A 68309-nucleotide genomic window follows, 5' to 3' on the forward strand; every position below is an offset into this window, starting at 1 on the left:
CCGGGTGGGGTGGGGGGGGTGAGGGGATCCTTTTTTTTTTTTTTTTTCTTTGTCATCAAAAAGGGACGTTTTTGTCTTGAAACATGGAGGTTTTTGTGATTGGTGCACTAATTGTAAGTGTATATTGTGTTTTTATGTTGATTTAATTAAAAAAAAAATATATATATATATATATATATATATATATATTTTATTTTATTTTAATAAAAATTAATTAAAAATTATTCTGCGGCCCGGTACCAATCGGGCGGCGGCCCGGTGGTTGGGGATCACTGCTCTAGAACATAGATGGATTAATTGATGATAAAAAGAAAACATACATAGCACACAAACTTATTTTTATTGTGTTCGGTCTACTATAAACATTTAGTGTGTAAACATTTTCGGTGCAACATTGTTGACAAACAATTTACAAGTGATTCCTATGGCCAGTGTTAGTACAGAACATTACCAAGGGCAAGGAAAAAACACCACCTGTGAGTGCAAAAAAAACATCTTACATTTTGAACAAAGCCCTACAAGACAATATATGTATATATATGTATATATATATATATATATATATATATATATATATATATATATATATATATATATACATATAAATATACATACAAATATACATACATATATATAAACACACACATATATATATGTATATATATACATACATATATATACATACATACATATATATGTATACATATATATACACATACATACATATATACATACACATATATACATATATACATGTATATACATACATACATATATACATATACGTATACAAATACATACATGTATATATACATATACATATTTACATGTATATATACACATAAATATATATATACATATATAAATATATATATACATATATATCTAAATACATATATATATATACACACACATATGTACACACACACACACACACATATATATATATATATATAAATATATATACACACACATATGTACACACATACACATATATACACACATATATATATATATATATATATATATATATATATATATATATATATATATATATATATATATATATATATATATATATATATACATATAGAGTGTGGATACTCGCTACAATCTGCCTACCAAATAATCATTCAGACCTGTGAACGGTTCCAAAGTGTTTTGGATGGCAGACATAGCTACTTGTTGTACAAGCAAAGTGAAAGTATTTGAAAGGTCCGTCATCATTTAAGGCTAAAGCAAAGGATTGCTCAATTAATGTGTAATTATTTTTACAATGGGTGTAACGGTACGTCATAATCCCGGTTCAGTCCGGACGTGGGTTTCTAAGGTCAAAGTTGGGTTCTCTTGACAGTAAGAGAACATAAAACTGATGATGTTTTGTGTAAAGGTTTGTTTGTTTGTTTAAAGTCAAACATACAAAACTGCAAAATTCAGTTCAATGAAATGAAAATTAAATCATACATTAAGTACAACGATGCAGAGCAACAGTTTTAAGAGTGTGAATGATTCCTCATAAGTTTAGGTGCAGTATGAACAGTTTCAGTTTGTCGCTCTACTCAACAACGGAGGCATCCTGCTCTTTTCTCGGCCACTTGGCTCTGTACAACTTCCCCTCGGAGGCCAAGTGTTCCAAAACAGGAGACTTTAACGGTGGAAGAAGGTTTTCAGTCCCTGGCTTTTCCTAGGCACTGTCGCTAGCCATATTCCCCACACTATATTTGTTTCCAGAGTAGACGTGTGACTACACTACTGTGTTTCCAGTACCCATAACAGTGCTGATCTGTACTATTCTTGGTGTGTCGCCACCGTCAATGACAATGCTTAAGAAGAGCCTCCACCTGTGACCTTTGGGTTTGACCCCTGGTGTGATCATCTTTTTCCTTGAAACTGACCTATCAGCTGCTATCTTGCCAACCTCGGGTTGATACACCTGCACCCTGCTCAATGAAGTCTTTGGACAAAGACCAAGCGAGAATGTCTAATGGACAATATTCCATCAAATTAAATGCTGCCATGCTTGCAATCCAAAACAATCCACCACTTGTCATGGTAATATATTGGTCACTGTCAACATGTGGCTTGTTAACAAGAGGATTTGTTTTGCATATTTGGATTCCTTGTTGTAGATGGTCCCCAATGTTTTCACAATTCATGCACCTCACATTCCTGTATATTCTCATAAAGACTTGTTCTTCAAAACAGTTTAGCACATACAATTAAAGCACATTTTGATGAACCCTTCTTTGACTTCATAACGCATTATTTAACGCTAGCCATCATAGAAATGATTAACATACGACCAAGTAGTCATTACCCAATTTGACCAGAATATAAGGCCTATTTTTTCCCCTACAAAAAAGTCTGAAAAAGACTAGTTGTCATTTAGGGGTTCCGGAATTTGTACACTTCAAACTAACAGGTGACACGAAACAACTTTTGCTCAAGCGAGTAACAGCTTTTCTTCCTGTCACAGAGATGCAAACACCGGCTTAAAAAAGTGCTTCAAAGGTTGTTAGTAAGTTAACAAAATACCGTATTTCCTTGAATTGCCGCCGGGTATTTATTATGCGCCTGCCTCGAATTACTGCCGGGTCAAACTCCTTTCGCAAAATATAATTTTTATTAGCGCATGTCTAGAATTTCCACCAGGTCAAACTCGTTTTGCCAAAAAATTAGCATATGTCTGGAATTTCCGCCGGGTCAAACTCGTCACGTCACGAGTGACACTTCACCTGTCATCATTTTCAAAATGGAGTAGGCTGGTTTCAATAATTTGAAATCGCATAAAGGGAAAAAGATTAAGAGCTATTCAGTGGGATTTAAGGTCCAAGCTATTGAATATGGTAAAAAAGAACAGTAAGCAGCTATGTTTTATTGATATACCGTAGCTGCGTGTGTCAAATATGAGTCATTAAATGACTCCCGCCTCCTGGTGGTAGAGGGCGCTAGTGATCCTTCTTGCGACTACTCGGCTGCAGAAGAAGTGACAACAAGCAGCAAGAGTGAGTGATTATTTTTTCCTCTCGCTCGCACTTTTAACATGGAGGATTACATATCTAAAATAAAACAGTTTTCTAAACTGGACTTTCAATCAAAGCAGGATGTAAAAAAGGAAGATCTCCATCGAGACAGAGAGACTTTTAAAACTGAAGAAAGATAAGGAAGACTTCCATAAACAAGTTACCGATGCTTTTGATCAGAAGGAGCTGCACATGGACTTCATTTATAAGTAAAGGTAAGACCATAATAGTGTTTGTTTTATTAAATGTGCTTTTCATGATGGTATCCTAAAATCACACTCAAATTTATAAGTGGAGGCCTAAATTTACCGCATGCCTTTGGTAAGCGCCGGAGTGAGAAGAGGTTTTAAAATAATTAGCGCTTCGGCGGCAATTCAAGGAAATACGGTAGTCATAATTTTAATTTTAAGAGACGAGTGATCAATAAAATGGTGTCTAAGACATTTGTATTTCGATCTTACTTACTGATATTTAAAACCTGACTTCAAAGAAATTGTCTTTGATTTTTGTCCAAAACAGTCTTCAACTAGAGCACTGCTTCTGCAATTTAACTTGCAAAACAAAAATAATTAAAACAATTAGTGCTGTAGTCAGGATTAATGAGCACGTTTTGTAGTGCACAGCTCTTTAAAAGATGACACTGCATGATACTGATAAAGGGTTCTCCAGGGTCACGCACATCGCCCCACTGTTTGAGAATAACTGAACTAAAGGACTCCTAGCGAGGTCGGTCTTATATTGGGGTCAATAGAGGGTTTACAAAGAGAGAGTTAAGCACATGCATTGAATTACAGCAGCTTGGCAGAACAACTGCTTCTTCAACTTAAACTTTTCTTCAACATAATTCAAACATAACAAACCCATTTCCTGCCAGTTTTTCACAGTATAAAAGGCAACCATTGAGAAATATATGTTCACTGTATATATAAAACAAGACATATTGGATACAATTAGTAAGAATTTCTCCAACAGTAAAGGCTTTTTTTTTGATGCATCAATGTGATGAAGAGCGTTGATTTGACAGAAAATTAAGTCGCTGAATTGTTACATTATCAGATTAATTGAACAATTAATATGATAATACAGAAATATACAGTATGTGAACAAATGAATATTATCGATAGAACACAACCAAATGAGAGGTATCGCGACTTCTAGTGCACTAAGCACTATCCCCGTTGTAACACCAGTAAAATCTTGACCTAATATTACAGTCCATCTTTGTTTTTCAAGTCAATCTAAAAACTAAGCCTGGGCTGATAACAAACATTACCGGACGATACATTGTCCCGCAAATGATTGCTGATAAACAACATCAGTCAGCATGATGTGAGATCAAATTAAGCACAAATATAACCCATCCATCCATCCATTTTCTACCGCGTATTCCCTTTCGGGGTCGCGGGGGGCGCTGGCGCCTATCTCAGCTACAATCGGGCGGAAGGCAGGGTACACCCTGGACAAGTCGCCACCTCATCGCAGGGCCAACACAGATAGACAGACAACATTCACACACTAGGGACCATTTAGTGTTGCCAATCAACCTATCCCCAGGTGCATGTCTTTGGAAGTGGGAGGAAGCCGGAGTACCCGGAGGGAACCCACGCATTCACGGGGAGAACATGCAAACTCCACACAGAAAGATCCCGAGCCTGGATTTGAACCCAGGACTGCAGGACCTTCGTATTGTGAGGCAGACGCACTAACCCCTCTGCCACCGTGAAGCCCACAAATATAACCAATAGTTTATAATAATAATGTAAGTAGCTACATTATTACGCTATGAACTTTTATTTCTCAATAATATCTCTTGCGTTGTAATTGGAAGGTTAATACATTTTATCATCCCAAATAAGTTGATCAATCTATGCTCACAAAAATTGCACTTCAAAAATATCTTGAAGTGACATCTTGCCAGACGAAGAAAACAAATACACACAAACAATCCGACCAGGCAATTTATCAATGCTGGCAAAGTGATCAAGTTCATTTTCATTTTTTGTAAATAAATAAAATAAATAAATAAATGGGTTGTACTTGTATAGCGCTTTTCTACCTTCAAGGTACTCAAAGCGCTTTGACACTACTTCCACATTTACCCATTCACACACACATTCACACACTGATGGAGGGAGCTGCCATGCAAGGCGCCAACCAGCACCCATCAGGAGCAAGGGTGAAGTGTCTTGCTCAGGACACAACGGACGTGACGAGGTTGGTACTAGGTGGGATTTGAACCAGTGACCCTCGGGTTGCGCACGGCCATTTCTCCACTGCGCCACGCCGTCCCTTGTACGATGAATTCTTTTATTATTGGCCCAGGCCAACTAAACGTGCCCATCTTTACTTGATCTTTGTTAAAATACATTTAAATTAAGTTGTATGGATCAAGAAACACTTACAGGCAAACAGTCTTCAGTATTTAACAGTTCCGCAACACTACGTCTTCTAAAAACATCTTCCTGCTGGAAAATATTGAGTGAATGTTGGAATCATAGCTACAGCACTATTTTCCCCCTGCAGATAGTGACATCACACCTTAATGCAGCGTTTCTCAAAGTGTGGGGCGGGCCCCTCCTGTGGGGAATAGAGACATGACAGGTGGGGCGCCAGGAACGGGAGGGAATTTCCCTTTTAAAAAAATAATTATTATTATATTCTTGCAGCGGCAATGACCAAGAAGAACGCGGAGTTGGAATATAATTACAACACTTTATGTACATATTTATATCATATTTACATAATATGTAACTACAAGCAGAGTCCCACTGCTTTTATGAGCGGTCAAGCGAGTCAAAAGCTGATTTTTTTTTTTTTTTTTATTTGTGGCGGCCGTAATTTTTTCGTGGCGAGCCGCCACAAATAAATGAATGTGTGGGAAACCCTGACTTGAATGTTACTTGATGTTCAATAAATTTGAAAATGTTAAGCTTGGCATTAGCGTTCTGTTGGGGCGATGGGGGCAGGTGGGGCTTGAAAACTCCCCCTTGTCCAAAGTGGGGGATGACAAAAAAAGTTTGAGAACCACTGCCTTAATGATAATAGACTTAATGAGATTTATAGTAATGACATGGCTATTTTTTTGTTCCTGATGAATAACCAAACATCTCATTATTTGTACTTATTTCTTTTGTGATTAGGTGTAAATGTGCTGAAATGAAACATTTTTCAATACAAAATATGTTAAATTAAAACAATTAAAAATCATGGAACAACATTGATTTGTTGTGTAGTTGTGTAGCAAAATTGGTAGTTTTTATAAGGCTCATTTTCGTAGATGATTGATTTCATGTTTGTTTGTTCCTAAAGTGCCCTCAGCTGAGGTTGCCCAACATCAAGTTGACTGTGCTTGAGTACCTTAACATGTTGACTGTGCTTGAGTACCTTAACATGTTGACTGTGCTTGAGTACCTTAACATGTTGACTGTGCTTGAGTACCTTAACATGTTGACAGCACTAACTGCTGTATCAACACAAGACTGACAAGCTTCCTCTCACGGAAGGTTGCCACCATCACACGACGCCGCCGGCTGGTCTACCGCCAAATGATACATCACTCTCTTGGAGATGAACCTATGTGACAGAAAACAAGAATAGATGTTACTTCAACTACTGAAACTTCCTCTTCAGCTCTAAGTTGGGATTCCGGCACCTGGAAAAGGAGTTATCAAAGATGAGCGTGTACTCTCCAGCGTTTCTGACTTTCATTTCCCCTTTTATTGTCTCCTTGTGAGAATTACAGCGAGTCAGTGGGATCAAAACCTGAAAAAAGAAGAGACTTGTTTAAACGCGTACGAGCGACCAAAGGAAGGAATAAAAGTTTGTACCACCTTGGCCTGCTCCAGTGGCGTCTCCGCGCTGTCCCGGAATACCACGCTGAAGGAGATGCCCTTGGGTTCCGAGGTGAACGTCCAGCTGACGGTGGCGCCAGGGCGGCCCGTGCTGATGGGGATGGTGCTGTAGCAGCTAGACTGGATGGAAAGCTCCCGGGGAGATTCGCCGAATGTTGAGATGTGATCCACCGTGAAGACAGACGCCAACCTGAATCAGTTAGCGTTGACACAGTCGACGTTGTCAATGACTGCCTGGCTAAACCTCTACGGAACAGGTGTCAAACTCAGTGCCTGGGGGACAGATCCTTTTATGTAGGCCGCAAAATCCTGGAAATAATGTCCATCAACATTATGCAGAATCTTTACACGTTGTGTAAACAGTGCACACCGAGGCACCATGAATTGATTTACGTGGACCCCGACTTAAACAAGTTGAAAAACGTATTCGGGTGTTAACATTTAGTGGTCAATTGTACGGAATATGTACTGCAATGTGCAATCTACTAATAAAAGTTTCAGTGAATCAAAAAAAACAACACACGGCATGCTAGCAGCGACCGGGCTACGATAGACTGACCATACCTCCACTTTTCACCGGATATGTCCTCTTTTGTGGGGCTGTCCGGGTGGAGTTTCTTAAATGCCTCAAGTGACATTTTAAGTTAGGGTTGCGTGTATTTTCATTGTGCGTTCAGGGTTAAGAAGGGGTTAAAAACAAAAACACATTGTGTGCGCAGCAACATTGGTGAGGGAGGGGCAGAGACAGAAAGCGAGAGAGTTATGATAAACGCGCATGCGTCGCCAGGCTCTGCTTTTTACCCATAGATTTATCAGATTTAATTTTTCATTATCTATAGCAAGGGTGTCAAAAGTGTCCTTTTTTTGTTAATACATTTAATTGATTTTAAAAAGTGAATATAAATATTTTGCTATATTTAGTAAGATAACAAAGGATTAGTGACGTTTATGAAGGCATGTGATGCATTCAGAGCATAAAACCCAAAAGTGCATATCACTATTCGGGCTTGGTTTCACTTCACTTCTGAAGTCTCTATTAAAGTCGCACTTCCTATTTTGACATCCACTATCATCAAAAACTTCCCGTCCAAGTCCAACCATGTGACACGGACCATGTGAACGGGATGCTGCAATGTGACCAAAAAAAGTGTACTGTTTACGTGAGTTCTCCAGACTTGAGCAGGCAGATCTCAGCATCTTGCACAGCACCACCTCTGTGGTTGTCTTCTGATGCCACCGTCCTTGTGCTGCTGCTTCTGTACAGGATGACATGACTAATAATAATACTTGTGTCCATTTCTAAGGGCTTTTAAATTGAAATTGCAATGGCTTTAATGTTGTTTCAGGGACAATTGTAAGGGTCAGAAGTTGGTATTCAGCAAAAATATTGGAAATAAATTGAACTGGGATACTTACAGTTGTGCTGCCTCCAGCTGTCCATTCCCGGCAGTGCAGGCTGGAGCAAAAGCGCCACAATCATAGACTCCACTTACTTCCTCTTCTGTGATGATGTCAAACACACCATCCTCTAGATTGTCATCCGCTCCTGGAGATTACACACCGATCTCCTAATATGAATAACAACGTTCTCCTGTTTGCTGTGTCTATGTCAGGGGTCACCAACGCGGTGCCCGCGGGCACCAGGTCACCCGTAAGGACCAGATGAGTCGCCCGCTGGCCTGTTCTAAAAATAGCTCAAATAGCAGCACTTACCAGTGAGCTGCCTCTATTTTTTAAATTGTATTTATTTACTAACAAGCTGGTCTCGCTTTGCTCGACATTTTTAATTCTAAGAGAGACAAAACTCAAATAGAATTTGAAAATCCAAGAAAATATTTTAAAGACTTAGTCTTCACTTGTTTAAATAAATTCATACATTATTTTACTTTGCTTCTTATAACATTAAGAAAGAACATTTTTGAGAAAAAAATACAACTTTAAAAATGATTTTAGGATTTTCAAACACATACAGGTGCTGTTCATATTATTAGAATATCATGAAAAAGTTGATTTATTTCAGTAAATATATTCAGAATGTGAAACTTACATATTATATCAATTCATTACACACATAGTGATATATTTGAAATGTTTATTTCTTTAAATTTTGATGATTAGTACTGACAATTACTGAAAATCCCAAGTTCAGTATCTCAGAAAATTAGAATATTAGTTACGACTAGTACCAAAAAATATTTTTTAGAAATGTGGGCCAACTGAAAAGTATGAACATGGAAAGTTTCAGCATGTGCGGCAATCAATACTTAGTTGCAGCTCCTTTTGCCTGAATTGCTGCAGCAATACGGCGTGGCTTGGAGTCGACTAGTCTGTTGCACTCCTCAGGTGTTATGAGAGCCCAGCTTGCTTTAATAGTGGCCTTCAGCTCTTCAGCATTGTTGGCTCTGGCATCTGGCATCTTCCGCTTCACAATACCACATAGCTTTTCTATGGGGTTGAGGTCAGGTGAGTTTGCAGGGATACCATGGTCCTTAAACCAGGTACTGGTAGATTTGGCACTGTGTGCAGGTGCCAAGTCATGTTGGAAAATGAAATCTTCACCTCCATAAAATTGGTCCGCGGCAGGGAGCATAAAGTGTTCTAAAACTTCCTGGTAGACTGCTGCATTGACCCTAGACCTCAGGAAACACAGTGGACCAACACCAGCAGATGACATGGCACATGGCACCATGAATTGATTAACGTGGACCCCGACTTAAACAAGTTGGAAAACTTATACGGGTGTTACCATTTAGTGGTCAATTGTACGGAATATGTACTGTACTGTGCAATCTACTAATAAAAGTATCAATCAATCAATCAAACCCCAGACCCATTGTGGAAATTTGACACTGGATTTCAGGCAACGTGGATTCTGTGCCTCTCCTGTCTTCCTCCAGACTCTGGGACCTTGATTTCCAAAGGAGATACAAAATTTACTTTCATCTGAAAACATAACTTTGGACCACTCAGCAGAAGTCCAGTCCTTTTTGTCTTGAGCCCAGGCGAGACGCTTTTGACGTTGTCTCTTATTCAAGAGTGGATTTACACAAGGAATGCAACAGCTGAAGCCCATATCTTGCATACGTCGGTGCGTGGTGGTTCTTGAAGCACTGACTCCAGCTGCAGTCCACTCTTTGTGGATCTCCCCCACATTTTTGAATCGGTTTTGTTTGACAATCCTCTCCAGGGCGCGGTTATCCCTCTTGCTTGTATACTTTTTTCTTCCACATCTTTGTCTTTCCTTCGCCTCTCTATTAATGTGCTTGAACACAGAGCTCTCGGAACATCCAACCTCTTTGGCAATGACCTTTTGTGTCTTGCTCTCCTTCTTTAAAGTATCAATGGTCATCTTTTGGACAGTTGTCAAGTCAGCAGTCTTCCCCATGATTGTGTGTCATACAGAATCAAAACGAGAGACCATTTAAAGGCTTTTCCAGGTGTTTTGAGTTAGTTAGCTAATTAGAGTGTGGCACCAGGTGTCTTCAATATCTGACCTTTTCACCATATTCTAATTTTCTGAGATGTTGAATTTAGGGTTTTCATTGGTTGTCAGCTATAATCATCTCCTTTTTGGCAAAAAAAAAACACTTGAAATGTATCAGTCTGTTTGGAATGAATGTTTACATTCTACAAGTTTGACTTTCTAAATGGAATTAATGAAATAAATCAACTTTTTCATGATTTTCTAATAATATGACCAGCACCTGTATACCTTTTTACCTTTTAAATTCCTTCCTCTCCTCTTCTGACAATTTAAATCAATGTTCAAGATTTTTTTTTTATTGTAGAGAATAATAAATACATTTTAATTTAATTCTTAATTTTAGCTTCTGTTTTTCGACAAAGAATATCTGTGAAATATTTCTTTAAACTTATGATTAAAATTCCCAAAAATGATTTTGGCAAATCTAGAAAATCTGTAGAATCAAATTTAAATCTTATTTCAAAGTCTTTTGAATTTCTTTTAAAATTTTTGTTCTGAAAAATCTAGAAGAAATAATGATTTGTCTTTGTTAGAAATATGCATGGTCCAATTTGTTATATTTTCAAACAACGTGCAGATTGGATTTTAACCTATTTAAAACATGTCATCAAAAATATATATTTATTGTGAGAAATCATTAAGATGATTAGTGTTTCCACAAAGATAAATATAATGTATTATTAATAATAACAGAGTTAAAGGTAAATTGAGCAAATTCGCTATTTTTGGCAATTTACTTAAGTGTGTATCAAACTGGTAGCCCTTCGCATTAATCAGTACCCAAGAAGTAGCTCTTGGTTTCAAAAAGGTTGGTGACCCCTGATCTATGTCAATGCAAACACACCTTCAGAGAGGCTGGTCACAACTCTCAGGGGCTGCAACAGTCGGCTCAAGGCTGAGGCCGGCGTGCCAGTGATGATGTCCTCCTGTAGGGGGCGCTCAGCCTCTATGCCGTGTTGCTTGCAGCAGTCCCTGCAGCAGCGTTCTGTGACTCCGCTCTGCTGGCGTCCCCCTGCACTGGCTAGGCAATAGTGGCAGAAGGGGCGGCCACATAATCTGGAAGTAGGAATTTATTGTTTGCAATGTCAAGCATCAAACACATTTGTCAGCTAGTTTACCTTGTTTTACTGTAGCCAGGAAAGGCGTTTCTAACAAGTTACATTTTGCATTTTGTCGCTTTTCTCAGATGAACTCAGGAGGTAGCAATAAAAAATATGTGCAATGTTTTGACAACACCTTACATCTGTGGTCATTCAAAGTGGTTATTTAACTTAATCTTAAGATAAAAGAAAACATGATAAAAAAACTGATATTTGCAATTATTGTTAGATGGGATATTTTGTATCTATGTTCTGTCAGAACGTGCTCTAAGGGTGCTTTGCTTGCCTGGTTGAAACCATTTGATACCTAGGTTTTTGAATCAACAAATAACTTGAATTTGAATAATTTTATTGTAAATAGGAAATAAAAAAAATATCTTGGAGGCCGGCAGACATTCTTTTAAGGGAATATTGTTTTGATTGTCATTTCTGCTTGTAACAAGAAAACTACGGCATCAGTTGTAGGGATTGTACCTTTCACATTTGAAAAGATGCGTTAACAATACCAGGTATCATCAAAAGCACTTTCTGTACTTTTATGAGTGATCATGAAGCAATAAATATTTGTTAAATAATACAATTAAACATGTTCATCGTAACATTTAACAGTAAGCTTAAAATGCTAACTGTGCTGCCCAGTTGTTAGATTTTGTTTTCTTACACCTTTGAGTAACTGCGGTAAAACTCCAAACTGTTAGTACTATTATTATGTAATATCATTTTTAAATAAAACCGTGACTAATTAATACACTTTCATGAACTCACACCGCTATTTACTGAATAAGCAAGCTGATGTGCTAATGCCTGGCTAACTAGCTTGTATGCTAAAATGATTACAAGAGACATTAAGGTCTTTTTCCATCAAGAAACAACATACATCAATATAAACTTGTACAACAGGGCTGTCAAACGTACGGCCCGAGGGCCGGATCAGGCCCACGTACAGGTGTTATCCGGCCCGCGGGATGAATTTGCTAAGTATGAAAATTAACCAGATTTTTTCAATGAAAAAAAAACGCTGTTCTAAATGTGTCCACTGGATGTCGCAATATCAATTCTTTGTATCTTTGTAGCTGATGCCACATATGTACAAAATAAACCACATGATGTTAATGCATCAGTCGAGGAAAATTATCATCCATTTTCTACCGCTTATTCCCTTGGGGGGCGCTGGTGCCTATCTCAGCTACAATCGGGCGGAAGGCGGCGTACACCCTGGACAAGTCGCCACCTCATCGCAGGGAAAATTATCAAACTATATAAATAACATCCTGTAATTTGATTTTGATACCAGTTTTTTTATCTTGATAGATTGAAAAGTAACACCAATGAGTTGACTGATGAACATTATCACATAATTTATTCAGAAAATATAAGTAACGACAAATTAAAAAAACAAGAACATTATGATTTGAACATTTGTGCTTGTGCTATTTTTAAACAAGGAAAACAATCTGAAGTTGCCTTTATTTTTAAGTTATTGTGCCATGATTTTACCAGTCCGGCCCACTTTGGAATAGATTTTTCTTCATGTGGCCCCCGATCCAAAATAAGTTTGACACCCCTGTTGTACAAACACATTACTGTCTGAGCAACCAATATATTCAATTGTGCACATTTCAGAGCGATCGATCAACACTTGGAGGAATAGGACAAAAAGGGGTCTACAACAGGAAGTGAAATTGTGTGATATAAACTGGAATCATTTGTTTTTATCATTAAAAAACACTCCATATTATTTATAAAATAAAAAAGATTAAAAAAATTTAAGACTTAAAGAGAAAAATGATGGCTCTTAAGAATTAAGTTCAATATTTAATGCTCCTTTTGTGTATTGATAGTGTATTGAGTCAATGTATCCTATTTTAGTTGTATTTTTTAAACTTGGTTGAACATAAGTACTTTTTGAACATATTAAACAATACCATGAAAATAATTGTAATCGTGATATTATGGTTGCATCATTACTATTGGGTATCAGGTATTCATTTCAGTTTGTCGGAGGTTTGTTGCCATAGTCAAGAAATAGTCTTTTCTATTAAGTTGGATGTGCCGGTCTTGTCTTCTGTTGAGTCCTATAAAGTGTTTACAGTTTAGGTCAGTGTTTCTGAAATATTTTCTGTTATGCCCCCCTTGGAAGAAGAAAATATTTCGCCCCCCCACTCTCCACCATGACTACAAATAGCATGTTTTGTCGATAAATGTGTTATGATAATACCTCTGCATGACATTGCAAGCTTATTAAAAATAAGCGAAACATCACACCAGTCTTTCCTCATCCACTAACGTGGTTACAGTGAAGCCAAGTGCGACATACGCTCATCATATTCTGCTACAGCAAAAAAAGCATGTTTCCCGAGGTTACATTGCACCGTGACCCCCCAGGGGGGCTCGCCCCACTGTTTGAGAAAGACTGGTGTAGGTATCGTACTTATAACACACCAGCTGTTTGATTGTAACGTTCATCTTAGTTGTAGTTTTCATTAACAAATAAAAAAATCAGCATGTAAATCTGCTGCTGTTATTCAGTAGCATCTATATGGCATAGACCAGTGGTTCTCAACCTTTTTTCAGTGTCGTACCCCCTGTGAACATTTTTTTAATTCAAGTACCCCCTAATCAGAGCAAAGCATTTTTGGTTGAAAAAAAGAGATAAAGAAGTAAAATACTGTTTCTGATTTATTGAATTGTATAACAGTGCAAAATATTGCTCATTTGTAGTTGTCTTTCTTGAACTATTTGGAAAAAAAGATATAAAAATAACTAAAAACTTGTTGAAAAATAAACAAGTGATTCAATTAGAAATAAAGATGTATACACATAGAAGTAATCATCAACTTAAAGTGCCCTCTTTGGGGATTCATCAACTTAATTCTAAACATTTCTTCACAAAAAAAGAAATCTTTAGCATCAATATTTATGGAACATGTCCACAAAAAATCTGTCTGTCAACACTGAATATTGCATTGTTGTATTTTATTTTCACAGTTTATGAACTTACATTCATATTTTGTTGAAGTGTTATCCAATAAATATATTCATAAAGGATTTTTGAATTGTTATTATTTTAAAATATTTTTTAAAAATCTCACGTACCCGTTGGCATACCTTCAAGTACCCCCAGGGGTACGCGTACGCCCTTTTGAGAACCACTGGCATAGCCAATGTAAATTAGCATTGAAGTAGGGAATTTTAAAAAATAGAGCCTACTTTTGACTGCTTTCTATCAGGCATTCTTGGAGTGGTGGCATGGAAAATTACAAAATTACTTAGTCTGCTGCAAATATGCCTGTTTACCCGCCAAGTGCTGTCCCAAATTGATTACTGGAAATGACTATAGCAGTCTGCTTTCTCTTCTTCTATCCTTTTTAATTGTGAATTGCAACTCTTGGAATAATGCTAAGGTCGGAGCTGGGAATTACGTCACCACAGAGTGGAGAGCGTTCCAGTTACAAAGTCGGAAATTAAGATGGCCACATTCGCGAAAGCTAATTTTGCGCTTGCCTTGTCTGTATATAATCAACTTATGGGAAAATATGCACTCTTTCTGCAATCTTCAAACACGGTGGATGAAGAGAAAACACAGACGCTATTTCTAGCGATGAGGAACGTATATATAAATGCAGTGTACACTACAGTGACGTCACCATATATAAACATACAACTGGGCTGGGAGATATGGCCTTTTTTAAATATCGCAATATTTTTTTAGGCCATATCGCGATACATGATATATATCTCGATATTTTGCCTTAGCCTTGAATGAACACTTGATGCATCTCGCTGCTGTGTTGGATCCACTTTGGACTGGACTCTCGCGGCTGTGTTGGATCCATTATGGATTGAACTTTCACAGTATCATGTTAGACCCGCTCGACATCTATTGCTTTTGTCCTCTCCAAGGTTCTCATAGTCATCATTGTCACCGACGTCCCATTGGGTGTGAGTTTTCCTTGCCCTTATGTGGGCCTACCGAGGATGTCGTAGTGGTTTGTGCAGCCCTTTGAGACACTAGTGATTTAGGGCTATATAAGTAAACATTGATTGATTGATTGATAAAATCACAGCAGTATGATGATTCTATGTGTCTACATTCAAACACTCTTCTTCATACTGCGTTAATATATGCTACTTTTAAACTTTCATGCAGAAAAGGGAATCACAACTAAAAAAAAAATCACTATTTCTTTCATACGGTGTTGATCTGGAAATGTTTGACTCGGCATTTTGATGGTGTGGGCGTGTGGCACCGAATGGAAATGTTGACATGCGGAGAAATCACTCTTCATTCTCTGGCAGGTGACTTTTCAAATGATGCTACATATTAGCAGTAATGCTACATTTTGTAGCAATACTTTTGCCCCACATTTGACAAATTACGGTTGTCTGTTCAACATATTCGCACCAGACGATGCGGCCCTTGCTGTTTTTCTTGGGAATTAATTCTTCCTTCATTTGTTACCAAATTCGCACCTTCTTTCTCTCGTATTACCACTCGCACGGCTCCGCTAGCACCACAGCTAACGTTACCCCTGCTGCTACCTCTCTGCTCCGCGAGGGCGTATGACGCAGCAGTATGTGACGTATGTAATAAGGTGTGCTTGCTGTCTGTGAGAAGAAGAGACAAGAAAGAGAGAGGAGAGCCTGTAGTGTAATGCCAGCAGCTAAAAGCAACTGAGTGAGAACTTATACTCGAATATCACGACATAGTCATTTTCTATATCGCACAGAGACAAACCTATATATCGATTATATCGATATATCGCCCAGCCCTACATACAACTATAAATTGTTTATGGTTGATTAACTGCAACAGAAACTAATCAGAAGTGCTAACAATGGATATTTTAGAAGCGGATATCATTGTTTACATCCAGAGCAGCTATCTTTGAAACAAACTCGGGGTTGGTGAGAATGCTCCAACTTTCCAAGTGGTAAATCCAACCTTGTGGCGCATTCCAATTGAAATTCCGACTTGGAACTGGGTTCCCAGTACAAATGGAGCGCACCATAGGTCTCTCCTCTTTCGCTGCGTAGCCAAGATAGCGATTATTGAGGGCAGCTAGGGTCGATCGCTGTAAACACATCATTGTTGAGTGCAACATCCGGGTAGTGAGAGCACATTGCCTTTTGATGTATTTTTAAGTGTGGTCAAAATAAAAAGTGTAGTCATTGAAGTGCATAAATTGAGACATAACCAAGCACTTTTAACGACAATGAAATGAGCCATTAAATGTCAGACGTAATGCGGGAAAATGGAACATGAATGTGGTGTCCGTCCGACCTGCAGTAGTATTTGCGGAGCCACCATCCGAAGGGAGTGCGACAGCTCAGGCAGTAGTTGACGTCCCGCTCCGTCTCCTCGTTGCGCAGCTTTTTCTCAAACTCCAGGGCGTCCATTTTCTGCCACAGTTCGTCCTTCTCCCTACAAGTTAAGTATCAGTGTGTGAATGGATGTGTGAATGGGTGAATGTGGAAATAGTGTCAAAGCGCTTAGAGTACCAGAGTAAAACAACTTGCACTGAGCCTAGTCTATAAAATCCGCGACACCTCCTTGATACCGAAGTACATGTCAAACTACTTCCTTAACGTAAATGACCGCCATAACCACAACACCAGGGGGAGCTCCACAAACCACGTTAAACCCAGATTCCGATCTAACAAAGGTCTTAACTCATTCTCTTTCTATGCCACATCAATGTGGAATGCACTCCCAACAGGTATAAAAGTAAGTGCATCTCTATATTCCTTCAAAACCGCTCTAAAACAACACCTCCAGGCAACTTCAACACTTTACTAATACCCTCCTCCATTCACATCCCATCTCCCCGGATTATAAACAACTCAAATGTACTTCTAATGTATATACTTGTTCTTATGCTATGTGAACTCACTATGTTCTCTGCTGGCTGTACATATCCTACTAAATAAGACCTACACTGTTTCAATGTCCACATTTCTCTGTTGATGCAATTGTTGATGACTGAAGTACTGATATCAACCAAATCTCCTCATCCCACCCCACGGATTGTAAATAATGTAAATAATTCAATGTACATACTATGATGATTAACTTGTGTGATGACTGTATTATGTTGATAGTATATATTTGTACCATGAATTGATTAACGTGGACCCCGACTTAAACAAGTTGAAAAACGTATTGGGGTGTTACCATTTAGTGGTCAATTGTACGGAATATGTACTGTACTGTGCAATCTACTAATAAAAGTATCAATCAATCAATCAAACACCTTGAAGGTGGAAAGGCGCTATACAAGCAAAACCCATTTACTATTTTCCATTTAGACCATTACATGCCACAATGTGAGTGGTTACGATGTTAACGGTGAATTTATAGCATTTGTATACCTGATGAGCTTCACAATCCTCTCCTCCACCATTGTGCGGTACAGGTCGTCAACTCCGATGGCCGTCCTCAGGTCAAAGTTCTCTTTGTCCAACGTGAGCCTTTTCAAAGTGTCCCGGAGCTCCAGACAGTCCCGCCGAGCCCTCTCCAGCTCCTCCTCACTTCTGAACTTAAACATAGGATGATTAGTGACAAGAAAAACAACAATCAAATGGTAGGAAAAAAAACTCCATGCATGCTGGAATTAAACACGCCAATGATCATAAACAAGCATTTCCAATTGCTGCACGCGGTTTTAAAGCTTAAGGAGGATTATGCAAACATCTCACCTTGATAAATTAGTTTTCAGAAGGATTAACTCTTTTTGCTGCTGGATGAGATTTTCCGACTGGGCCACCTGGATGTCTTTCCCCACTAGGTGCTGGCGGGAACTCTGCGCCTCAGCCTAACAATGAGACATCGTTTGTATGCAAAGATCTACTGTATGACGACCACAATACAGTATGTAACCTTGAATCTAGAGATATATGGGCATGATGATGATTTGTTTTACTTGAAATGGTCCAAGAACTATCATCCATAACGTGACTTTTTAATGACCGGTTATGCAACTCAGCCCAAACAAAGCTTAATAAATAACTTTAATTATCAAATGTATTAATAATAATGTGTCATAATAATACTAACAATGTTCATCGAAACAGTATATCTTATGAGAAATATTCACTACATACCAGTAGTGATATCTCACATCTCCTTTAAAGTGTATTTAGTGGCCTTCTAACTATGCAACTGCCTTTTTTTCCATGTGAGGATTATTTATGAGTTACGAAAGATGTGTAAAAGTATCATCATTATTGTCAGGAGCATCATATTAGTGCTGTAATGTGGTGTTTAACATTCAACAGTGTATTTTCAAAGAAGTACACTTCATTTGTGAACGCCAAAGTAGAGAAAAACCTATCATCTCTCTCACGTGTTTGCTTCAGTTCTTTGTTTTTGAAGTTGAAGAATGGACAACTCTGATCTCCTGTCCACAGCTTAATGAGCCCACCTTGTGTATATGCCACTACATCACGGACGACGGTTTGGAAAAAAACTATGCATCTCAAAATAAAGCCGGGGGCTCTGCCAACTGTCAGCTACAGACATGGGAGTTGTGAGACTAGTTGGATTTTTTTTTTCTTGTTATAGTCTCACCTAAAAACGTATCTTGTTAAAATGTGACTATAATGTTTAGCATATAGGTGTAATCAAATAACATTAATTCACATCTGAATCAGTGTGCATACGTCAGCAGACAAGAGGAACTTTTTAAACCTTACCTTGCTTTGAAAGAACTTAGTAATATTTATCATACCATATATTGTGTGAATTGAGAATCAATTCTAAATCAAATTGTCACTCAATGATTCAGAATTAAATCTGAGTTGTTGTAAGATTCACCTCCCTGGCAAAAATAGGTATACTAGTATTGCTAATGTTTGTGTCCTCCTGTCCCACTTCTTAAAGTTGTGTTTTCCGTTGTTGGACAAGTGCATAGTTACAGTGCATTTGTCAAAAGTGCTTCTTGGACATTGTTAGAATAATTATGTGTAAGTTATCACACAACTCTTATGCTTATAGGCCGTTGCTATAGTTATTATCAATTGTGCTGAAGTTGTACTTTTCTATCTGTGCAAAGGGACAACTTGTAATTCAAGATTGCAAGTCGTCTCGTATCAGTGTTTGTGTCCAGACCCGGCCTGCTGATTGCCAAGGGCGAACATCAGGTGCCTTGACGCAGACAAAGCAGAGACAGGCCATTATCACGAGTGTTAGCACATTTCCATTTCATGAATAATCATATATTGTGTCTAACTGGGGCTGCTGAAATGACCCCCACTTCCATCAAAAGCAGCCTCAATGATGTAACCAGGGACCTCCCGAATAAATAGTGGAGCACGTGGCCTGTGCCTCAGAGCGTCAGTTGGAACTGTAACTAAGTGTACAGCCCAATACGTCTCTCCTCTTTGAGCCAAAATGAACTCTGTCTCTGCATGAATAGATGTCATCAGTGATTGAACCTGACAGACACACACTTTGTATTTCTTAGCATTAAAAGCTAGACACAGTTAATTAGCATTAAAGCAATATACACACAAACTGGTGTGTCTATTGCTACGGCGGTATAGCTCGGTTGGTAGAGCAGCCGTGCCAGCAACTTGAGGGTTGCAGGTTCGATTCCCGCTTCCGCCATCCTAGTCACTGCCGTTGTGTCCTTGGGCAAGACACCTTACCCACCTGCTCCCAGTGCCACCCACACTGGTTTAAATGTAACTTAGATATTGGGTTTCACTATGTAAAGCGCTTTGAGTCACTAGAGAAAAGCGCTATATAAATATAATTCACTTCACTTCACTGGTGTGTTTCCAGTAGGGCTTACTAAAAGCCTCTTTAAACTGTCCGCATTACAGCATGAAGGCCAGATTTAAGACAAAACACTTCCAATTCACTATTGTTCCACCTCTGAGACCTAGTTCCAATTGTAGACTAATACTATAACATGGGACTTTTAAGATATTCTCACCTCTAATCGCTTTAGTTTGTTCTCCAACTCGACTGCTTTCTCCCGCTCGGACATCAGCTGTAACCTCACATCCATCGACTCTTCATTCATACTCTAAATGACAACACAAATGATGATGTAGCTTGTCTGTATGCTTTTTCACCCAAAAATATTTGAAGGTGTCTGTCTGACCTGCAGTTGGCCACTGTGGCTGAAGGCCTGGTTGCTCAACTCCACACGGAAAGCCTCCAGCCCCTCACGACTTCTCTCCTGCAGCGTCTCTATCTCCTTCTGGGCCTTGTAAAGTTCTTCCTGCAGCTTCTGCGTCAGGCCCTTCTCTTGGTGGAGCTTGCTGAGGAGCTGCTGGTTTTCCAGGCGGTACTGCTCAGTGCGAGCGTTCAACCTTGTGTCCTCCTTTGAGGCTTCATCTTCCAGCTCACGCAACCTCTTGGAGAGGCTCTCCCAGCGCAGGTCGGCCTCTTCCTTTTCGGCCGTGAGCATGCACACGCGAACTCCCAGCTCGGCGGTTTCAGTGTTGGCCCGGTGCAATGCCTCCCTGGAGTCACTGTTCTCCAGGCACATGGCGTCATAGCGCTGCTTGAGCTTGTGCAGCTCCTCTCCAGAAGCCGTTACCTCTGCAGCGAGGCCGGTCCGAGCCTGGGCCTCACCATCTCGCTCGCGGATCAGCACATCCTCCCGCTCACGAGAACGCAGGATTTCATCTACGTGCCGCCTGTTAAGCTCCTCCACTTGAGCCTTGAGTTGTTCTGTCAAGACTCTGAGATCCTCCCTGGAGGCCTCTGTCACTTCTTGAAGGGCCTGAGCTTTCATTCTCTCCTCCGTGCCGGACAGCAGCTGAGCCCGGAGCTCCACCACTTCCTCCCTGAGCCGGTGCACCTCCCTCAGATTGAGCTCCAGCTGAGCTTCAGCAATCACCAGCCTGAAAGGACCTTCTTTGTTCTCAGATGTCAGATCTTCCTCTGGAACCTTTGGCATTTTCTCATTGCTTTCGGACGCCCCCTTTTCATCGTGCACCTCTGAGGCCCTGCTTTCAAGCTCCTCAGTTCGAGCCTGCAGAAGACCACATTGAGCCTTCTGCTCTTGGAGCTGTGCCTCCTGTTCCTGGATTTTTACCAGAAGCTCCGCGCGTTTTTTTTGGGACTCTGTAAGGTTTTCGTCCAAATTGGACACTTTGACGCTAAGCAAGTCTAGCTCCTCTTGAGCCTCGGCCAGTTGAATCTTCAACGAGGACTGAAACTCTCGGAGCTCTCCATTTTCCTGCTGTATGTTCTTCAGTTGAGTGTCAGATCGCTCCTTCTCGAGAAAAGCCTTCTCTACAAGCTCTTCCAAATGGCAGTTTTTATCTAGAAGCTTCTTCTCACGCTCTTTCACGCACAGCTCTGCAGCCTCCAACCTTACCTTAAGATGCTTCTCAGAAGCCCTCAAAGCAGCGAGCTGGTTTAACAAGGCTTCCCTGCTGCGAGTTAGCTCAACAACGCTCTCTTCGCTCTTTTTAAGGGCTTGCAGTATCGTGAAATTCAGCTCACAGTGCTGGGCTTTGTAGTTCTCGAGGTTCCCAGTTTGTTCGAATGTGTCATCTTCAGCAGTTTTTGAAATCGGAGTTCCTGTCTCGACATTCATCTTCTCCAATTGTTCTTCCAAGTGCTTGATCTTCTCTGAGCTGACAGTAAGCTCCCGCTCTCTGCTTGTAAGGATTTTTTGCAGATCCAGTACTTGAACCTCCAGAGTTTCATTCTGGCTATCTCGGACGCTGCATCGCCGCTCAATTTCGTCACGCTCCTCCTGCAGCCTCCTCCGCAGGTCCTCCGCTTGTCGTTCTCTGCACTCTAGCGAGCCCTGCAGGTGCTGAAGTTGTGCTCTCAAGTTTCCGCTCTCTTTCTCCTTCAGCGACAAGGCTCCCTGAATGCGACTGACGGCACCCTGGAGCTCCTCCAGACGCTGGAGGGTGTCCTCGCGCTCGTCCTGGGCCCTGGATTTGACATTGGCCAGCTTCTCTGTGCTGGTCCTAAACTCTTCTTCCTTTATTTTCAACTCCTGAGACATACGCTCCAAAAGCCTGGCTCTGTCGTCTGCCTCCCTCTTGACCTCCAACTTCTCTTCCTCCACCGTCTTCAGTTTTTCCACAAGTTCCTGGATTTTCCAGGCAGAGTCGCAATAGCTTTTCTTTTCTTTAAGAGCCTCATCCAGCTTTGACCGAAGCTCCATGTTTTTGTTCTCAGTGGCTGTCAGTCTATTCTGAAGCTCATTGTTTTTACCTTCCCAACATGTCTGATAGTGATTACTGACATCCATCTTTGTAGTAGGGCCCGTGGTCTTCTGAGCTTCTAGCAACTGGCCCTGAAGGTTCTTCACGACATCTTTCAGCTGTGCCGTCTCTTTGTTCAGTTCATCCACCCGTGCCAGATGCTTGTGCTGCCTTATCTCAGATTGAGCAAGGTCAAAGGGGAGATTGTCTGCAATGCCGCAGGGTGAGGCTTCTCCCTGGCCTCCAAGATCAGTTAGGTGACTCAAGTCTGGGTTTGGGAACTCCTTATCCTGGATGGCAGATGGAACATAGGACCTTTTGCATCTGATCTTCAAACAAAAACTTCATAAGTTTTTAGAAGGTTATACCTGGATCTGCGAATAACTACTGACCAGACTGTTGACACTGGAGCAACGACTGGGAGGCCTCCACAGGAATGATGAGCCAGCCCCTAATGTCCGTCTTCCATATGAAGAAAAGCCAGAAATGAAGTTGATTCATGTCAGTCAAATAAATCTTCTAATTTTTACCCCCCCAAAAAAAGGACAAGAGTAAAGAGACACATTTTATCCAGGAGGAAACTGAGGACTGCAAAAAAACAGGACGCTGCAGCAAAGTTGAGACTGCGGAGTATTAGCAACACTGCAGTATCCACAGTTCGAAGAACAGGCTAAGCTAATTCTTGTGTGTATGTTTAGTTTGTAGTTTCTATTCATGCTTGGGACCCAGTTGATCAGGCACTATGTCTAACAACCAGAAGGTACCATGTAGTACAACTGGGTATCAGTCTCAGTTAAGGTTAGGCTTTTCAAAAACAAATCAGCTGATGTCAACACAAGTCAGCAACAGTTACCTGGCAAAGGCCGGCCAGTCAACGTCGAGACCGTAACCTTGGGCTGCCAAATCAAATTGGATCTGGTTGAGCTCGTACAGGTGGTTTATGATGTCCAAGGTGATGCGGGGGTCCAGGAATGGACTGCGAGCATAATACCAGTTGCTGAGGAAATATGGAGGTACAGTTTAACTTAGACTTAGACTTCCTTTTTATTCCATCAGACCATCCATTTAATACCGCTTATTCCCTTCGGGGTCGCGGGGGGTGCTGGAGCCTATCTCAGCTACAATCGGGCGGAAGGCGGGGTACACCCTGGACAAGTCGCCACCTCATCGCAGGGTCAACACAGATAGACAACATCCACACTCACATTCACACACTAGGGACCATTTAGTGTTGCAAATCAACCTATCCCCAGGTGCATGTTTTTGGGCAGCACGGTGGAGGAGGGGTTAGTGCGTCTGCCTCACAATACAAAGGTCCTGAGTAGTCCTGAGTTCAATCCCGAGCTCGGGATCTTTCTGTGTGGAGTTTGCATGTTCATTTTTATTGTCATTCAAATTTGAACATAACAGTACAGATAAGAACGAAATTTCGTTGCATTAGCTCATGGTAGTGCAGGATAAAAGAGCAATAAGGTGCAGATATAAATAAACAGATTACTGTACAGATAAATACATTGCACTTTTGCATATGCATCCACGTTTATGGATGTATGTTATATTGTCTTTCAAATTCCAGCGAATTAATCAATTCTGGGGGGATTTTACAAACTCTACGATAGTTGTTGTATGTCATTTATCAATATGTTTACTATTGTGGATTACACATTGCACAGAAGTATATTCTGTCTCCAATTCAGGTGGAGTTATTGTTTTTGAGAAGTGAGTAGGTAGTGCGAAAGTAGAACTAAGACAAACAAATAAGGAAGAGGGAGTCACACTTCCTGGGAAAAAAAACACTACAAAATAGACACATTACATGAAACATTGCTGACAACAAATGTATTTGCATTTCTTACTTACCTTGTGACTTTCTGATTAATGAGACACTGCTGCAACGTGTCCGCAAGACGCTGGTGAACAAGCGAGTAGCGGATAAAGGCCCTTCCTTTACCTAGAGAGGTTTTTAACTGAGGACACACACACAATAACACAATTGATAACAGATCATGGACTGAATATTTAAAATACTGTGTCTTTACAGTTTGTTATTTAGCAAATTGTCCCTAATCCAAACTGAACAAGCGAGTAGCGGATAAAGGCTCTTCCTTTACCTAGAGAGGTTTTTAACTGAGGACACACACACAATAACACAATTGATAACAGATCATGGACTGAATATTTAAAATACTGTGTCTTTACAGTTTGTAAATAGGCAAATTGTCCATAATCCAAACAGACTAAAAATATGAGCAGTATTCTTAACTTTATGCTTTTGGAAAATAGATCCCTTCCGTTTCTTAAAAAAAGAAAGGCCTCCTCAGCGTTGCACCAGTGTCCCTCTGCAAGTCTAACGTCTTAGCTACATTAGCAGATGGAGAGATTTGCGTAAGACAGCCTCCTTCCAGGACACCAGCTGGAGGGACCTTCATATTTGATGGAACACTACACAAGACTACTGTAAGAGAAATTGAACCCTGTGATGTATATAATGTCTGTAAATGTCTTTTTGATGCATTTAGGATGAGTTCAGAATCAAGCGTATACATGGCAAGGTAACTCTAATATGCCAAATAAAGCTCAACTGATACAGTATATTTTTACTTGAATTACAATTCCATTATAATAATAAATGATAAATGGGTTGTACTTGTATAGCGCTTTTCTACCTTCAAGGTACTCAAAGCGCTTTGACACTACTTCCACATTTACCCATTCACACACACATTCACACACTGATGGAGGGAGCTGCCATGCAAGGCGCCAACCAGCACCCATCAGGAGCAAGGGTGAAGTGTCTTGCTCAGGACACAACGGACGGCTTTTGACTCGCTCGACCACTCATGAAAGCAATGGGACTCTGTCTGTGAATGTAGTTACATATTATATAAATATGTAAATATTATATAAATATGTATATAAATATGTACATAAAGTGTTGTAATTATATTCCAACTTCCCCCCCTGACGCCCGACCACACAACTACAAATAGATGCCTGACCTGTGGGAAACACTGTACAATAATATCACAGTGTGACCTTCTGTAACACAAATGAAAACAGAATGAAATTTGATTTTTTTTTCATGAAAAATATGAGCATTAAATTGCATAAACTTGATCTGCATTTATTGAGCAAAACAAACATTAGCGATGCGAGTGAGTGCTATTTGGGAGTTCATATAGATCAGGGGTGCCCGGGGGCCGTTTGCGGCCCGCAGCTAAATGCTTGCCTGCCAGCCACACATTCTGGAAATGCCATTTCAAAAATAAAATAAAAACATTGAAAAAAGTGGAATGTGGTGAAAATTAACAAGGAAAAAGTTGTAATGTTGACACAAAGCTGTCATGCAGGCTGTTTTTTTTTTAATTGTTTTTCCATTGCTCAAACAAACAAAAACAAATACAAAAAAATCAATGTTATAATCAACTATTTTCAAGACTCCAGTTACTTCAAAAACTTTACTTTAAAATGTTTTATGTGCAAAAAATATTGCATATATTGTGTGGTTGCCATATAAAAACATCAACATTTTATTTACTAAAGACCATAAAACAAAACAAAATAATAGTTTAAATGTAAAATCAACAGATATATCTGAAGTTGATCTTGTAACTTAAGTGTTGAAAGTTAAAAAATATATATTATAAAAATGTATCACTTTATGAGTGAGGCACCTTTTGGATCCCAAAGATATTTAGTGGGATTTTATTTATCTTTACACTGTGATTTCTCAAAAAAATAATAGTGAATTAAAATCAATGGTGTCCTGCATTATTGGTCTTTTATGGTTTTAATGACTAGATACTGCATATTTAATTTTTACTAAAAAAACAAAGTTATCTTTGACAAAAAAGGCATAAAACCCTTTTTTTTTAATACTTCATATGAACCTCAAGTTGATATAGAGATGTACTCTAAGTGTTAAATAATTACAAAAAAATAATAACTTGACTTATTTTTAACATTTTAATGATTGAGACCCTCTATGGTCCACGGGACCCCTAAAGGTAAAAAAAAAATCCCTATATTTTCTTATGGTTTGAACATGAAAAATATCAAAATGGCCCACGCATTCTTTAATTTTTCAATTTACTCAGTGGAAAAACTTTGGACACCCTTGATATAGATAGTTGTAAATTCAAAGTTCTAACCGCAGAAAATTAATGAATGTTTTTTTTCTTTTTGAATCCCTATTATTTGCGATGGTTTTGGTACCACTGTCGTCATCATCTGCGGGTCAATAGACGTGACAAAAACATACAGCGACTGCTACCAATTCTTAACTATTCAAGAGCAAAAATAAATATAATTTTAAAAAAGTGAGCCGGCCTAAACTGTGCATTAACTCGGGAGGTTTGCTGTCTGAGAAAAAGCTCACCACTTCGGATTCCTGTGAAAGCGCAGAGGAAAGAAGAGTTGTCCCAGGTGGAAGAAGGTGTGTGAGTGGCGCCGAGCGACTGACCAAAGGATTATTTAGACGATTAAACGCTCAGTATATTTGTGTCCGTGCTTGTGTTGCACGGCAATGCCCCATCTCAGGTTGGTGTGTGTGTGTGTGTGTGTGTGTGTGTGTGCGTCAGTGGTGGTGTGCACGCTGGGATTACCTCGGGGATGGACTTTACAAAACGGATGCCATCATTAGCACCCTTGATCTCAATCAGGCAGTCGCAGAAGTAATCCCAGTAGTCTTTTCTCTGTCCGAGAAAGGTTGTCTTCTCCTTCAGGTCAAACTGGAAAACACACGCATTCTTTGCATCAAAGGCCTACTGAAATGAGATTTTCTTATTTAAACGGGGATAGCAGGTCCATTCTATTTGTCATACTTGATCATTTCGCGATATTGCCATATTTTTGCTGAAAGGATTTAGTAGAGAACATCCACGATAAAGTTTGCAACTTTTGGTCGCTAATAAAAAAGCCTTGCCAGACGATATGCGCGTGACGTCACGGGTTGTGGAGCTCCTCACATCCGCACATTGTTTACAATCATGGCCACCTGCAGCGAGAGCGATTCGGACCGAGAAAGCGACGATTTCCCCATTAATTTGAGCGAGGATGAAAGATTCGTGGATGAGGAAAGTGAGAGTTGAAGGACTAGAAAAAAAAATAAAAAAAGACTAGAGGGAATAATCGCTGTATAATACACTGTACTTTGTGTGTGTGGTCCAATCCAATAGTAATAGTGTGCGGCAAGAAAGTGGCGTAAACCTGGCACTTTTGTCAACGGAATTTGGCACGGCGGGGGAAAAAAAGCCGGAGGGGTGTGGCCACGGGTGTGGTGACCGCCAGTGTCTCCGAGGGAAGCCCCTTTTCTTGACGAGGTGAAGGCGGCCGGTGGGGCCGGGCTGAGATTTTTTTTTTTTTTGCTTCCTCCACGGTGGAAGCATCCGACGGTCGGGGGCAGCCGATGGGAGGAGGCAAGAGAGTCCGCAGCTGCCTCTTTGACAGGCGCAGGAGGAAGGACTCAAGCTCTCCGCTCATGTCTACGGTAAGAGCCGACTTATTACCACCATTTTCTCACCGAAACATGAGGTACGGAACCGCGTTCGCTTGACCGCTCTGTTCCATAGTAAAGCTTCACCGTCAACTTTCGGGAACGTAAACAATGAAACAGCGGCTGTGTTTGTGTTGCTACAGCCGGCCGCAATACACCGCTTCCCACCTACAGCTTTCTTCTTTGATGTCTCCATTGTTCATTGAACAAATTGCAAAAGATTCAGCGAAACAAATGTCCAGAACACTGTGGAATTTTGCGATGAAAACAGACAACTTAATAGCTGGGAACGATGCTGACGTCACGCGCACGTGTCATACCGAGACGTTTCAGCAGGATATTTCGGCGTACACGTCATCATTACACGACGTTTCGAAGACGAAACTCCCGGGAAATTTGAAATTGCAATTTAGTAAACTAACCCGGCCGTATTGGCATGTGTTGCAATGTTAATATTTCATCATTGATATATAAACTATCAGACTGCGTGGTGGGTAGTAGTGGCTTTCAGTAGGCCTTTAAATGGAAAAACCTGGGAACTGACGTGCGCACTGAACCTACCTGCAGCAGGTACTCGAGCTTGCAGAAGAACTTGCGCAGGTTGGCGCTGTTGTCGGTTACAGGTTCCGAATACTCATTGTGTTCTTGACTCAACTGTAGCACGGCATCTAAGACACAAATGTAAGAAAACGTTAGAAACGGCTCACTCTCAGTGTGATGTCGTGAACCAGTACGTCTTTTATTTACCGTGTAAATCTCTGATGATCCTCTGCAGCTGACTCTGGCCAACTGGTGTGCAGGAGGCCATCGTGGACCACTTTTGGATGACAGAAAATAATTTCCAAAAGTTAGGAGGCCACGGGGAAGACCCAGTCTCGTCTCGATTACTGTAACGTATTATTTTCGGGTCTCCCCATGTCTAGCATTAAAAGATTACAGTCGGTATAAAGTGCGGCTGCTAGACTTTTGACAAGAATAAAAACGTTTGATCATATTATGCCTATACTGTCTATACCTTTATATACATATATACATACATATATACCTATACTGTATATACCTTTATATACATATATACATACATATATACCTATACTGTATATACCTTTATATACATATATACATACATATATACCTATACTGTATATACCTTTATATACATATATATACATATACATATATACCTATACTGTATATACCTTTATATACATATATACATACATATATACCTATACTGGCTCACCTGCACTGGCTTCCTGTGCACTTAAGATGTGACTTTAAGGTTTTACTACTTACGTATAAAATACTACACGGTCTAGCTCCATCCTATCTTGCCGATTGTATTGTACCATATGTCCCGGCAAGAAATCTGCGTTTAAAGGACTCCGGCTTATTAGTGATTCCCAAAGCCCAAAAAAAGTCTGCGGGCTATAGAGCGTTTTCCGTTCGGGCTCCAGTACTCTGGAATGCCCTCCCGGTAACAGTTCGAGATGCCACCTCAGCAGAAGCATTTAAGTCTCACCTTAAAACTCATTTGTATACTCTAGACTTTAAATAGACCCCTTTTTTAGACCAGTTGATCTGCCGTTTCTTTTTTTTTTCTCCTCTGTCCCACTGGAGGTGGTCCGGTCCGGTGGCCATGGATGAAGCACTGGCTGTCCAAAGTAGAGACCCAGGATGGAATGCTTGCCTGTGTATCGGCCAGGAACGTCTCTGCGCTGCTATTTTGCCTCCGCTTGGGATGGTTTCCTGTGTTGGATCCACTTTGGACTGGACTCTCACGGTTGTGTTGGATCCACTATGGATTGAACTTTCACAGCATCATGTTAGACCCGCTCGACATCCATTGCTTTCGGTCCCCTGGGGGGGGTGGGGGGGGGGGGGGGATGCCCACATATGCGGTCCTCCCCAAGGTTTCTCATAGTCATCATTGTCACTGTCACAGACGTCCCACTGGGGTGAGTTTTCCTTGCCCTTATGTGGGCTCTACTGACTTTGTCGTTGTGGTTTGTGCAGCCCTTTGAGACACTGGTGATTTAGGGCTACATAAATAAACATTGCATAGCTCGGTTGGTAGAGCGGCCGTGCCAGCAACTTGAGGGCTGCAGGTTCGATTCCCGCTCCCGTCATCCTAGTCACTGCCGTTGTGTCCTTGAACAAGACACTTTACCCACCTGCTCCCAGTGCCACCCACACTGGTTTAAATGTAACTTAGATATTGGGTTTCACTATGTAAAGCGCTTTAAGGCACTAGAGAAAAGTGCTATATAAATATAATTCACACTTCATTGATTGATATGTCTCCCGGCTGGCTAGGGATCCCCCCGGGAAGAGCGCTGGATGTGGCTGGGGAGAGGGATATCTGGGCTTCCCTGCTTAGGCTGCTGCCCCCGCGACCCGACCTCGGATAAGCGGAAGAAGATGGATGGATGGAAGGTTGTTGTTTCACATGAATGAGTCCATTTAAAGACACATACCAACAGGTCACACTGAGAGATGTTGCTATAATTACAGACAACAGAGGTCGAATGGCATATTTTACATTAGCAAATGCGTCATAGAGCAAAAAGTGTATATTTAATACAGCTAAGAGACGAGGAGACCGCTACTTATAGCACAGACACCTGCTATTAGACCCCACTTTCGGGTCCGATAACGTTGTTTAAACACGAATATTGACTCGGGCTGACGGTAAAATAAGAGACAACCATGTATCATCGCATAATAAATGCCAAAAATGACACTTACTTGGCGTATATTGCCTAGAATGGCCACAACAATTGCGTTCTTTGTGGAAACGTGCGACGGTGACTGGGGGTGGGGCTAACTTCATGATTGACAGGCGTGCTGACCAACCGGCGAGGCGCAGTTTACATTAAACCCAAGTTCGGTTGAGATGTAGCGATTACATAAACAAGAAGAGCTATTTTTTAAAGCATATTTATACATTTTAAATTCTGCTGAATTTATACATATATTGTTGGTGGGTAAATTATATTTTATAAAATACAGAAAATACAAAATATATGTGCAATGTAACATTCTAACATAGACTGAGACAAACTTTGACAAAATTGTTCCACACAGTAGCTCAATTTCAAAGGATGGAAAGGTGAAGGCTGGAAAGGATAATGCAGGTATTAAGTATACTAAAAATGTACCATAGTAGCAATATCAAATATAACATATATGTAATATTTATAAAACATATATATAATATAATATTATATATATATATATATATATATATATATATAATATATAATATTATACATAGTATATATTAGATACAAATATAATATAATAGTATAATATATGAGTATATTATATACTGTATATATAATCTATTTGATAGAATATTATGAGGCGGTAACTTGTCCAGGGTGGACTCTGCCTTCCGCCTAAATGCAGCTAAGATAGGCTCCAGCATTAATATATATATATATATATATATATATATATATATATGTATGTATATATATATATATATATATATATACATACACACATGATAAGTGGTAAATGGTGAATGGGTTGTACTTGAATAGCGCTTTTTTTTACCCCTTTTTAAGGAGCCCAAAGCGCTTTGACAATATTTCCACATTCACCCATTCACACACACATTCACACACTGACGGTGGGTGCTGCCATGCAAGGCGCTCACCAGGGTCCATCAGGAGCAAGGGTGAAGTGTCTTGCCCAAGGACACAACGGACACGACAAGGGTGGTAGAAGGTGGGGATTGAACCAGTAACCCTCAGATTGCTGGCGCAACCGCTCTACCAACTTCGCCACGCCGTCCCACATATATATATATATATATATATATATATATATATATATATATATATATATATATATATATATATATATATATATATATATATATATATATATATATATATATATATATATATATATATATATATATACACACACATATGTATATCCATCCTTTTCCTACTGCTTGTCCCTTTTGGGGTCGCGGGGGGTGCTGGAGCCTATCTCAGCTGCATTCGGGTGGAAGGCGGGGTACACTCAGGACAAGTTTCCACCTGATAATATTATATTATATATATTATATCAGTGGTTCTCAAATGGGGGTACGCGTACTTGAAGGTATGCCAAGGGGTACGTGAGATTTTTTTGAAATATTCTAAAAATAGCAACAATTCAAAAATCCTTCATATTTATAAAGGATTTTTGAATTGTTGCTATTTTTAGAATATTTTAAAAAAATCTCACGTAAAATTAAGTTCATAAACTGTGAAAAGAAATGCAACAATGCAGTATTCAGTGTCGATTTTTTTTGGACATGTTCCATGAATTAAAAACGGATTTTTTTGTTAAGAAATGTTTAGAATGAAGTTGATGAATCCAGATGGATCTCTATTACAATCCCCAAAGAGGTAACTTTAAGTTGATGATTACTTCTATGTGTAGAAATCTTTATTTATAATTGAATCACTTGTTTATCTTTCAAAAAAAAATGTTGTTATTTTTATATCTTTTTTTTCAAAATAGTTCAAGAAAGACCACCACAAATGAGCAATATTTTGCACTGTTAAAAAATTCAATAAATCAGAAAATGATGACACTGTGCTGTATTTTACTTCTTTATCTCTTTTTTTCAACCAAAAATGATTTGCTCTTATTGTGGGTACTTGAATTAAAAAAATTTCACAGGGGGTACATCACTGAAAAAAGGTTGAGAACCACTGTATTATATATACAGTATGTAATATACTCATATAGTATGTCCATCCATCCATCCATTTTCTACCGCTTATTCCCTTTCGGGGTCGCGGGGCCTGGCGCCTATCTCAGCTACAATCGGGCGGAAGGCGGGGTACACCCTGGACAAGTCGCCACCTCATGGCAGGGCCAACACAGATAGACAGACAACATTCACACTCTAGGGCCAATTTAGTGTTGCCAATCAACCTATCCCCAGGTGCATGTCTTTGGAAGTGGGAGGAAGCCGGAATAGAACCCACGCATTCACGGGGAGAACATGCAAACCCCACACAGAAAGATCTCGAGCCTGGATTTGAACCCAGGACTGCAGGACCTTCGTATTGTGAGGCAGACGCACTAACCCCTCTGCCACCGTGAAGCACCCATATAGTATGTTATATTTGTAAATAATATATACAAAATATAACAAATCCCAATTACCATGTAGAATATTACAGTATACATAACAGCTGCAGAGATGGAAAAAAAAAAGGGGCAGCATAAAATAGAGAGTAGATCCAGCAGACAATAGACATTATAAACAAAGAGAGGTAGCTAACACAGAAGCGGTCAGGTAATAGACATGCACCTCACATATATTTTTTCATGATATAATCTAAACCAGGGATGTCCAAAGTGCGGCCCGGGGGCCATTTGCAGCCCGCAGCTAATTGTTTAGTGGCCCGCCACACATTCTGGAAATGCTATTGCAAAAATAAAAAAGAACATTAAAAATATTGGAATGTGGTAAAATCTATCGAGAAAAAGTTACAATGTTGACACAAAGCTGCCATGCAGGCTGTTTTTTTTTCTTCTTTTGTCTTTATTTTACCATGTAAAAACCATCTTTACCATGAATTGATTAACGTGGACCCCGACTTAAACAAGTTGAAAAACTTATTGGGGTGTTACCATTTAGTGGTCAATTGTATGGAATATGTACTGTACTGTGCAATCTACTAATTAAAACTTTCAATCAATCAATTATTTATTTTTTTGCCATTGCACAAAACAAAAAATAATGACAGAAAAAATCCATGTTATAATGAAATATTTTCAAAGCTCCAATTAGTTCAAAAATTTCATTTTAAAATGTTTTTTGTGGTAAATATTGCATATATTGTGCAGTCGCCATATAAAAACTAAGTTTTCTTCTACCAAATAGCATAAAAAAAAAAAAAGTAGCATAAAATAGCATAAAAAAAAAAAGTCGCCATATAAAAACTAAGTTTTCTTCTACCAAATAGCATAAAAAAAAACAAAATAATAGTTAAAACGTAAAATCGATAGCTATATCTGAAGGTGATCTCGTAACTTAAGTGTTGAAAGTAAAAAAAAAAAAACCCTAATACAAATGTAGCAATTTATCTTTTCACTGTGATTACTCAACAATAATAAAGAATTAAAATCAATGGTGTCCTGCATTATTGATTTTGTAGGGCTCTAATTACTAAATATTGCGTATTTCACTTTTACTATTAAAAAAACAAAGATGTTTTGACACAAATGCCATAAAACCTTTTCTTTTTTTTTTTTTTTTGAGTTGATATAGAGATTTACTGTAAGCGTTAAATAAAAAATAATAATAAAAATTAGACTTATTTTTAACATTTTATTAACTGGGACCCATTAGGGTCCCCGGGACCCATCCATCCATCCATCCATTACCTTCCGCTTATCCGAGGTCGGGTCACGGGGGCAGCAGCCTAAGCAGGGAAACCCAGACTTCCCTCTCCCCAGCCACTTCGTCTAGCTCTTCCCGGGGGATCCCGAGGCGTTCCCAGGCCAGCCGGGAGACATAGTCTTCCCAACGTGTCCTGGGTCTTCCCCGTGGCCTCCTACCGGTTGGACGTGCCCTAAACACCTCCCTAGGGAGGCGTTCGGGTGGCATCCTGACCAGATGCCCGAACCACCTCATCTGGCTCCTCTCGATGTGAAGGAGCAGCGGCTTTACTTTGAGTTCCTCCCGGATGGCAGAGCTTCTCACCCTATCTCTAAGGGAGAGCCCAAAGGAAACTCATTTGGGCCGCTTGTACCCGTGATCTTATCCTTTCGGTCATGACCCAAAGCTCATGACCATAGGTGAGGATGGGAACGTAGATCGACTGGTAAATTGAGAGCTTTGCCTTCCGGCTCAGCTCCTTCTTCACCACAACGGATCGGTACAACGTCCGCATTACTGAAGACGCCGCACCGATCCGCCTGTCCATCTCACGATCCACTCTTCCCTCACTCGTGAACAAGACTCCTAGGTACTTGAACTCCTCCACTTGGGGCAGGGTCTCCTCCCCAACCCGGAGATGGCATTCCACCCTTTTCCGGGCGAGAACCATGGACTCGGACTTGGAGGTGCTGATTCTCATTCCGGTCGCTTCACACTCGGTGGCGAACCGATCCAGCGAGAGCTGAAGATTCCGGCCAGATGAAGCCATCAGGACCACATCATCTGCAAAAAGCAGAGACCTAATCCTGCGGTCACCAAACCGGAACCCCTCAACGCCTTGACTGCGCCTAGAAATTCTGTCCATAAAAGTTATGAACAGAATGGGTGACAAAGGACAGCCTTGGCGGAGTCCAACCCTCACTGGAAATGTGTCCGACTTACTATATTTTGTTATGGTTTGAAAATTACCAAATAAAATACATTTTTAATCACATTATATGTGAATATGAACCGAATATTTATACATTGTATTTATTTACTATAATCACTATGAAATTATATAACATGTATACAATGTGCTTCTTTCACCAGCTACAAATTCCACTTCAAAAATGTGTCTCCTCAGTTCCCAAACCTGCACTGAGTGTTGTTAAAAGGAAAGGCCATGTAACACACTGGTAAGAATGCCTTTTTTGCAATGTGTTGCTGCCATTACATTCTAAATTCATGATTATTTGCAAAAAAACAAGAACAAAATTACGTTACTCAGTGTGAATATGAAATATCTTGGCGGAGTCCAACCCTCACTGGAAATGTGTCCGACTTACTGCCGGCAATGCGGACCAAGCTCTGGCACTGATCATACAGGGAGTGGACCCCTAAAGGTAAAATACATTTTAAAAATCCATATATTTTGTTATGGTTTGAAAATGAAAAATATCAAAATGGCCCCCACATGCTTAAATTTTTCCATGTGTGGCCCTCAGTGGAAAAAGTTTGGACACCCCTGCCCTTAATATATGTAAAAGAATGCATTGACTATGCATTATATAACCGCTTTAGTTTTATGTGAGTGTTTGCTCCAAAATGACAGAGGGGAAACTCCTGTGGGTGTGGAGTGTGAAAATGATGTTGACAGCTACAGCTCTTAATAAAGGAACAGTGGCTTTCACTTATCTCCAACTGAGGGACTATCTGCTGTGTGTACTATAGCATTTGTGCAGGTAAAGTATGTTCTCTACATTATTCAGTCTTATAAATGACGATCTAAACTGACAATATTTCATTATTGTCCTTTTAAATTATGCAAGTATTGCTGATAAGTTAATTTCTATTGATTATCTAATTGATTGAGGATAATGACAATTAGTAATGTCTTGTCTTGTGATCATGTTTTGTTTAGTTATGTTCTGTTTTGCTTAAGACTCCATTGTTTCCTGTTTTTGCACTTCCTTGTCTGCTTTGTTTCCATGTCAACCTATTAGTTTTCGCCTGTCCCCAAGTCACGCACCTGTTTTCACTAATCATGTAACTATTATTTAAACCGAAAGTTGCCAGGAAGTCAGCCTGGCGACTTTACCTCTGATACACTCCATAGTTATGCTTCTTGCCATGCCAAGTAAGTTTTTGTTTCTTCATGCCACAGTTATCGAGATTTGTTTCATGTTCATAGTTTCTGCCTTTGTGCAAGTTTTTGTTCAATAGCCAAGTTTTTGTACTTCCGCCTTGTGCGCGCCTTTTGTTCCTTTTTTTTATAGCAATTAATAAATATGTCCTTACCTTCACGCCTTGCCTGCGACAACTTTCCTTTACATTCCAGAAAAACAAACCTCAAAGTCCAAGTTTTGACAGAAAGTCGCCATCAACCAACCATCCATCCATTCATCCGTTTCTTTATTCCCTTTTGGGGTCGCGGGGGGCGCTGGCGCCTATCTCAGCTACAATCGGGCGGAAGGCGGGGTACACCCTGGACAAGTCGCCAGTTTTTCCAAAAGGCAAAGGAAAGTTGGCGCGGGCAAGGCGTGAAAGTAAGGACATATTTATTAATTGCTATAAAAAAAAGGAACAAAAGGCGCGCACAAGGGGGAAGTACAAAAACTTGGCTAATCAGTGGCCTAGTGGTTAAAGTGTCCGCCCTGAGATGGGTAGGTTGTGAGTCATATCAAAGACTATAAAAAAAAATGGGACCCATTACCTCCCTGCTTAGCACTCAGCATCAAGGGGTTGGAATTGGGGGTTAAATCACCATAAATGATTCCTGGGCGCTGCACCGCTGCTGACCACTGCTCCCCTCACCTCCCAGGGTGGGATCAAGGGGATGGGTCAAATGCAGAGGACAAATTTCGCCACACCAAGTGTGTGAGAAAATCATTGGTACTTTAACTTAACTTAATGAACAAAAACTTGCACAAAGGCAGAATCTATGAACATGAAAACAAAACTCGATAACTGTGGCATGAAGAAACAAAAACTTACGTGGCATGGCAAGAAGCATACCTATGGAGTGTATCAGAGGTACAATCATTAAATAATAGTTTAATGATTAGTGAAAACAGGTGCGTGACTTGGGGACAGGTGAAAACTAAAGGGTTGACATGGAAACAAAGCAAACAAGGAAGTGCAAAAACAGGAAACAATGGAGTCTTAAGCAAAACAGAACGGAACTAAACAAAACAGGATCACAAGACATGACAAGTATTGACATCTGTAAAAGCTCAGGTGTTGTAGTTTTTGAACACTATTTACAAAAGAAAATAGTTTGAGAGTATTTACCCTGCTGAGACCAAAAGAGCAGCTTATCCATGGGGGTCAAACTCTGGCCCGCCGTGTAATTTAAATTGGCCCTTGACGCAATATCAATTTAGCATTAGAGCTGGCCCGCCGGTGTTACAGCGTCGGTGCCGCTGTAACACCGCATTCTCCTAATTTTCCCGGTAGACTCCCGAAGTTTAGTGCCCCTCCCGAAAATCTCCCGGGGCAACCATTCTCCCGAATTTATACCGATTTCCAACTGGACAACTATATGAGGGGCGTGCATTTAAGGTACTGCCTGTAGCGTTCTCTACAAACGTGTCGTCACGTCCGCTTTTCCTCCATACTAACAGCGTGTCACATAATATTTGTGGCTTATACACACACACACGCACGCACAATGCATACTTGGTCAACAGCCATACAGGTCACACTGAGGGTGGCCGTATAAACAACTTTAGCACCGTTAAAAATATGTGCCACACTGTGAACCCACACCAAACAAGAATGACAAACACATTTCGGGTGAACATCCGCACCGTAACACAACAGAACAAATACCCTGATCCCCTTGCAGCACTAACTCTTCCGGGAAACTTTCAGCAAACTGACCAATAATTAACGTTTTATTCATGCATTTTCTCTTGCTACTTCGAGGCTTGAATGTTTGGTTCATTCATTATTGTTATTTTATTATCAAATGTATTATTAGCCTGTGGAAAAAAAATTTATATTTACCTTAGAAGATTGCAAATAGAAAAAAAGCGTAACATTTTTATTAAAATGTTATTTGATATGCCATTGATATTTTTTTTATTCAATGTTTACTTATATAGCCCTAAATCACTAGTGTCTCAAAGGGCTGCACAAACCACTACGACATCCTCGGTAGGCCCACATAAGGGCAAGGAAAACTCACACCCAGTGGGACGTCTGTGACAATAATGATTATGAGAACCTTAGAGAGGAGGAAAGCAATGGATGTCGACGATATCATGATACTTTTATGTCAATTATAGCATGATACTTTTACATAAATGATATCTGTGTTGGCCCTGCGATGAGGTGGCGACTTGTCCAGGGTGTACCCTGCCTTCCGCCCGATTGTAGCTGAGATAGGCGCCAGCGCCCCCCGCCACCCCGAAAGGGAATAAGCGGTAGAAAATGGATGGATGGATATAATGATACTTTTACATCAATGATATCTAATAATACTTTTACATCAATGACAATATAATTATTTTTTTTACATCAAAGACAATGATATCATGATACTTGTACATCAATGATACTTTAACATAAATGAAAATGACATGAGACTTTTACGTCAATTGTATCATGATAGTTTTACATCAATGACAATGATATGATACTATTATAGCAATGCCAATAATATTATGATACTATTAGATCAACAACAACAATATCATGATACTATTAGATCAATGACACCGATATCATGATACTTATACAAAATGGTATTGCAACAGTTTTACTGCACTGATGATAATAATGTATTTTTCTACCCTGATGATAATACTGCAACACTTTGACATCAGTTGAGGATAGTGTTGATACTGATGGCTGAGTAAAGGTGATACTGTGTGGATGAGGTGAAAGGTGACTATTATTATTATTATTATTTGAAACAGGATTTTGCATTTCACTAAAGTTATATAAGCCTTGCTTGTTCAATATTTAATGCAAAACTTGTTTTGGGTCCCTATTAAAAGGTTACTTTGTTCAAACTTGGCCCGCAGCTTTGTTCCGTTTAAAATTTTGGCCCACTCTGTATTTGAGTTTGACACCCCTGAGCTTAACCAACAAGACAATGTGGTCCACTCACGGCTGCAAAGTGTGATGATAACCACAGAAGCAACTAAAATGATGTTTGTGTGATTTCTTCCATCTTATCACAGTAGACATGGCTGCGACTGAGGAGATGACCAGCTTCCCAGCAACTACCTGGACATATGATTATTACGAATATGAGTATTATGAGTATGACACTTACTACATGGATGAAAAGTGTAACGCCACAGGCCTGATTCACTTTGGGAAGATCAGCAGTCCCGTCTTCTTCTCAGCGATGCTGGTCCTCAGCCTGCTGGGCAACATCCTGGTCACAGTGATCCTGCTCAAGTACGAGAACATCAAAACCCTCACCAACGCCTTCATCTTCAACCTGGCCGTGTCGGACCTCCTCTTCGCCTCAGCCTTGCCCTTCTGGGCCTACTACCACGTGTTCGGCTGGACTTTAGGGGAGACCGCGTGCAAGGTGGTGAGCTTTGTGTTCGACGTGGGCTTCTACAGCAGCGGCCTGCTCCTCATCGCCATGACGGTCCAGCGTTACGCGGCCGTGTTGAACCCTCTCTCAGGATTGGTGTCCGCCGCGGGTGCCTGCAGTCTGCGAGTCTCCGCGCTCATTTGGATTCTTAGCATCCTGGTTGCCACCCCTGCCTTCATTTTCTCCAAAGTGGTACACCAAGACGAACAGGGCGAATGCGTGTACGGGGATTCCTACGGCAGCCTGTGGAGAATCTACCAGCAAAACCTTATTTTTCTCCTCATCTCGGGCGTGTTCATCTTTTGCTATTCTCAAATCTTGTGCCGACTGCTGCGTCGTTCCTCCCACAGACGCAGAAACAGAACCTTGAAGCTCATTTTCGCCCTCTTGCTGGTCTTCTTCGTAGGATGGGCTCCTTACAACGTCACGCTCTTCCTGGGATCTCTGCACTTTTGGCCAGACACGGCCGTCAACTTCACGACTTTAGCGGAAAGATGCGCCGGACGCAACTTGCTGGGTTATGTCTTTCACGTCAGCAGGCTTTTGGCCTTCTCGCACTGCTGCCTCAATCCCGTCTTCTACGTTCTGGTGGGCTCCAAGTACAAAAGGCACCTGAAGAGAATGATGGGGAGTCATCGCCACAGCAACGTAAGCGGTCGACAGAGCCGCCATACGATCACATCGCTGTCGAGCGGGGAGGTGCTCGTTCTGTAAGTGTACCAAAGTGCATGGCCGGCTCCAAACTCAGGGTTGTTGTTTTTTGACAAATTTATTATAAAACTTTGAACTAGTGTTTGTCACGATCTATGTCCCGCATCATGTTTTGTTATGTTCTGTTAGTTTTGGACTCCATTAGTTCCTGTTTTTTGTGCATCCTTGTTTGTTTTTGTTACTGTTTCGTTTTGACCAGATGTTCCCCCGAGGAAATTTAAGTTGCTGGTCACCCCCAAGTTCTTTTGAATACACATAAGCTGATTTTAAATGAATTCCAGACAGAATTAGGTATTTTGACATTTTACTCCAAAGCTTTGGAGAGACCAATCTATGAACAACACATTCAAATCGCATCGCCCAAGTTATCTATTGTTTTCCTAAGCTGTAGACAGAAAGAAATGGGAAGAAAAATTATTGCTACTCCTGCATTCCAAGCTCAAGGTCGTCTACAGTGTACCATCGGTCATGAGATAGGGAAAAGATAAACAGAGTACACTAGCTATTTCAAAATGACTATGGAGAAAATAGATAACTTTTAAATATGATATATATAGATATCTCTCTGTCATTCCCCCTTCAGATCTTCTCCAAAAGATCTCTAACATTACCGTGGTTACTTATTATTTCCACCTGCCTCTAATTCCTGTTTGCCCGCTCACCTGCTGCCGAAGGAGTAATCAGAGACATTATTTCAACCTGCCTTGCCCTCCAGTCAGGGCTGGAGTATTGTTTGCTGTATTTTGTGGACTGCCATTTTTTTTAATGCTGCGATATATACCCTGGATCCCGACTCCTGTCCCTGTTTTGTGTTTCCTGGTTTATGGTTAGTGTTTTCCATGCTTTTTTTTTTTAAACATTAAAACCATGTTTTCTTGTACAAAGCCTGTCATCTCTGCATTTTGGGGTTGGTCACCAACACTTCATGACAGTGTTGACCCGATACCAATATTTCCATAGTTTTCGGTACTTTTGTAAATAAAGGGGACCACAAAAAAATGGCATTATTGACTTTATTTTAACAAAAAAATCTTACGGTCCATTAAACATATGGTTATAATTGCTAATTTGTCTTTATTTAAGGAACAAATTGAAGTATGCAGTTCTATTACTTTGTCAAAATTATTAAAGAATTATTAATTTACTTGTTCATTTAATGTTAATATCTGCTTACTTTCTGTTTTAACATGTTCTATCTACACTTCTGTTCAAATGTAATAATCACTTATTCTTCTCTTCTTTGATACTTGACATCGGTTTTGGATGATACCACACATTTGGGGTTTTAATCCGATACCAAGTCGTTACAGGATCATACATTGGTCATATTCAAAGTCCTCATGTGTCCAGGGACGTGTTTCCTGACTTTATAAACGTAATATGAATTTTAAAAAAACTAAAGAAGATTTTGTGAAGCTAAGAAATATTGATGTAATCATAGTAGTATTGACTAGATACGCTCCTGTACTTGGTATCATTACAGTGGATGTCAGGTGTAGATCCACCAATGGCGTTTGTTTACATTATGCTTCACTACGGTGTGTAGTGAAGCATGTTTAGTTATTCCTCGTCCTGCAGTGATAATGGTACTTGTAAGAAAATTACTTTATTTGTCGTCATGGAGGCGAAGATTAGTGATTTAGAAGTAGCTGAAACATTGCATGCAGACTGGGGTTGGACTTTAGCCGCAAGCTAGCTGGCCATGTCTTAAAGCAGCTCTTCCTGAGGGTTTTTCAGTGTTAAAACTTCACTTTTATCTTTTCTTTTTTAGCCAAAATGCACCCATTCTCCCTTTTCTGTATACACGCTGTCTCTGCTTGTAAGTACTCTGTGTGTGCGCGCTGCCCAACATGCTCCTCGTAAACCAGCAATGACACGATGTGATGACGACGAAGGAGCGGGTGGGTTGGGGGACCAATATTTTTTAGAGGTGGTATAGTACCGAATATGATTCATTAGTTACACTAACACCGGTATACCGTACAACTCTAGTTGAAACATAACTGAATGTTTAAGATGGATGAAGACTTTTAAAGTGTAAAACATACACAGGGAATGTTACTATAAGGAACGTTTTTGGCGGTAATTGGAATTATTAGTAATATTATTAATTATAACAAATTGAAACAGAACAGTAATCTGAGAATGGTCTCTTAGTATGTGCTTTTACTGCCATCTAATGTCGACTTTTAAGTCTATGTGGTATAAAATGAGTCAAACGTCAACACATTATTTTTCAATTTTTGGTTCAAATCCTTTGCTTTTTGAGGTTAAAACATTGATAACAAATACATAAGACCAGAAGTTGATTTAATGATTTCTCTTTGCCGCATCTTCCAATTCAGACATTCCAAAACAATCACAAAAGAATCTTGGAAGGATTGTGAGCAATAATGTAATGATGTTTCTTTTTCACTTTATTAGGGACCAATGTCCCTGTGGGACAGAGGACCCTATTGAATTTCTAAGGTTTTATTATTAGGGTCCGCCAGGCCCATTGCAAAAGGATTCCCAAAGGAGTCCTTTTGCAATGGGCCAAAGGACCCTATTGAAACTGTAAGGTTTTATTATTATTATTATTATTATCATTACGCACATTCGCACCCTAATTTGACCCCCTTAACATGCTTCAAAACTCACCAAATTTGACACACACGTCGGTATGGCAAACCTTCCCAACTTATTAAGCAACCAAACCCCAAAAATAAAAATTGCGCGCTATCGCCCCCTAGGAAGAAAAAAAAAACAGACTGCTTGTAACTTCCGTTAGCAATGTCGTAGAAACATGAAACAAAAAACTTTATGTAGGGCTGACTTAGACCTACTTTTCATTATTTTACTTTCTAAGGCAAAAATCAACAACAATTTTGCAAAAACCCATTCAAAGCAAAATTTGCGCAAAAAATGCAAATTTTGCCTCTTTGAGCTGTAATTTGACCCTCTTAAAATGCTTCAAAACTCACCAAACTTGGCACACACATTAGGACTGGCAAAAATTGTGATCTAATGAAAAAACCAAACCCCCAAACTCAAAAATGCGCTCTAGCGCAATTTTTGAATAAAACACAGAAAAAAACTGCTCCTAGGAAGAGAAAACAGACAAAACTGCTTGTAACTCCCGGTAAGAATGTCGGACAGACATGAAACAAAAACATCTATGTAGGTCTCACTTAGACCTACATTTTAATAATTGACATCCTTCAGGAAAAATCAACAGGAAGTTAAAAATCACCCCTTCAAAATAAAAGTTTTGTAAACACCAGTCACCTTTTTTCAAACGTTATCTCCTCTGAGTGCGTTTGTTGTTTTGGCTTCAAACTCGCACAGGAGAGAGTTTGAACCCTTCTGATTAAAAGTTATCGAGTACTGATTACTGCTCCGGTTTTGATTTTACGCGCCTTCAAAGAACCCCTGCGCATAGTTTCCTAAAAAATGTCATTTTTGCCTCTTTGAGCTGTAATTTGACCCCCTTAAAATACTTCAAAGTGCAAGTTATAGCTCTAGTAGGCGAGCGAAAGCCATTTATCAACAACATCCAGAAACGCCGATCTGTAATTTGACCCCCTTAACATAATTCAAAACTCACCAATTTTTACACACACATCAGGACTGGCGAAAATTGCCATATAATAAGAAACCAAACCCAAAAAATCTAAATTGCGCTCTAGCGCCCCCTAGGAAAAAACACATGTCGGTAAAAACCTGTGCTATAGTACACACGTGTGGGTACAAATCTGTCTTATAGTACACACGTCGGTACAAACCTATGTTATAGTACACACATGTCGGTACAAACCTGTGTTATAGTACACACGTATGAGTTACTGTGATCGGACGTGTTATACCTCTCGCTAAATCCTAACACAAGCAAAAAAAAAAACCTGCAATCTGTTTTCTTCCCAGCTGACGTTTGAAATGAAATGTAGCATTACTGTTTTTAAATTCAAGATGCCATTAAAGGATGTGATTCTGCTTGTTAGTTCAGGGTGAATTGCTCTAATTTGCACATTGGAAGCTAACTTAATTAGCGTGTGCTTGGATGACCACCCTTATTTTGATTTAAGGGGGAATATTAGGGTGAACACGGCGATATCCATACGTTACATTCTGCATCACACCTTCATTTTACTTCCATGCACTCACTTTCTTGGGGGGAAACCTGATTTCATGCATACAAAAAGCAACATATGTATATGAGTGAATTTGAAAGGTCCGCTGTTGAGAAACGGTGACATTTGAATGTTTTTATAACAATCATTTCTACCCCAAGAGTATGAGTCTATGAGCACCAACATGAGAAAAGTCAAACATCCACCTCACTGGTTTGCTTGTCTTTTGACGTCATCAAACGGTTTCAAATTTCTGCAAGGCTTTTCTGCACATCTTAAAATAAAGCCTAGACCTCTGCCAGCTATCCACAAGTCAAGTAAGTGTCACAATTTTGCTTTTCTTCATTAAACACACTAACCTGTGCTTCCTAAGAGAAGTGCTCTAAAAACAAAATGTACTTAGTTTTCTAGAAGTGTGACTGTGGAGTTAGCACTTCAAAACTTGCTGCGGACAAACACTCATTAGCATTAAAGCTATGGACTTAATTTTATACAGACTGAATGTTCTGGTTTGCAAGGGGAAGTGACAGCAAACGGACACCAGATGGCAGTAATGTCCAAAGATTTATTATATATATTGTAAATACATATATGTATATATGCATATATATATATATATATCTTGATTGGATTATCCAGAGAATAGTGCTCGATACCGTGGTAGAGCGCAATATGTAGGTGTGGGTAAAATCACAAGACTACTTCATCTCTGTTTCATGAGGGGTTCCCTCATGAAACAGTTCTGTAGAGATGAAGTAGTCTTGTGATTTTTCCCACACCGACATATACATAAATATATAAAAAAAACATTTTCTACCGCTTATTCCCTTTCGGGGTCGCGGGGGACGCAGGCGTCTATCTCAGCTACAATCGGGCGGAAGGCGGAGTACACCCTGGACAAGTCGCCACCTCATCGCAGGGCCAACACAGATAGACAGACAACATTCACACACTAGGGCCAATTTAGTGTTGCCAATCAACCTATCCCCAGGTGCATGTCTTTGGAAGTGGGAGGAAGCCGGAGTACCCGGAGGGAACCCACGCATTCACGGGGAGAACATGCAAACTCCACACAGAAAGATCCCGAGCCTGGATTTGAACCCAGGACTGCAGGACCTTCGTATTGTGAGGCAGACGCACTAACCCCTCTGCCACCGTGAAGCCCAAGATTTATTATATATATTGTAAATATATATATGTATATATGTATATATATATATATATCTTGATTGGATTATCCAGAGAATAGTGCTCGATACCGTGGTAGAGCGCAATATGTAGGTGTGGGAAAAATCACAAGACTACTTCATCTCTACAGAACTGTTTCATGAGGGGTTCTCTCAATCATCTCCTGATGATCATCTCCTGATGATTGAGGGAACCCCTCATGAAACAGTTCTGTAGAGATGAAGTAGTCTTGTGATTTTTCCCACACCTAAATATACATAAATATATATATACATAAATATATATATATATATATATACATAAATATATATACATAAATATATATATATATATATATATATAATAATACTAATGAATAAACCAAGGAAATGAAGTGTGACAAAAACTCAAGAGTGTATGGTGTAAGACCATGTGTAGAATTTCACTGAAGTGTGTCTTACCAAAGTGTTGACGAGAGCGAAGGAACGCTGAAGTCCGTAAGGCAGGAGCGAAGAGGCAAGATCTGTGTCCAAGCGGGGGGAGTCAAGAGGGAGGGAGGCAGTCAGAGTCCAGAAGCAGATCCACGGAAATAGGTGAGACGCACAGCTCACTTTAAAGAGGACGGAGGGGAAGACACAAGAAAACACGGATGGGCAAACACAGCGAGAGCAGGATAACATGAAGAAGGACGTGGACCAGGCTTGCTGTACTCGAACAGAAGACTATCCTCCGGCGAGTGATGGCAGGTTGTCCAGGTTTAAGAAGACAGATCGCTCATCAAGGACAGGTGTGTAGATTGCTGGAAAATGATTGCACCTGGTGGCTGCAGCAGGGCGGAGGCGTGCAAGCCGCGTCCCTGGATCTGTGCGCCCGTGGGCGTGTCCCAAGATGCGCACAGACGGATGAGCGACGTTGGCAGGAGTCCGAGTCGTAACACTGAAAGTATTTTATAAACATACAACAGCCTCATTACATGATCATTTTCCTCGACTGATGTAGTGGTGCACTAACATCGTGTAGTACATTTTGCACATTTGTAGCATAATCTACAATGATACGAAGAATTGCTCTTGCGACATCTAGTGGACACATTTAGAACAGCACTTTCTTTCATTCCAAAATTTGAGGTTATTTTTATACGTAGCAAACTCGTCCCGCGGGCCGGATAAAACCTGTTTGCGGGCCTGACACTTAGTATTTGGATCTTGGTAAATCAGGCCCTTACTGTGTACGATTGCAAATAGCATTATATAAAAAGTTGCGTAACGCACTATATTAAAATTTGAATGGATTTCACATTGTTTTATGCATGTCAAATATTTTTCATTTGTCTTCATTTTTTTGGGGCTGCTTAATTGTATTTACGTATTTCCTTGAATTGCCACCGGGGCGCCAATTAATTTAAAACCTCTTCTTACTCCAAGGCATGCAGTGAATGTAGGCCTGCGCTTATGAATTTGAGTGTGGTGTAAGGATACTATCATGAAAAGCACATTTAATAAAAAAAACGTTATTATGGTCTTACCTTTACTTATACATGAAGTCCATGCGCAGCTCCTTCTGATCAAAAGCATCGATAACTTGTTTATAGAAGTCTTCCTTATCTTTCTTCAGTTTTAAAAGTCTCTCCGTCTCGATGGAGATCTTCCTTTATTACCTCCTGCTTCGATTGAAAGTCCAGTTTAGAAAACTGTTTTATTTTAGATATGTAATCCTCCATGTTAAAAGTGCAAACAAGAGGAAAAAATAAACACACGCTGCTCACTCTTGCTGCTTGTTGTCACTTCTTCTGCAGCCGAGTAGTCGCAAGAAGGATCACTAGCGCCCTCTACCACCAGGAGGCGGGAGTCATTTAATGACTCATATTTGACACACGCAGCTATGATATATTAATAAATGCTTACTGTTCTTTTTAGCATATTCAATAGCTTGGACCTTAAATTCTACTGAATAGCTCTTAATCTTCTTCCCTTTATGCGATTTCAAATGATTGAAATCAGCCTCCTCCATTTTGAAAATGATGACAAGTGAAGCGTCACTCGTGACGTGACGAGTTTGACCCGGCGAAAATTCTAGGCATATGCTAATTATTTGGCGAAACGAGTTTGTTTAATCCTGAGCCGGCGGTAATGCTAAGCATGCGCTAATTATTTAGCGAAACGAGTTTGACCCGGCAGTAATTCTAGGCAGGCGCATACTATATTCAAGGAAATACGGTATATTTTATCATTATTTAGATAGGAAATTTTGCTACGGTTTTCATGCATTTTGGTCTTCTTCTTAGCTTTAAGATTACTAACAACAAGTGAAGTACTACTGCATTTTGCAACAACTCTCAACCCAGTGAATGAATTATTGAGCAGTTTACAGCATCAAGGCTTGGAATTGGGGGTTAAATCACCCAAAATAATTCCCGGGCGCGGCACTGCTGCTGCTCACTGCTCCCCTCACCTCTCAGGGGGTGGTCAAATGTGATGGGTTGAATGCAGAGAATAATTTCGCCACCTAGTGAGTGTGTGTGACTATCATTGCTACTTTAACTTGACCTTTCTCACTTCTACACTTGTGTGACTTGTACAAGCATAAGCAAGCCGAGCGTCCACAAATGTATTTAGATTGGCCTAATTTATCTCTTTTTCTCCTTTTTATAACGGCACATTATCCCTCCCCATCCCCCAGCCCTCTCCTGGATTGACCTTGTGCGTTGTGACACAGAACAAACAAATTAGCTGGCAGCAGCAGCAGGATCCATAAAAAATGTCATCTGGAGCAGACTGCATGTTTGTCATTCAAAGCAGTGGAGTGCAACCTGCTCACTGGACCTTTTTATCTACTTTTGCTTCTTTTCTTCAACATGTTCAAGACTTGTGTTTGGGCTTCAGCATATTGAGCATTGGGCTCAGAGCGTTAGAGTGGTTGACCCACAACCTGAGGGTTGCGGGTTCGATTCTCAGTCCCCCTGAGGCCGTGTCGAAGTATCCTTGAGAAAGATACAGTTGCTCTGAGTACGCTTTGAGCACCTTGAAGGTACCGTACACTACAATAATAATAATAGTGTCAGGCTTGACTATGTCTTAGGTTTTTCTCTGCATTTGTCTTTGTTTCCTGTCTTTAGTTCCTGTCAGCACTCTTATTTTGGTTCTGTTTCCTGTTTGTCTCCCTGAGTGCTGTGTCCCCTCAGCTGTGGCTGATTGGCACCTGGCCACACCTGGTGTCAATCAGCCAGGCACTATTTAGACCTGCTTTCTCCTCCAGTCAGTGCTGGATTATTGTCGCTCCTACCGGTTGTTTGTCGCTAATACCTCAATTGCACTTTGAGAAAGGTTGTTCTTAAACTGTTTGACTATTTGCTCACGCAGTTGTGGATAAAGGGGTGTACCTCGCCCCATCCTTTCTTGTGAAAGACTGAGCATTTTTTGGGAAGCTTTTTTTATAGCCAATCATGGCACCCACCTGTTCCCAATTAGCCTGCACACCTGTGGGATGTCCCAAATAAGTGTTTGATGATCATTCCTCAACTTTATCAGTATTTATTGCCACCTTTCCCAACTTCTTTGTCACGTGTTGCTGGCATCAAATTCTAAGTTAATTATTATTTGCAAAAAAGATGAGGTGGCGACTTGTCCAGGGTGTACCCCGCCTTCCGCCCAATTGTAGCTGAGATAGGCGCCAGGGCCCCCCGCGACCCCAAAAGGGAATAAGCGGTAGAAAATGGATGGATGAAAAAAAAAATGTTTATCAGTTCAAATATGTTGTCTTATTTTGGTTCTGTTTCCTGTTTGTCTCCCTGAGTGCTGTGTCCCCTCAGCTGTGGCTGATTGGCACCTGGCCACACCTGGTGTCAATCAGCCAGGCACTATTTAGACCTGCTTTTCCTCCAGTCAGTGCTGGATTATTGTCGCTCCTACCGGTTGTTTGTCGCTAATACCTCTTGTCGTTCCTACCTGTCGTTGTCAGTGTGGTAAGCTGTTCCTGTTAGTTCCTACAACTATTTACGGTTTGCTGTCTCCTGGCTCCTTGTTTTGTAGTTTCCTGTTAGCTGTTAGCTATTCCCAGTTTTCCTGTTTGCTGGATCCTTGTTCCCTATTTCCATTTTGTGCTCCTAGTTTCTGGTTTGTTTTTTTGTCTTTATTTAATGGACATTAAATCATGTTTTCCTTTAAAATGCCTGCTACCTTCTCTGCATCTTGGGGTTCGTCACCAAAAACATGTGACAAATAGATTTTATTTGTAAAAGTACTTTACATTGAGCAAACCACCTCAAATTGCTACAGTGCATTTAAAATTTTTTTTAAAAAAACTAAAAAAAACAATACTAAAACCACAAATAGCTGCCCCCAACAAGTAAAATAAATAGTAAAAATAAAAAAATAAAAATAAAAACTACAACAGCCTAATAGCTAGAACTAGCACACTATATCTTTTTTTTAAAGAAGAGTTTTTAAGCCTTTTTTAAAAGCATCCACAGTCTGTGGTGCCCTCAGGTGGTCAGGGAGAGCATTCCACAGACTGGGAGCGTCGGAACAAAAAGCCTGGTCTCCCATGGATCGGATACACTACTCATGTAGTGTACTGTGTAGCACTCACTACTCTACTACTACTAATAAATACCTAAGTGTTGTGATTGTTTATTGTGGTGCTGAATTTCCCCCAGGGATCAATAAAGTTATTTCTATATATTCTATTATATTTTGTTATAGCTAATTTAGACATTTACGTCATGTGTTGCCTTCATTATATCACCTATATACAGCTTTTCATTTTTTGCGGCTCCAGACAAGTGAGTTTTTTGTATATTGGTCCAGTATGGCTCTTTCAACGTTTTGGGTTACGAACCCCCGCACTAGACACACCAATACGCTCGTTCATAGATGTATAGTAAAACTCCTGACAGGAAGTCGTCATTTGTATAAGTCTATTGCAAGGGACAATGCACATTAATGAACATACTGTATCTACAGTACACAACATATAAATGCAAATGAGCCAGACTTCCATCTGCAGTCCCTGGCTCATCCCTCCCTCATCTCCTGGCAAAGAAACAAGTCCAGAGCTGATTCAGCGTTATGGTGATTTGTGTTTTTCATGCACTTATTTTTGCTGTATTAATCTTCCACATGTAGAAGGTCAGTCTTTCAGAATTTTGCCTTCATTAACCAGCACAACCTGCTATCCTGGGCCAGAACATAGCTGCCTGTTCCTGTACAGTAAGTATGCATACTCTCTCTCTGTGTTTCTACCCCTCTGTGTTGATTGGTCTCATCTCCCCCTTGTCGTCTTCCAGCGGTCTACCTCCTTTCCCGCATTACGAGCTGGGTGTCTCGTCTCCCTGTGTTCCCCTCTGGTTCTCTGGCTGCACCTTTTGGATCTCTACCTCCCCACTGGACACAGACTTTGACGCCTCTCTATTTCCCTGACTTCCTGCCTGCTTGCGGACCCCCGAGCCAGTCTTGCCCCTCTTTGGACTTCCACAACTGGTAACAACTCAACAACAAAAAGGTTGGGGACCCCTGCTGTGTTGTGCATCCTTCCTTAGAATAGTATATATATATATGTAACGGTGTAGAAAACATCCATCCATCCATCATCTTCCGCTTATCCGAGGTCGGGTCGCGGGGGCAACAGCCTAAGCAGGGAAACCCAGACTTCCCTCTCCCCAGCCACTTCGTCTAGCTCTTCCCGGGGGATCCCGAGGCGTTCCCAGGCCAGCCGGGAGACATAGTCTTCCCAACGTGTCCTGGGTCTTCCCCGTGGCCTCCTACCGGTTGGACGTGCCCTAAACACCTCCCTAGGGAGGCGTTCGGGTGGCATCCTGACCAGATGCCCGAACCACCTCATCTGGCTCCTCTCGATGTGAAGGAGCAGCGGCTTTACTTTGAGTTCCTCCCGGATGGCAGAGCTTCTCACCCTATCTCTAAGGGAGAGCCCCGCCACACGGCGGAGGAAACTCATTTCGGCCGCTTGTACCCGTGATCTTATCCTTTCGGTCATGACCCAAAGCTCATGACCATAGGTGAGGATGGGAACGTAGATCGACCGGTAAATTGAGAGCTTTGCCTTCCGGCTCAGCTCCTTCTTCACCACAACGGATCGGTACAACGTCCGCATTACTGAAGACGCCGCACCGATCCGCCTGTCGATCTCACGATCCACTCTTCCCTCACTCGTGAACAAGACTCCTAGGTACTTGAACTCCTCCACTTGGGGCAGGGTCTCCTCCCCAACCCGGAGATGGCACTCCACCCTTTTCCGGGCGAGAACCATGGACTCGGACTTGGAGGTGCTGATTCTCATTCCGGTCGCTTCACACTCGGCTGCGAACCGATCCAGTGAGAGCTGAAGATCCCGGTCAGATGAAGCCATCAGGGCCACATCATCTGCAAAAAGCAGAGACCTAATCCTGCGGTTACCAAACCGGAACCCCTCAACGCCTTGACTGCGCCTAGAAATTCTGTCCATAAAAGTTATGAACAGAATCGGTGACAAAGGACAGCCTTGGCGGAGTCCAACCCTCACTGGAAATGTGTTCGACTTACTGCCGGCAATGCGGACCAAGCTCTGACACTGATCATACAGGGAACGGACCGCCACAATAAGACAGTCCGATACCCCATACTCTCTGAGCACTCCCCACAGGACTTCCCGAGGGACACGGTCGAATGCCTTCTCCAAGTCCACAAAGCACATGTAGACTGGTTGGGCAAACTCCCATGCACCCTCAAGAACCCTGCCCAGAGTATAGAGCTGGTCCACAGTTCCACGACCAGGACGAAAACCACACTGTTCCTCCTGAATCCGAGGTTCGACTATCCGACGTAGCCTCCTCTCCAGTACACCTGAATAAACCTTACCGGGAAGGCTGAGGAGTGTGATCCCACGATAGTTGGAACACACCCTCCGGTCCCCCTTCTTAAAGAGAGGAACCACCACCCCTGTCTGCCAATCCAGAGGTACCGCCCCCGATGTCCACGCGATGCTGCAAAGTCAGACAGAATATCCTTATGCTTGATTAAATTATGAATGAAGTGTTGCAACAGCGCCTGTTGCTGGCGAGAAGTGGTATGTACGGTCACCTGTGGGAAGTGCTCAGAACTGTGACGCCTCCAAACTGATGAGACACGTTTTTGTATCGTCCGGGATTGATTACTATTTAGTGAATATTGACTGTTTATATTTTGATTAGTACTTTGTAACAGACACATAAAAAGTTTCGCTAATTGGTATTGACCAAAACTGTATCCTAGAGTGATATTTTAAAGACAATAACACACTTTTACTGTGTAAACTAATTGGTGATTATTGATGTGTTATTTAGAGAATCCCGTGACCCAAGTGGACTCACAATCTCACAATTTGCACTGTTTTACAGCTAATATTATATTTCATGCCACTGTGTTTGTTTGGCTGTTCACATATTTGTCCTCACCTGTTGTTATGATGCTAATGCTAAAATGGCTAGGCCGCGGCCTGGTTTATCAACCGCATGGTTTGAAGCAGCCATTTTGGATGCGAGGTGTGTTTAGGGACATCCTGTAAAATGTAGTTTCTGTAAATTTACTGTGTATTTTGCATATTAAAAAAAAGGATTATTGTTAATTTGAGCACACCATTGTCAGTACATGTGAAACCATTGAAGAAATTAATATGATAATTAATATAAAGATTTGGTCTAAACACTATACGATCACACCCAAATGTAACATGTTGTTTGTACAATGAAACTATGGTTTGTTATGTCAAACATCAGAACTGTGACGCCTCCAAACTGAGAATCCCGTGACCCAAGTGGACTCACAGTCTCACAATTTGCACTGTTTTACAGGACACTGTTATTAAAGGAATTCATAATCCACCTGGTGCCAGTGATATGTTGAAGGGACAGCAGTGTGGAGCTGCATTTTGCCACATACAGTTGTGGACCGTCACATATATATATATATATATATATATATATATATATACACAAACTGTACATCACTCATTAAAATAATATACACACATGCACTGTATATTACTCATTAAAATAGTTCAGAGGTGTCTTTTCCTCACCAGTGCAAATAGTTTAACACCATTATCCAGAGCCGGCTTGCTGGTGTTAGTGCAGCCCTGAAGGCTCCGTGGGGAGGGGGCGTCCAGAGAGGTGTGCTGGGGGGGGGGGTTTACTGTAACATGCAGCACTCCTCTATGTGTCTCTTGGGGTAGATTAAGCTTAATTAACTAAAGCATGCCGCACGCTGGCATGAATGGATACAAGTCAAGGGCAGAGCAGTCACATGTTGCCTGGCAGGAGCGCAGCATCTCCCGGGGGTGGGGGGGAGAGGGGGGGCCCGCCTCCCAAATGTGTCACACCGTAAAAGTATCAAACATAACACTTGAGCCGTCATCAAGCAGAAAAACCTGGCATGACATACAGTATGAGTCAGGGGAGAGGAAAAGGTATTTTGTGTTCTTACTATTATTTTCCATTCATGGTGAAATCATATTTACTGGACCTCCTCACAGTGGACGCTGCATCTCAGGGGGAACATTACCACAACTTCAAAAGGGTTAAAAACAATAAAAATCAGTTCCCAGTGGCTTGTTATATTTTTTGAAGTTTTTTTCAAAATTTTACCGGTCCATGAATATCCCTAAAAAAAGCTTTAAAGTGCTTGATTTTCGCTATTTGCGATGCGACTATCCATTTCCCTGTGATGTTACACAGTGCTGCCAATGTAAACAAACAATGGCGAATACCACAGCAAGATATAGTGACATTAGCTCGGAATCAGACTCGGATTTCAGCGGCTTAAGCGATTCAACAGATTACGCATGTATTGAAACGGATGGTTGGAGTATGAAAGTATTGAAGAAGAAACTGAAGCTCTTGAGCTAATTGCTATTGACGCTATTCATAGCCATAGCATGGCCGGATAGCTGCGTTAGCATCGCCGGTAAAATGTGCGGACCAAACGATCAGGACTTTCCCATCTCGTGACATTGGAGCAACATAAATCCTTCGATTGGTAAGTGTTATCCATGTTATCCAGGTTATCCATACATCTCTGTCTGCTTTAGCACCGCCGGTAAATAGCATGTTAGCATCGATTAGCATAGCATGTTAGCATCGATTAGCTGGCAGTCAACATCAACAAAACTCACCTTTGTGAATTAGTTGACTTTATAGTTGCAAATGCATCTGCAGGTTATCCATACATCTCTGTGCCATGTCTGCTTTAGCACTGCCGGTAAATAGCATGTTATCATCGATTAGCATTGCATGTTAGCATCGATTAGCTGGCAGTCACGCCGCAACCAAATATGTCCGATTAGCACATAAGTCAACATCAACAAAACTCACCTTTGTGATTACGTTGAACTTATCGTTGCAAATGCATCTGCAGGTTATCCATACATCTCTGTGCCATGTCTGTCATCGTCGGTAAAATGTGGAGACACTCCGGCACATCCAATGGGGGTCTGGCGGCAGACACTTTGGCATCTTCGGGCCAGTGGTGCAACTTGAATCCCTCCCTGTTAGTGTTGTTACACCCTCCGACAACACACCGACGAGGCATGATGTCTCCAAGGTTCCAAAAAATAGTCGAAAAAACGGAAAATAACAGAGCTGAGACCCGGTGTTTGTAATGTGTTGAAAATGAAAATGGCGGCTGTATTACCTCTGAGACGTAACATTCTGACGTCATCGTAAAAAGAGGGATAATCAGAAAGGCGTTTAATTGGCCAAAATTCACCCATTCAGAGTTCGGAAATCGAATAAAAAAAAATGTATGGTCTTTTTGATGCACCATCAAGGTATATATTGACGCTTACATAGGTCTGGTGATAATGTTCCCCTCTATCAACAATTTGGAAATCTACCGAAGGACTAAAAATAACTTCATATTGTCTACTGCTCGCTAGTGTTACATATCTGAGTTATTGTGTAGAAATGTGGGGAAACAACTACAAAAGTACACTTCATTCACTAACGGTGTTACAAAAAAGATCAGTTATAATAATACATAAAGTTGGATGTAAAGAACATACAAACCCCGTTTTCATATGAGTTGGGAAATTGTGTTAGATGTAAATATAAACAGAATACAATGATTTGTAAATCATTTTCAACCCATATTCAGTTGAATATGCTACAAAGACAACATATTTGACGTTCAAACTCATAAACCTTTTTTTTTTGTTGCAAATAATAATTAACTTAGAATTTCATGGCTGCAACACGTGCCAAAGTAGTTGGGAAAGGGCATGTTCACCACTGTGTTACATCACCTTTTCTTTTAACAACACTCAATAAACGTTTGGGAACTGAGGAAACTAATTGTTGAAGCTTTGAAAGTGGAATTCTTTCCCATTCTTGTTTTATGTAGAGCTTCAGTCGTTCAACAGTCCGGGGTCTCCGCTGTCCTATTTTACGCTTCATAATGCGCCACACATTTTCCATGGGAGACAGGTCTGGACTGCAGGCGGGCCAGGAAAGTACCCGCACTCTTATTTTTACGAAGCCACGCTGTTGTAACACGTGCTGAATGTGGCTTGGCATTGTCTTGCTGAAATAAGCAGGGGCGTCCATGAAAAAGACGGCGCTTAAATGGCAGCATATGTTGTTCTAAAAGCTGTATGTACCTTTCAGCATTCAATCAATCAATGTTTATTTATATAGTCCTAAATCACAAAAGTCTCAAATGGCTGCACAAACCACAACGACACATAAGGGCAAGGAAAAACTCACCCCAGTGGGACGTCGACAATGATGACTATGAGAAACCTTGGAGAGGACTGCATATTAGGGCAACCCTCCCCCCCCCAGGGCACCGAAAGCAATGGATGTCAAGCGGATCCAACATCATATTGTGAAAGTCCAATCCATAGTGGATCTAACATAACCGTGAAAATCCAGTCCAAAGTGGATCCAATATAGTAGCGAGAGTCCCGTCCAAAGTGGAGCCAGCAGGAAACCATCACAAGCGGAGGCGGATCAGCAGTGCAGAGACGTCCCCAACTGATACACAGGCGAGTGGTCCATCCTGGGTCCCGACTCTGGACAGCCAGTACTTCATCCATGGCCACCGGACCGGACCCCCTCCACAAGGGAGGGGGGGACATAAGAGAAAAAGAAAAGAAACGGCAGATCAACTGTTCTAAAAAGGGGGTCTATTTAAAGGCTAGAGTATACAAATGAGTTTTAAGATGAGACTTAAATGCTTCTACTGAGGTAGCATCTCGAATTGCATTAATGGTGCCTTCACAGATGTGTAAGTTACCCATGCCTTGGGCTCTAATGCACCCCCATACCATCACACATGCTGGCTTTTGAACTTTGCGTCGATAACAGTCTGGATGGTTCGCTTCCACTTTGGTCCGGATGACACGATGTCAAATATTTCCAAAAACAATTTGAAATGTGGACTCGTCAGACCACAGAACACTTTCCCACTTTGCACCAGTCCATCTTAGATGATCTCGGGCCCAGAGAAGCCGGCGACGTTTCTGGATGTTGTTGATAATGTTACGCCTGTTCGGCATTGTGATGCCAGGTTCGATTCCCTCGAGGATGCGTCGAAAATTGAACTCAGCAAAAGGTATGAACTAATGATTTATTTAACAAAAGGTGCTAGAGAACAAAAATACTGGAGCTAAGAAAAGGCAAACAAAAGACGCTAGCATGAAAGCTAGGATAAACAAATAGTAAACTAAACTGGCACATAGGCACACAAAGGGGAAAACAAAACATTTAGCATGAGAGCTAAGATTGGACGAAATTGCGCAGCGTGAGAGCTCGCGAGAATAATAGAGAAATTTGCATATAAGCAAAATCGCAAAGCAGACGTACCGTTGTGTATGAACAAATTTGGATCCCAGACTGAACAACAAAAGATGCAGGCTTATATAAGGCAGGTGATTAGTGAGGACAGGTGTGCAGGGCCGTGAGTAGCAGGTGAAACTGATAAGCTACCATGGTGACTGACTAAATAGGAAATAATAGGATCAGACTGAGAGTGAAAATAAAAATGGAACAACAAACAATAATATGTGGAGGATCCAAAAAGCGGATTTCAACACATAAATGGCTTTTGCTTTGCATAGTAGAGCTTTAACTTGCACTTACAGATGTAGTGACAAACTGTATTTAGTGACAGTGGTTTTCTGAAGTGTTCCTGAGCCCATGTGGTGATATCCTTTAGAGATTGATGTCGGTTTTTGATACAGTGCCGTCTAAGGGATCGAAGGTCACGGTCATTCAATGTTGGTTTCCGGCCATGCCGCTTACGTGGAGTGATTTCTCCAGATTCTCTGAACCTTTTGATGATATTATGGAGCGTAGATGTTGAAATCCCTAAATTTCTTGCAATTGCACTTTGAGAAAGGTTGTTCTTAAACTGTTTGACTATTTGCTCACACAGTTGTGGACAAAGGGGTGTACCTCGCCCCATCCTTTCTTGTGAAAGACTGAGCATTTTTTGGGAAGCTGTTTTTATACCCAATCATGGCACCCACCTGTTCCCAATTAGCCTGCACACCTGTGGGATGTCCCAAATAAGTGTTTGATGAGCATTCCTCAACTTTATCAGTATTTATTGTCTAGCATTAAAAGATTACAGTTGGTACAAAATGCGGCTGCTAGACTTTTGACAAGAACTAGAAAGTTTGATCACATTACGCCTGTGCTGTATATACCTTTATATACATATATACATACATATATACCTATACTGTATATACCTTTATATACGTATATACATACATATATACCTGTACTGGCTCACCTGCACTGGCTTCCTGTGCACTTAAGATGTGACTTTAAGGTTTTACTACTTACGTATAAAATACTACACGGTCTAGCTCCATCCTATCTTGCCGATTGTATTGTACCATATGTCCCGGCAAGAAATCTGCGTTCAAAGGACTCCGGCTTATTAGTGATTCCCAAAGCCCAAAAAAAGTCTGCGGGCTATAGAGCGTTTTCCGTTCGGGCTCCAGTACTCTGGAATGCCCTCCCGGTAACAGTTCGAGATGCTACCTCAGTAGAAGCATTTAAGTCTCACCTTAAAACTCATCTGTATACTCTAGTCTTTAAATAGACCTCCTTTTTAGACCAGTTGATCTGCCGCTTCTTTTCTTTCTCCTATGTCCCCCCCTCCCTTGTGGAGGGGGTCCGGTCCGATAACCATGGATGAAGTACTGGCTGTCCAGAGTCGAGACCCAGGATGGACCGCTTGTCGGGACCCAGGATGGACCGCTCGCCTGTATCGGTTGGGGACATCTCTACGCTGCTGATCCGCTTGAGATGGTTTCCTGTGGACGGGACTCTCGCTGCTGTCTTGGAGCCACTATGGATTGAACTTTCACAGTATCATGTTAGACCCGCTCGACATCCATTGCTTTCGGTCTCCTAGAGGGGGGGGGTTGCCCACATCTGAGGTCCTCTCCAAGGTTTCTCATAGTCAGCATTGTCACTGGCGTCCCACTGGATGTGAATTCTCCCTGCCCACTGGGTGTGAGTTTTCCTTGCCCTTTTGTGGGTTCTTCCGAGGATGTTGTAGTCGTAATGATTTGTGCAGTCCTTTGAGACATTTGTGATTTGGGGCTATATAAATAAACATTGATTGATTGATTGATTATTGCCACCTTTCCCAACTTCTTTGTCACGTGTTGCTGGCATCAAATTCTAAGTTAATTATTATTTGCAAAAAAGATGAGGTGGCGACTTGTCCAGGGTGTACGCCGCCTTCCGCCCAATTGTAGCTGAGATAGGCGCCAGGGCCCCCCGCGACCCCAAAAGGGAATAAGCGGTAGAAAATGGATGGATGAAAAAGAAAAATGTTTATCAGTTCAAATATGTTGTCTTTGTAGCATATTCAACTGAATATGGCTTGAAAAGGATTTGCAAATCATTGTATTCTGTTTATATTTACATCTAACACAATTTCCCAACTCATATGGAAACGGGGTTTGTACAAACATTTTATTTATTGATTCAAAAATATTGAAATTCAACGACTTGGTGCATTTGCAAACATGTACAATGATGCACAAAGCAAACTATAACCTGCAAGCCAAGAATGTGCGGAGTTATTCTCAAAAAAAAGAGGAGAGATATAACCTTATAGGAAAATCTAATTTAAAACATTTGTATGCTCGTACAACACCTAAAACCTTCAGTATGTGGAATTAAATGATGGAATAGATTAAGAAAGGAAATGAAACAAAGCAGCAATATGATTCACTTTAAAGGGGAACATTATCAGCAGACCTATGTAAGCGTCAATATATACCTTGATGGTGCAGAAAAAAGACCATATATTTTTTTTAACCGATTTCCGAACTCTAAATGGGTGAATTTTGGCGAATTAAACGCCTTTCTATTTATCGCTCTTTTGGCGATGACGTCAGAATGTGACGTCTCCGAGGTAATACAGCCGGCATTTTCATTTTCAACACATTACAAACACAGAGTCTCAGCTCTGTTATTTTCCGTTTTTTCGACTATTTTTTGGAACCTTGGAGACATCATGCCTCGTCGGTGTGTTGTCGGAGGGTGTAACAACACTAACAGGGAGGGATTCAAGTTGCACCACTGGCCCGAAGATGCCAAAGTGTCTGCCGCCAGACCCCCATTGAATGTGCCAGAGTGTCTCCACATTTTACCGGAGATGACAGACATGGCACAGAGATGTATGGATAACCTGCAGATGCATTTGCAACGATAAAGTCAAGGAATTCACAAAGGTGAGTTTTGTTGATGTTGACGTATGTGCTAATCAGACATATTTGGTCGCGGCGTGACTGCCAGCTAATCAATACTAACATGCTATGCTAATCGATGCTAACATGCTATTTACCGGCGGCGCTAAAGCAGACATGGCACAGAGATGTATGGATAACCTGCAGAAGCATTTGCAACGATAAAGTCAACGAAATCACAAAGGTGAGTTTTGTTGATGTTGACTGCCAACTCATCGATGCTAACATGCTATTTACCGCCGGCGCTCAAGCAGACATGGCACAGAGATGTATGGATAACCTGCAGATGCATTTGCAACGATAAAGTCAACGAAATCACAAAGGTGAGTTTTGTTGATGTTGACTGCCAACTCATCGATGCTAACATGCTATTTACCGGCAGCGCTAAAGCAGACATGGCACAGAGATGTATGGATAACCTGCAGATGCATTTGCAACTATATTAAGTTTCCTTCCACCCACATTTAATGCGAAACAAACACTTACCAATCGAAGGATTTGACTTGCTCCAGTGTCACAAGATGCGAAAGTCCTGATCGTCTGGTCCGCACATTTTACCAGTGATGCTAACGCAGCAATTCGGCCATGCTATGGCTATGAATAGCGTCAATAGCTTCAGTTTCTTCTTCAATACTTTCATACTCCAACCATCCGTTTCAATACATGCGTAATCTGTTGAATCGCTTAAATCGCTGAAATCCGAGTCTGAATCCGAGCTAATGTCGCTATATCTTGCTGTGGTATCTGCCGTTGTTTGTTTACATTGGCAGCACTGTATGACGTCACAGGGAAATGGATAGTGGCATCGCAAATAGCGAAAATCAAGCACTTTAAAGCTTTTTTTAGGGATATTCATGGACCGGTAACATTTTGAAAAAAACTTCAAAAAATACAACAAGCCACTGGGAACTGATTTTTATTGTTTTTAACCCTTTTGAAATCGTGTTAATGTTCCCCTTTAAGAAATAAATGGTAAATGGGTTGTACTTGTTTAGCGTTTATGTACCTTCAAAGTACTCAAAACGCTTTGACACTATTTCCACATTCACCCATTCACACACTGAATGGGTGAATAGTCCAAGACAATCTTCTAATTAAAGCTTTCCTCCGTGGTGTCTTCACCCGGCCATCAGGGCGTCCTTCCCACAGATCCTTCTCTCCGAAAAAAAAAACAAAACACGTTGTTGTTTGACGAGGACGACGACGCTTTTAGCCACCAGCTAGACAGCTGTTGTTGTTTTCTACGCGTCCTCTTTTTCTCACTTTCATACCCCCCAGAAATCTGCAAGCATCATTAGCGCCGCCATATGCTAGTTGAATGGCGCTCGTGTGCATTACTGATCAAATCTTACCACGCCACGCAAATCGATGTTTGAGCATCCGCCAGCTTTATTGCCAGAAATGCTTTTTTACACCACTCAATCCACCTCACACGAGTCTGACATAATCCTGATGGCATTAATCACATTATTGTTGCTACTAACACTGGGCTAAGTCTGCACTTCTCCATTCCACCACTAGAGGGAGGAGGCTGCTAAATGATCAGCAGACAGCAAACATGTTGCTTCTTTTTCAACTGCTTTGGCTCAACTTTGTTTTGCCTCATGAAAATAACTTTTAGGGAACATTTGGTGCACCGTATAGATCAAATGCAGCCTCAGTGTGTGTGTGTGTGTGTGTGTGTGTCTGTGTGTGTGTGTGTGTGTGTATGAAAGCTGCAGATCACATCTCTGTATTGAGGGTGATGAGGTCTACTTTAGCTGCTGTTGACAGCCAGCAAAGGACGGTGATTAACGACCACGGAGACTTAATTAACAAACCAAACATCTGGATATTGCCACTAGGCTTTTTTTTGTCTCTTGTAACATTGCTTCTTTCATGTCTCAAACGATGCGCTCCCGTGCATCTCAGCACAAAAAGTAGACCCATCTGGCTCGTTTGGGACAATTTTGGGGTTTTCAAGCTTTGTCCATTTTTCTTCTTATTCGTCATCAATGATTTCTTGTGTCTTTTTTTTGAACGTAACATAATAATGCCACCTAAAACTTTGTCAATGTGTGTCATGCAAAGTGCATGCCTGCAACATATGAGAGGTCACAAAGTAACATCAGTGTCACACATGCCTGTCCAAGGTTTTGCTCCGCCTATTTTGTCTCCTTTATTGCTGCCGGTTGTGAATTAGACTTAGTTGGAGTTAGTGATTTTATAGGCAGTGCAGATGAATCTCATTACAGAATCAGAAATACTTTATTAATCCCTGAGGGGAAATTAAGATTTTCAGCACAATCCCATTCAAGAGCAGACAAACATTACAGGGAGACAGAACAGGATCAAACATTACAGGGAGACAGAACAGGATCAAACATTACAGGGAGACGGAACAGGATCAAACATTACAGGGAGTCGGAACAGGATCAAACATTACAGGGAGACGGAACAGGATCAAAACATTACAGGGAGACAGAACAGGATCAAACATTACAGGGAGATAGAACAGGATCAAACATTACAGGGAGACAGAACAGGATCAAAACATTACAGGGAGACAGAACAGGATCAAACATTACAGGGAGACAGAACGGGATCAAAACATTACAGGCAGACAGAACAGGATCAAAACATTACAGGGAGACAGAACAGGATCAAAACATTACATGGAGACAGAACAGGATCAAACATTACAGTGAGACAGAACAGGATCAAAACATTACAGGGAGACAAAACAGGATCAAACATTACAGGGAGAGAGAACAGGATCAAACATTACAGGGAGACGGAACAGGATCAAACATTACAGGGAGACAGAACAGGATCAAAACATTACAGGGAGACAGAACAGGATCAATCATTACAGGGAGACAGAACAGGATCAAAACATTACAGGGAGACAGAACAGGATCAAAACATTACAGGGAGACAGAACAGGATCAAACATTACAGGGAGACAGAACAGGATCAAAACATTACAGGGAGACAGAACAGGATCAAACATTACAGGGAGACAGAACAGAATCAAACATTACAGGGAGACAGAGCAGGACCAAACATGACAGGGAGACAGAACAGGATCAGAAATTACAGGGAGACAGAACAGAATCAAACATTACAGGGAGACAGAACAGAATCAAACATTACAGGTAGACAGAACAGGATCAAACAGTACAGGGAAAAAGAACAGGATCAAACTTTACAGGGAGACGGAACAGGATCAAACATTACAGGTAGACAGAACAGGATCAAACATTACAGGGAGAAAGAACAGGATCAAACATTACAGGGAGACAGAACAGGATCAAAACATTACAGGGAGACAGAACAGGATCAAACATTACAGGGAGACAGAACAGTATCAAAACATTACAGGAAGACAGAACAAGATCAAACATTACAGGGAGACAGAACAGGATCAAAACATTACAGGGAGACAGAACAGGATCAAACATTACAGGGAGACAGAACAGGATCAAAACATTACAGGGAGACAGAACAGGATCAAACATTACAGGGAGACAGAACAGGATTGCTGACGGGTCTGCCAACTTCTGGCGCCCCTTACAAAAAAGGTGAGAAACAGGTCAACCCTGGAGGGGTGAGGAAAAAAATACAATTCAGTCCAAGCCTGGGCCCCTGGAGAGGGTGTCCAGACTGAGGCCAAGGGGGAAAACAACTCATGGCCATAGCACACATAAGCATGGGTTTATTATAACCAAGAGTCACGGATACACGGCATTATGGGTTATCCCTATGCTGCGTTTATAATGTGCCACGGAGCCAATGTTCTCCAGAAATGTGCTTGGTGTGGGTTCACAGAGTGTGGCCCATATTATTAAGAGTTTTAAAGTTGTTTATATCACAACAATCAGTGTAAAAGGTATGACTGTGGAACAAGTATGCATTACAATCTCGTATGAGAAGCAGCAAAATGCATGCGTCCAGCCGGCACGCAGACAGCATGGTGTAAAAGAGGGCGCTATAACATGCTGTAGAGCAGTGGTCCCTAACCACCGAGTTGTGGAAGCAGAATAATTTGTTTTTTTCTTCTTTTTTATCTCACTCAATTTTTTACTGCATGCCAATGGTAAGCGAAGGGGTGAGAAAAGATTTTAAAATTATTATGTGTAGAGACATTAAGACATTTATACATGTATACACACATATATACAGATAAAACATTTATATACTTATATACACACATATGACTTATATTCAATTGAATAGACTGCAGAGACAAGATATTTCATGTTCACACTGAGAAACTTACTTTATTTCTGCAAATAATCATGAATTTAGAATTTAATGGCAGCAACACATTGCAAAAAAATTGGCACATGTGCATTTTTACCAGTGTGTTACGTGGCCTTTCCTTTTAACGGCACTCAGTGAAGGTTTGGGAACTGAGGAAACACATTTTTGAAGTGAATTTATTTCCCATTCTTGCTGGATGTACTGCTTAAGTTGTTCAACAGTCTCCTGCCTCATATTTTAGCCTTCACACATTTTCAATGGGAAACACGTCTGAACCAGGGGCGTCACTAGACCTAATACTTTACTGGGGCACACCCGGGCACAAATAATTCATGTGAGCGTGCAAAGCGCGCAAGCAAAATAATTTTTAGCACTTATTTATCATAAAAAATACATAAACAGTGCTTTAAACTATGAAATCATATCAGATGATGTTGTATGGATCTTTGATGAACCACCTGAAAATAACTCATGCATTTGACCTACTTGTGCACTTTTTTTTACTCCAGACTTCTAAACTGCTACTGGTAAAAGCAAAAATTTAACATCAAATTTAACAAATTTAAACACATTTTAACGAATTTAACATCTACAAAAGTAAAACAAAAAATAAAGCACCCCTACATCTCTGGGTTATTTTATATTATTCAATTTCCATTTATGGCAATGTGGCTAATCCTATTTCAGATACACAAAACTAGAAAATATACACAAAACAATAAAGCCACAGTAGTAGAATAAATGAACAACTGTTGTGTGTCTGTTCAGGGAATCATTTTCTGAGAAGTAAACTGTAACGTCTCCTTTCATTTTTGCAAAGTGGTCAATCACTCTGGACCAAGGGTCGGGACCTTTTTGGCTGAGAGCACCATGAAAGCCAAAATTTTAAAGTGTATTACCATGAGAGCCGTATCATATGTTTTAACACCGAATACAACTAAATGCATGCATTTTTTAAGTAAGACCTACATTTTTAGAGTATAAGTCTTATATTTTATATAATTTTTATTCTGAAGCTAACCAATATCAAATAAAATACTTGTTTGACAACACTAAATTGGCCTTAGTGTGTGAATGTGAGTGTGAATGTCGTCTGTCTATCTGTGTTGGCCTTGTGAAAAGGTGGCGACTTGTCCAGGGTGTACACCGCCTTCTGCCCAAATGCAGCTGAGATAGGCTCCAGCAACCCCCGCGACCCCAAAAGGGACAAGCGGTAGCGAATAGATGGATGGACTTCTTACCATTGATGTGAATTATTGAACAGGTGCGGTTGAAAACGGATGGATGGATTAAAATGCATACGAATGTTTTATATGATAAACGTTATTTTTAACACCGATTACTGGCGGAATTATTCATTACTAATTGTGTTAAGTAATGTCAGCTCAGATGTTTTTAAGAGCCAGATGCAGTCATCAAAAGAGCCACATCTGGCTCTAGAGCCATAGGTTCCCTACCCCTGCTCTGGACAGACATGGAAATATTACAGTAACTGTTATACAGTTGACCAGTGGTTCCCAACTGCTGGGTCGTGACATAAAATTGGATTGTGTGTCATTTTCAGTGAGTCGCAGTCACATGTGTGCATGGAAAAAAAAAAGTTAAGGGAGAAAAAAATCAAATTGTGGCAACAAAACCAGATATCTTTAGCCATTTTTCTTGTGAAGTTGGAGGAGGACTCAGGACAGACATGGAAATATATTTTTTAAATCTAAATGGGGCAACAAACCCCGATATTTTCAGCCATCTTTCTGAAAACAAATACAGAAATGTTACTATTTTTTCTGGAAACAAAACCAGATGCTTTAGCTGTAGCCATTTTTCTGGTGACAAAACAAGATTATTTCAGTCAAAGTCACAGCGATTAACAAGACAAGTCTACTGTGCCATTTTTCTGTCAAATAAACTTGAATGATTTTAAAATTTGGCTCACGACTTGATGATATGGAAAATTGTTTTTTTTCCTGAAGATAAAGCATTTAACTCACACATGCTGACTCCAAATCATCATTGATGCAGAAGCAGCAGACAATAACCAACATGATGTTTCATGTTCATTGGAATTCCCCCGACAGCTCGTACAGCAAATGAATGTTTGTCTTGATACAAGGAATAACGTTAGCTAACTTAGCATCAACTTAATGAATATGTTTGTCTTGATACAAGGAATAACGCTAGCTAACTTAGCATCAACTGAAGACAATGATGTTGCCTAGCTAGCTAGGACTTCACTTACATCTCTCTTTCCTGCTGCTTCTTCTCTGCTGCGGGCCAATAACTTTTTTAAATCCATCTAGGAGTTACAGTTTGAGTCAAATCAAAATCAAAATAATGTAATTAACAAATTGTTGTTGGCTAACGTTACCTACCTCAGCAGTGATTCTCAGCCTCTCTCTCTCTCTCTCTCTCTCTCTCTCTCTCTCTCTCTCTCTCTCTCTCTCTTTCTCTCTCTCTCTCAACTGAAGTCTCGATCCACACGTGAATAAATTACCATATTAATTAGCCATGTGCTCATTGTTACGTGGAGTGAATACAGTAGCAATCAATTACCATACTAAGTAGTATGTGCGCTGTTCTCTATGTTATGTAGACTTAAACCTCTGAAGCGTTTTTTTTTTATTGGTGAAATTTTTACTGGGGCACTGCAGATCAACAGTGGGGCACGTGCCCCAGTGAAATATGTCTGGCGACGCCCCTGGTCTGAACTACTAGCAGGCCAGTATAGTGTCTTGCTGAAATAAGCAGGGACGTCCATGATAACAACATATGTTGCTCCAAAAGCATTAATGGTGCCTTCACAGTTGTGTAAGTTACCCATGCCTTGGCCACTAATACACCCCCATACCATCACACATGCTGGCTTTTACACTTTGTGCCTATAATAATTTGGATGGTTCCTTTCTCTTTGTTCCGAAGGACACCACATCCACAGTTTCCAAATATAATTTGCAATGTGGACTCGTCAGACAAGAGAACACTTTTCCACTTTGGATCAGTCCATCTTAGATGAGCTCAGGCCCAGCGAAGCCGGCAACGTTTCTGGGTGTTGTTGATAAATGACTTTGGCTTTGCATAGTTGAGTTTTAAATTGCACATGCAGATGTAGCGACCAACTGTAGTTACTGACAGTGGTTTTCTGAAGTGTTCCTGAGCCCATGTGGTGATATCCTCTACACAGTGATGTGGCTTTTTAATGCAGTACCGCCTGAGGGATCTAAGGTGCGTGATATCATGGCTTATGTGCAGTGATTTCTCCAGAT

General features: G+C 40.7%; 2 protein-coding genes across 5 annotated transcripts; one reads left to right on the top strand and one right to left on the bottom strand.

Annotated features, from left to right (window-relative positions):
• Positions 1-1100: 1100 nt before the first annotated feature.
• Positions 1101-30974, bottom strand: fyco1b (FYVE and coiled-coil domain autophagy adaptor 1b). Of its 3 annotated transcripts, XR_009809687.1 has the most exons (19): positions 30885-30974; positions 28884-28953; positions 28698-28804; positions 27247-27372; positions 24503-24609; positions 23496-23639; positions 23011-23104; positions 20569-22932; positions 20398-20490; positions 18158-18273; positions 17831-17992; positions 16743-16883; positions 11203-11414; positions 8291-8420; positions 8035-8130; positions 6854-7064; positions 6676-6785; positions 6462-6596; positions 1101-6380 (listed from the first exon to the last, which is right to left on the bottom strand). XR_009809687.1 is itself a non-coding variant. In XM_061921037.1 (18 exons), exons 2-18 carry the CDS (start codon positions 28942-28944, stop codon positions 6518-6520), a joined length of 4329 nt encoding a protein of 1442 aa, XP_061777021.1. In that variant the 5' UTR covers positions 28945-28953; positions 30885-30974; the 3' UTR covers positions 1101-6517. The 3 variants fall into 3 exon arrangements, 2 of the variants coding, with proteins under 2 accessions (XP_061777021.1, XP_061777020.1); XM_061921037.1 differs by having other exon boundaries at positions 1101-6596; positions 23035-23104; XM_061921036.1 differs by having other exon boundaries at positions 1101-6596.
• Positions 30975-36148: 5174 nt separating this feature from the next.
• Positions 36149-41807, top strand: LOC133568985 (chemokine XC receptor 1-like). Of its 2 annotated transcripts, none has more exons than XM_061921148.1 (2): positions 36149-36260; positions 39708-41807. In XM_061921148.1, exon 2 carries the CDS (start codon positions 39713-39715, stop codon positions 40787-40789), a length of 1077 nt encoding a protein of 358 aa, XP_061777132.1. In that variant the 5' UTR covers positions 36149-36260; positions 39708-39712; the 3' UTR covers positions 40790-41807. The 2 variants fall into 2 exon arrangements, with proteins under 2 accessions (XP_061777132.1, XP_061777133.1); XM_061921149.1 differs by having other exon boundaries at positions 36199-36260; positions 39711-41807.
• Positions 41808-68309: the final 26502 nt, after the last annotated feature.

Source organism: Nerophis ophidion, linkage group LG14 (genome assembly GCF_033978795.1).
Source record: "Nerophis ophidion isolate RoL-2023_Sa linkage group LG14, RoL_Noph_v1.0, whole genome shotgun sequence".
NCBI classification, from domain to species: domain Eukaryota; kingdom Metazoa; phylum Chordata; class Actinopteri; order Syngnathiformes; family Syngnathidae; genus Nerophis; species Nerophis ophidion.

What these genes read in the sequence shown, in the direction of transcription:
- fyco1b (XM_061921036.1), bottom strand. Translation starts at nt 28,944, where the DNA reads ATGGCCTCCTGCACACCAGTTGGCCAGAGTCAGCTGCAGAGGATCATC. An exon ending in AGCTCGAGTACCTGCTGCAG is followed by an intron (nt 27,373 to 28,697) that starts GTAGGTTCAGTG and finishes TGTGTTTTCCAG; the next exon opens with TTTGACCTGAAGGAGAAGAC. An exon ending in TGTGACCAGCCTCTCTGAAG is followed by an intron (nt 8,421 to 11,202) that starts GTGTGTTTGCAT and finishes TGTAATCTCCAG; the next exon opens with GAGCGGATGACAATCTAGAG.
- LOC133568985 (XM_061921148.1), top strand. Translation starts at nt 39,713, where the DNA reads ATGGCTGCGACTGAGGAGATGACCAGCTTCCCAGCAACTACCTGGACA.